The 72089-nt window shown below is 35.0% G+C and overlaps 5 protein-coding genes across 6 annotated transcripts; 4 read left to right on the top strand and 1 right to left on the bottom strand.

The window, feature by feature from the left end:
• Positions 1-19628: 19628 nt before the first annotated feature.
• On the top strand, positions 19629-26141 carry LOC132559594 (alpha-ketoglutarate-dependent dioxygenase alkB homolog 3-like). The gene is made up of 7 exons (XM_060224230.1): positions 19629-20031; positions 20317-20351; positions 20981-21028; positions 22445-22637; positions 22981-23184; positions 23474-23572; positions 24043-26141. Exons 1-7 carry the CDS (start codon positions 19864-19866, stop codon positions 24115-24117), a joined length of 822 nt encoding a protein of 273 aa, XP_060080213.1. The 5' UTR covers positions 19629-19863; the 3' UTR covers positions 24118-26141.
• Positions 26142-27040: 899 nt separating this feature from the next.
• On the top strand, positions 27041-28750 carry LOC132559606 (ovarian abundant message protein-like). The gene has a single exon (XM_060224240.1). The coding sequence runs from the start codon at positions 27041-27043 to the stop codon at positions 28748-28750; it is 1710 nt and encodes a 569-aa protein (XP_060080223.1).
• A 2266-nt stretch (positions 28751-31016) lies between these two features.
• LOC132559596 (lambda-crystallin-like) lies at positions 31017-36894 on the top strand. Of its 2 annotated transcripts, none has more exons than XM_060224231.1 (6): positions 31017-31879; positions 33894-34128; positions 34831-34992; positions 35198-35392; positions 35916-36021; positions 36611-36894. In XM_060224231.1, the coding sequence occupies exons 1-6, from the start codon at positions 31827-31829 to the stop codon at positions 36820-36822; spliced, it is 963 nt and encodes a 320-aa protein (XP_060080214.1). In that variant the 5' UTR covers positions 31017-31826; the 3' UTR covers positions 36823-36894. The 2 variants fall into 2 exon arrangements, with proteins under 2 accessions (XP_060080214.1, XP_060080215.1); XM_060224232.1 differs by having other exon boundaries at positions 31017-31884.
• A 1310-nt stretch (positions 36895-38204) lies between these two features.
• Positions 38205-44101, bottom strand: LOC132559602 (lambda-crystallin homolog). The gene is made up of 6 exons (XM_060224237.1): positions 44047-44101; positions 42943-43177; positions 42151-42312; positions 41592-41786; positions 40996-41101; positions 38205-39305 (listed from the first exon to the last, which is right to left on the bottom strand). The coding sequence occupies exons 1-6, from the start codon at positions 44094-44096 to the stop codon at positions 39082-39084; spliced, it is 972 nt and encodes a 323-aa protein (XP_060080220.1). The 5' UTR covers positions 44097-44101; the 3' UTR covers positions 38205-39081.
• A 2371-nt stretch (positions 44102-46472) lies between these two features.
• On the top strand, positions 46473-59212 carry LOC132559600 (uncharacterized). Its single transcript, XM_060224235.1, has 8 exons — positions 46473-46630; positions 50217-50445; positions 51041-52087; positions 52693-53109; positions 54012-54236; positions 54533-54606; positions 55688-55945; positions 57196-59212. Exons 2-8 carry the CDS (start codon positions 50229-50231, stop codon positions 57238-57240), a joined length of 2283 nt encoding a protein of 760 aa, XP_060080218.1. The 5' UTR covers positions 46473-46630; positions 50217-50228; the 3' UTR covers positions 57241-59212.
• The last annotated feature ends 12877 nt before the right edge of the window (positions 59213-72089 follow it).

Raw genomic sequence — 72089 nt, 5'->3', positions numbered from 1 at the left:
GCAGTTGTTGTTGTATGACGTTAGGACCACAATGAAGGATTCCATATTCTTACATAACAAAACGGTCGTCGAGGGGACACTTCTGTTTAGTTGAAATTTAGAAATTGGTCGTTTTTGGATAAATTCGATATAAAGGTGTTGTTCAATATGATCTAGAGTTATTTCATTTTATTAAACTATATAGGTACCATGAACATTTTAAGATGTTATTGTGTACCGATAATTTGACAGTCGATGGAGGCCGAGAATGGTGTTATTTGACCTGACAAACACAACGATTTGCTGCCTTAGAAAGGCGGCTTACATAAAGTAAATTGCAAAACTCTGTAATTAGAAAAAAATGGTTTGTACTTGAAGGGATATTATTACACTACGAACACGCCCATTACCCGGTTGGCTACACATGTGAAGAGACGAATATCGTGATTTTTTCATATTTTCTTTTTGTTTCGGTTGAGACATATTTCATCAATACTGAGATCATAAGACTTTAACGATATCAAATGCACAGCGACATGTCAACGCGTCGGTCAAGAAAGGTTTACCGAGGGTTGTGACTGGACGTCCACGTGACCTGTACGAAATATGTATCTTTTAAACATAGACTTTCTACGACGATACTAATTTAGTTTAATTCTAAAAATGGGATCGAAAACAAATGAATGATTTTGAAAGAAGACACTTGTAGGGGGTACAAAATAAATCATTGCATCGAAATTTGATAGTGAAATGCCTCTTCTCCAGGTTAGGACTGTAAACATGAAATTCAAATACATGAATAAATAAATCAGTTTTTTTCAAAAAGACATTATCACGGTGGACGAGACCGGCTGTCGATGCGGAAGTTTTGACAGCTGTCTTCTGTTGGGACACAACATTGATATTGTAACGTGTGCGGGGTCTGCCCCGATACGATAAGTTTGGAAAAGGCTATTGGCTAACAGTCGCAGCCCGGAAAGTAGGATATCGACTGCCTTGGCGCAGCCCCTCTCTAGATACGGCAGGGTATGGCGGTCTTAGGCTCCAGCTTACAGCTGTGTAAAGTGGATCGGCCGATCCACGTACAAAAGAGAGTAGCCGTGCTTCCAACACGTGACCTGGTTGCCAGAGTTGAAGCCCACAGACCACCACACGACCGTCGTATTATACAGCAATACGCCGATTACTCTATCTTTATTAACTTTACAGCCCTGTCCAAACTTGTACAAAAAGACCTAACACTAACCTAATGCTTAATTATGTAAGAGGTGCATACGCATATAATTATAAAATAACTACACCTAAATTATACCTAAAGATTATCCAGAAATTAACAATTAACTATCTAAATGACAACATAACAAGGGAAATAACTCTTACCTATTATTAAAACATCAGAGACAAGGTGTACAGAGGCATAACGTTACAATATTAATTCATACCCTTTCACTCTGTGCCAGGACTGTGAAATGGAATTTTGGAAAAACAAAGTAATTGTTTTACGATGATACGATCACTGGAGGTCGAAATCGGATGTTGATGTAGAATTTTAAATGGTGTCCCTTGTAGGGAACGCTACATTGACAAAACTTCACCAGTTGTGATAAGGATTGACATGTTCCTTTACCCCGAGTCTTGACGGTGAAAGCAAACTTCGAGGAAACTGTCATTTTGAAAACTATGAATCGTCCCTGGAGGTCGTGAAAAGAAGCTGGTCCGAAATTGTCAAAAGATATCACTGGTAGTCTACACATAGATCATTTTCATCGAATTTAATTGTAGTTTCAATGACAATCACTGCCAGGGAAGTGGAAATGGAATATTGGGAAAAAATTCATTACAGAAAAAAATGGATTATAGTTTTCCAGCCGGTCGAACTCAGAAGACAAGACGAGATTACCGAAAGGTTAAAAACTTATATCAAGGAAATACCAACAAGGCAACATAATCACAATTCAAACTCAAATTCCATAAAATTAGGGCAAAATATGAACGAAAGAAAAAATAACACGGAGATTCCTGAAAAAAAGAAGGAGAACAAAACAAGGTGTTCCGGAAGAGTAAGCGTCATCAGTGACACCCGCCATGTCAACCTTGGTCATATTCAAGTAAGTAATGATGAGAACAAAGTATACAACAACACAACCAACAAACAAACAGGACTAAATATATCGAAACTGATTTCGGTTAAAATGCCTTATCATTCAGTGTCCTGTACAGATGGAATTTGAGTAAAAGTATTTCTAGACTAACATGGATCATAGGTTCCAAAGAAAAGGACACAGGACACACATACATGTGTCACGATCCATGGATGATATAGGGATCGTATATTTAATTATGTTTTTCATATTTATAATAATGTCATTATAGCATTGTATCTTCAAGAACTTTGTTGCTATTTACGCGTCCGTGTTAATAATTTGACACAAGTAAAATCAAATGAAACGAAATCAATATCCTTTGGAAGAGCTCATTTGATTTCAAAACATGACATCCATCCATTTCATCTTACAGAATAGAAATTCACAGAAGATAAGTGCCATAAAGCATTTCTATGGTCCAGTAAGGAACAGTCCACTACAATTTTGTTTTAAATTATATTTTCCGGGTTCCATTTACAGCATCCTTGCTTTTGGTTCTTTCGTTAAATTTCTTGCGGATATTATATATGTTAAACTTTTCCAGTTTTACTTTAAATTAAAGTAAAGGGTGCCCTACGATCCAAACCAATTAGATTCCGTCATTGAATCATTAATTAAGTGTTCTTTGTGAGTAAAGCACTGTATCATAGTTTTTAGTTGTCAGATCGAGGAATCATGATTGTTGGAACAAAATGAGAAAACCGGTGTTCGTGTACAGGAAACGGAATCATTTGAAATTGCAATAATTTGAAATATTGGAGTTAGTTGACAGTACGCTGAGTCATTTTCTTTTCTTGGAAATGCTTGTAAGAAATACGTTTATCATAAAATACCAGACTTAGTCCTAACACTTGAACACTTGAAAAATAGGACTCTCGACCGCATGATAAGCGTTTTTTGAAAGGAATTTTTGCAAACCCCATTTGAAAGTACTTCTGACTGACATTCCATTGATGTTACTGACCTAAGCATTGGTGGAGATGTGTGGGTGATAAATGTTGTTATATTTTGACCTAGACTAAATTCAATGACAGCCACCTTTGCTATGTTGTGAAATTGACACGAGGAGTATTTTGTTTTGTTATTTGTTTATTTATAATTGTTATTATTTTACTGGTAAATCGCTCTTTGATCATCTCAATATAATCCTTACTTATAACACAACTGTTCTATTTTAAATAGGTAATAATAGCCTTATGACCTCTAACGCACCTTAGGCCTCTTGTAATCGACGACACACAAAGAGGCAGAAATTACACTTCAAAGCGAGAATGATTGATACATAACTAAGGTTACACTGCTCATAACATCCTTTCAATAAATGTTACGTGGAATCTCTTACAATGTTGAAGTTACAGAATGACGGATTTGTTTTGTCATACCTGCTTACAGAATCTTACTTGTAGAGCACGGTACACCAAGTATGATATGAAATCATCGGTAACGTATATAAAATGTTTATCTCTACAATATTTTTCGCCTTTGTTATACAGAAACCACTAATTAACTGATAATTATGAAACTGTCATCTTAAACATGTAAATATTGCTTAAGAATAAATCATCCTTCCCGGATAATGAAATCGATGAACAATTGAATAGGTTTTGCGGAATTGGTTCAGCTGAATGTTGTATGAAGTGATCCCGAGATGATCCTGATCAAGTGTTGTTATTATTTGGATAGGTCTGAAAACCAAAATAGCCGTATTGACCTCCATCTTGAAATATATATTAGTAAAGTATGTCTTACCGGTTCCAATTATGTTATAAACTAACATTGTTTTCTATTGGAAAGGTTGTGAAACTGATTTGAATACTGTTTATCATTATCATTTTATTGGTAAAATGCTCCAAACTGTTTGAATAATTATATAACCATCTCTGCTACTGCCATAGCTGTTTTAATTTGTATAGGCCATTATAGTCTTGACGACCCTTAGGCCTCATCTCATCGACGAACTACGTAACAAGAGTGAATGTTTGATACAGAACTAAGGTTACACAGATATCAGCGTATCTAAAACACATTCAGTGTTGAATAATTAAAAGATTTTTTTACATGATATAATGCAGTAAGGGAAATAAACATGCGTTATTCTGCGCTTGAACGGCCTTCTGGAACCCATCTAACGTGACGTTTGTTAGTACATCTGGAATTACATATCCACGAATATATACTATTTATACAGCAAATATGTTTTTCTGCAGGTCTAATCTAGGTTCCACTTGTTTGAAAACAATTTTTATTGATAAGTGTTCTTTTTCAAATAATTGAAAAGTGCATAGAGATACAACTCCCATCTCTGCAATGTGTATAAGATATGGGTATATGACACTATTATTATATCATGTATTCTAATAGACCTCTTTTGTAAGTGACACATGGATCTCTGTACATTACAATCACCATGGATGCAACTTTACATATGTTATTTGGGGTGATAGGGAGGAGTATGAGGATCACCAGATGTAGGTGGTGCTGCAAGCTAAACACATTTCTCCATGGGTTTTCAACAATATCTTTTATTTGGCGTCCTTTCACTTAAAAAGTAACCTTGTTGCATTGGTCCAGGGTATACATGTACATCAGTTCCTTTGAAATAATTCATTTTACAAATTATGATATTCACTTTGAACTTTGCACATCTCCCTATCTGAATTGTCCTCTGTCGCCTCCTAACCATAGATTTCAATTGTATTGACCGTTGGTATCACTTTCGAGTCCAAGTAGGATGAACCGGTGGAGGTTGATATATAGTGGTTATTTATCGAAGTCTTTAATTTGTATTTAAAAATGTTATTCACATTTACGGCTTTTTAATCATCTTTGACTTTTTCCCATAAAAATACATTTTAATGATATGTTATTTTGTGGAGATCAGAACATTTTTCTACATATTTAAAATGACAGCAAACATGGTATCTTTAATGAAGACTGAAGTTTGGAGTGAACAAAACATCCTGACTCCAGCACAGGTGTGTGGTGACGTCATCAATGTAATAGATGATGTATCGCCAATAGAGTGTGCTGTATACTGTTTGGGACAAGTGGTCATATGCTTCATGTTAGAATTCAATTACATGACCAAGGTTTGTCGTCTCTTCTCTGGTATCGCCAACCCAAACGGAACACGCTTGTTACCATGGACACCCTTTTTGGCATATAAAGGACATTCAAGTGAGTATAATCTCAAAGGCAACCATTTTCCAAATCTGAATCTCTTTCTATATAATACTGTGGAAAGCATATGAAAAATATACCAACCGCAACAGCCAAACAAACAGACTTTCATCACTTTCGGTATGCGCAAAATATATGTTCATTTTTATGTAATTTCTTTAGAGAATGAAAACACAAAAGTTCGTCCTCTAGATTATCTTTCAAATAGATCATATTTATTTGAAAAGAAATCATTTTAAATTAAATACCCTCTTTGACACAGATTGTGAACGAGCTGGATATACACACGTAATTGGGGACTAAGGTCTTTGCTTTATGTTATTTGAGACAGAGTTATCATGGTTTGACGCTCGGACTAAATGTGAAGAGGAGGAGAGCAGACTTCTCGTACGGAAGACCTTTAAACATGTTGATATGATCATGAATTTTTCAGGTAAACTGAAAATTCACGCTTTCCCAAACACAACCCTCATTAAAACAATCATGCTAATCAAAACAAATATGACACATATTTATTTATGTACATATAAATAACATCAAGAAATTAGCAACATGGCAACATACTCATAATTTAAACTCAAGTTCCATGAAACTAGTGCAAACTATGAATAAAAGAAAGATTTACACGGAAACTCCTGAAAACGTACAAGGATAATAAGATCAGGTGTTTCAGAAGAGTAAGCGTATTCTGCGTCAACGGAGACATCTGCCATGTAGGTTTACAACAACGGAACCAACAGTCACACTAACAAGGATCAAATACGTCTTGTTTCATGTCTAAATTAGATGACTATGGCCACCATAAAACATTCCCATAATTTTAATCAATCTGCATCTTTTGAACCCTTCTGTTAAGAATTTGTCATTGAAGTTAACGACTTCATGCATAAAAACCGTGATGATTGGAACAGGTCCGAGAATATGGAATTAACTGTGACATGTAAATACCTTAGGTTGGAGATACAGGGCTATTGCTATCCAGAAATGGAAAATTCACGATAGGGAAATTAATGTCATCACGTTTTTGATACAGCTTGAATGAAAACTATCCATTTTGGTTTCGTTGTAAGAAAAGATCGAGATAAACATCTGATGTAAAAGAGTCTGTCGTATCTTTGATTTTCAGTTCTGGTGTATATATACGATGGACGTAGTCAGTATATTTCTTGTTATTTACAGACAAGGCGTCATCAATATAACTGAAGGTGAAATTAAACGAACGTGCAAGGTCTTTATGACCTGTTGTGATAAGCTCTTCAATAAATCAAGCCTCGTACGAAAACAAAAATCATGTCAGCCAACAGGTTCGCAGTTGATTCCCATACATTTATTTTAAATTCAAATAGAAGTTAAGTCCATAATAATAGTCTTATACATGTTTTCCAAAGGCTTACCTAACACATGATCCATCACAATTATTATGAACAGGAGCACTGATGCCACTAATGTCTTTTGGTATTAAGTCCAAGGAAAATAACAACAGGTGTTCCGGAAGTGTACATGTCATGTGCTTTATAAACGACACCATGTGAATGAAGAATTATTCCATTGATGTCATGTTTTCAAAAATAGATTTGATTCGGTAACAAACAGATGATAGTGGAATAGATGACTACCCAGCACGTATTTACTTGACATTAATGTATAGAGAAACAATGAGTTACAACTGGTTTAAAGAGGTCATATTTTCACCGTTCGTTTTGATTGCTTGTCTATACCAGCTACATCAGTTCTTTACATAATGTATCTAAATATACTGTATCTTCTTTTTTAATGTGAACGTGGCGTCATTATGATGTAAAGTATATGCATTTTACAGGTTACTTGCCTAAGTTGTTTTGGATTGGATTATTTGACCCTAACAAAGATGGAAACTGGAAATGGATAGATAGCACCACCCTGAAGTCATCAGTTTGGTATAACATTTTTATAAATGGTCGGTCAGTCAATTATCCTGGTGAACATGACACAGCCGACTGTTTCAGGATTAAATGGTCAACACAATATCTTCTTGACGCTAACTGTAAAGGCTATGAGCCTTTTTATGTGAACGACCACAGTCACTATAAGTTACGTTAACAACTGAGATGGTATACCGCTCAAGAAGTTGTAAAATAATTTTAAAGAGATAGATTTGGAACAGATACAGATATTCTTATCATCACTGACATAGATGTATGTATGTTTAAAATGGAAGAAGACGTGTAGGTCTTTGAACTAATTTCTTGACAACAGAATACAGCATTTAAAATATAGAGACCTAGCAACAAACATTTCAATGAGGTTTGTATATCGGAATTGTTGATGAATATCTCAATGTACTGATCAATCCCTCTTTCCACCGTAATTTGAGTTTGTGTTATTGTGCCACTAGACACGTGGCTTCTATGACCCTGGTTGTCGTTGTGCCAATAGACATATGACATACATGCCTCAGACTTTTCCTCATACGTTGCGATATAAAATCATTAAAAGGTAAAATCAATAAACTGGATATTTTTTATGTTCTGATGGCGATGTTGTAGACAGGCATGCCAAGCTAGGTTACACAGGTGTCTGCAGCAATTTTGTCCAACTATGTATTATTATCAACAATTCGTTTGTATGTATGATCTACACGGTAATGTTTATGAGGATAAAACTTTTTCAATTATTTATTACGAACACTTTTGTGTGCATAATCAATATACATCATCGTAGTTTCCGCTTCAGGAATCAAGACTGTCATAACGATTACGTATGGATGGGTGGGTTCAAAGATTGCTTTGAGATATTCGGGTGAGAGGAGGTCGGGAACGGAAATTGGTACTCACTCTTCAAAAACGTGTTATCATAAGTTGCTAAAGGCATCATTTATTTCATGATGAGAATCTTTCAAGATTCAAGAAGATCAGTAAAACATATACCGGTGTCTGAACCAAATGTTCATAAGACGGAAAGACACTATTGTACATTCGGATTTCGGGCATCGAGGTGGAATTTTTTATGTCAAAATATTTTAGCAGTGTAATGTTAAATTGTCAGAATGACACTCCATTAACAACCCCTTTTAAACGATACATTTTTGAAGTTCATCACTCTATATAATATTCACAAAAAAGGAGAACAAGGTTTTTTTAAAGGTACACGATATTGATTATGTTGACTTGTGGACCAAACAAATTCCTAATTTATCTTTTCCGTCGACAGAGATTGTTAGTGGCGGATGACACAAGCCCCATCATAAGAATCTAGATACAATGTAGAGTATATTTTGGCTTGTTTGAATACTTTCATTAGTGAAATATTTCAAAGTGATACATTTTATGGAATCACACTTGAACACATCCGATTGGTCTAAAGCGGGTTCCATGAGAAAAAACTGACCAATCACAGACTGATACGCTTATTTCAAGACTACAAATGACAGACACCCATCTTCAAAGTCATTACAATATACCCTAACGCAACCTCCAGATTTGATTGATGTACATCAAAGGTTTGAATTAGGCTTTCGTCTTTTCCACAAGGTGCCCCACATGGAACCATCAATTAAACTATAAGATCTTCCAGGGATGCAGACAGAGGTGAGCGTAACCCTTATCAAGAATTGCATTTATGTATAGCTATAAACTTATTCGTGCTATTGAGCATCTTATAGACCTGCCTTTCAAACTGTACATCAAACCTGACAAAGATACAAAATAAGTTACAAGCGCAGACTTACGACACTGCAGTGAGATGAAGCCTAGCAACTGTTACGTAGGCGGCAAGCCCTTCATTCACAACTCCAGACTGTCAATTAATAAATACTATTATCATTTGTAAGGAAAAACACTTTATTGATATAAAAAAAATAGTTACATGTAACATACTCTTCACTCGCGTATGTATATTCTGTGATTACTTAAGTACGTAAGTGAAGTAACGACCAGAGGTGAAGGTAATAAAATACAATGTAAATAAAATGTATTGCATGGAACAGTATAAATGAAGAAAATTGAAGATTTAATTTCAAACTTTCATTTTGTTTTTCCATGTGCAATTGTATAACATACATGTATGACAATTCGCAAGTTGTGTTTAAAATGATGGGAGTGTAGAGGGCTGCAATCGCAATTGAAATTATGCTCCCAAGTCTTTTTTCATGCATGATGGACTTAATAAAATATCAGATCCTAGACCTGTGAAGGAGCACCTATTGCTGCCATGTCAAGGACGCTTCACAGCAAACTCAATTTCTAGTCAGAGAACTTACATCATCACTATTTTACCAGTGATGGCATGACTTAAAAATAAAATGCTTAACATAAAGCGAGGACACAATTATTTAACAAAGATTAGCGACAGAAAAGTATAAAATAAAAGCAATGACACATTATTTAACAAGGGATAACAATATAACAGTACAAAATAAAAACAATGACAAAATTCTTTAACAAAGAAATGACAATAGAAAAGTATGAAAGAAAAACATTGACACAATTCTTTAACAAGGAATTAACAATAGAAAAGTATAAAAGAAAAAGTAAATGAAGTAAAATCTCAATAAATTCTTTGTATTCAAATGAGCTGAATACAATGGAATGTATACCGGCAAGAAAGATGTGTATAAATACAAAATAACAAACCATATTCTGAGCTACGTTTGTAAAAACATGTCGAAGTGATGGAGAGAATAGCATAATGTGGGATAGTTGTTATTCGATATGGATGTTTGAACAGATATATTACACATACATTTTTTTCATTGTAAACATTAATTAGAAATAAAGGAAATTTTGCATCTTATATATAATAAATGTTTATCCAATCAATAGAATTGTTGATAGTGAACATTCCAAAGCAGTATATAGATGACTGCATTAATCTTTTTACACATCAAACTTAATGCAAACCTATGTTCATAATTTAAATAATTTGAACCTTTTATTATCATAAATATTGGAAAAAAATAATACTAAAGATAAAAAAAAACGTTCACAATGAACTACATATATATTATGTAAAATACAAGGCACATAGAAAATCTGTAGAACATTATATGGCAAAGTCAAAACCTTTATATAAACCCCTAAAAACACATCACAATCTCGTAGAACTAATCATATATTATAATATATTTGTGCGACTCAAATTTCGTTATTTAAAAACTAGAGATCTCAGAGAAATCTTGGCGCCACCCATCTTTTGATATATATTTTTTTGTTTTGTTTTTGAAAAGTTGCTTCTTTTCCTTTTTCTCTGCTATTGCTCTTAATTACATACTAAGAATTAAAATTCCTCTGAAGAAAAAGCAAATATCTTTAACTGCCAAATCTCAGAAGGTTGCCAGTCAGCCATTTTGTTTTTCCGATTAGTCCCATGGTAGAAAGAGCATAACTAGGGATCAAGGGAAATCTACAGATAAAATCTTTAGAAAGATCCATCCATTTCAAGAAATAGCAATGCCAAACTTTCATTGTCAAAATCCGAGATGGCCTACTGCCAGCCATTACACCTAATTAATCAGTCCCAAAATCAAAGAGGCACAACTAGGGGCCAAGAGAAACAACATAAAATTTGAAGTTCCATCTTGTACTTTACCAGAAATAGTGAAACAAACTATCACTGTCAAAATCTACAAGGCCACCTGTCTTACAATAGAGCAATGCACATTCCAGGGACAAAGGGGAATCTAAGTCTGAAATTTGATCAATCATCCAGTACTTCTCTAGAAATAGTGATATCAAGAATTGTTTAAGGACAGATTGACATACCAGGAAAAAACGGATGAAGGGCGATTCATGAAGACATCAATTACTTGGTGTGTGTAACAATATATCTGTAATAATGTTGGTAAGAAAACTTGGTAAGGAAAAGGTGCATTATTACATCTTTTTGTAATGCAGAGTTATTGTCTCTTGTGAGCAGGTATTGATTTGTTTACGACAGTACGAGTATGAGATCACCCTCGAGTAGGTCTGTCACCCTTGGGTAGGTCAGATGCTAGGTTTTGACGATGTCCTGGACCTGAATTCTATACCCCTGTTTTAATTATCCATTAAATCCACACATTACTAAGTGACCATTTTTCTCTTACCTATAACATGAATAACAACAAAATGATGATCAAACAACAGCAATGGTATATAAACACTATTCCTTGTTCACACACAGTGCATGATTTCGTCATGAGTAGGCAAGCAATGTTTTGATGGGCTTTAATTTGTGAGGTCGTAATTTAACATTGTCATCTTATTGTGACATCACAATAGTGAAGGTCACTCAGAGCATGCGTCCATGAAGGGAATAAGGTAAGAGATTCTACTAATCCCATATGGTGTTCAACATGGGATTTTCTGTCACCTCTGCCTATGTGGGCCACACATATCCCTTGTGGGGATACATGTGTATACCATGTGGGATAACTCTATCTATACCACATGGGTGTGTTGAGAGGCATTTGCCACAATTTTGATGTACTCCATCTCATGAACAAAATAAAGTGTTACAGTCCTAATGAAAAGATTACAGAATTCTTCAAATTTTCTTACCTTTTCAGATAGTCACATTACATAAAAATGGTGCATTATTCAGTCATCGTCAAATATTTGTGTAAGAGGCGGGAGAGCAACAGTCAACCACATGTAGGTATATGGAATATCGCATATTCTACCCTGGTAGAAAATTAAGAATAGAATATGTAGGTTCAGGATATCAGCAAAGTCTTGGCTCTGACCCGAATTCTATACCCACAGGTGAAATATCCAAATCTCACATACCTACATATGGTGGACTGTGTTAATCCTACATATGCAGAGGTGGGAGAAAAATTGGTACAACCTAATAATCTACCCTATGAGCTATGGTCTGCTTCTGTCTATGATGTACTAGCCATCTTTAGAGAACTTATCGAAGAATATATTCCGCAGTTCTTGAATGTACATGGTGAAACTCTCCAGGCATACCGAATACCTACTACATTCTGTGGCTCACAAACTGCAGTCGACACCACCACACTACTGGCCATAGCCTTGACGACTGAAGCTGGTAACCACCAGGAATGCAAGGAACACACTGGCTTACTATCATAGGAGCAACATATCTAGAAAATAAATTGGAAACTGGCAAAAGTACATTTTCACCAGATGTCTTGAAGACAAAAGAAAAAGATAAATGCCATTCTGAGAGTACTTGGGCCCACCCCTCTCACCAAAGGGATCCCATTTCCTCTCCCCCAAGGGATTCCCCTCAAACCAAAAATACCTCAGATCCCATTCGGAAAAATTTCAATCATTCCTACAGGAGTGGGATTTTAAAGAATTTGCTCTATTTCTCCTATTGGTCTCCGTCCCGCCTACCCTTAAGTCTATACAAGATTTGTTTCATTTCACACAAGAATGCCTTAGACCAAATTTTAGTGATATCCATCCATTCCTACAGGAGGTGTATATCAAACTTGATAAAGAACAAATGAAATCTGTCATTTCTCAACAGTCAATTAACATATTAAATTAAGTTTTTCAGAAGATAATCATACTTTAATTGACATGTTTTCAAATACCCTTAAACAGGTCACTGTCTTCACCAACCTGTAGTCCTTGTTTTGCTAAGATGTCTTTAATACTTCGTCATGATTTCATGCGGTGTCGACTCAAAAACTTTTGACTCTAAATTATTTTCACAATCATACCAGGTAATTAATTAAAATTTGGATGTGTTCAACAAAATTTATATGTATAAAAATGTAGTGGTCATGATGAAAATGGATCTATAAAATAGAATTATATACCCTGATACCAGATGACTCCATATATGGTCATATTCAGGAAAAGGATGAATCATGAAATTCCACAACACTGACGAAGTCGTGGGACTCGGATCTTGCATATTTTGAAACTGTTTATAACCAACCTCACTGAAAAATGGAAGTAACACACTAGGCTTTATCAACAACATCACATGAAAACCAATAGTCAAGATACTGTGATGCAGAATTCATTGAGTAAATGCCAACAACATTTACAAAGCAGTACTGATATTTTTCACCAATACACAACAGACATGTGTTTAGACTGATATTTTCCATCATTACGCAACAGACATGTGTTTATACTGATATTTTCCACCAATACACAACAGACATGTGTTTATACTGATATTTTCCACCAATACACAACAGACATGTGTTTATACTGATATTTTCCAACAATACACAACAGACATGTGTTTATACTGATATTTTTCACCAATATGCAACAGACATGTGTTTATACTGATATTTTCCACCAATAGACAACAAACATGTTTGTACCGATATTTTCCAACAATACACAACAGACATGTGTTTATACATATATTTCCAACAATACATATCAGAAATGTGTTGATACTGACATTTTCCAACAATACACAACAGACATGTTTTTATACAGGTATTTTCCAACAATACACAACAGACATGTGTTTAGACTGATATTTTCCATCATTAGGCAACAGACATGTTGATACTGATATTTTCCACCAATACACAACAAACATGTGTTTAGACTGATATTTTCCACCAATACATAACAGAAATGTGTTTATACTGATATTTCCAACAATACACAACAGACATGTGTTTATACTGATATTTTCCAACAATACACAACAGACATGTGTTTATATTGATATTTTCCAACAATACACAACAGACATGTGTTTATACTGATATTTCCAACAATACACAATAGACATGTGTTTATATAGGTATTTTCCAACAATAAACAACAGACATGTGTTTATACTGATATTTCCAACAATACACAACAGACATGTGTTTATACTGATATTTTCCAATAATACACAACAGACATGTGTTTATACTGATAACATTTACAAAGCAGTGCTCATGGTATAAGGAATTTAACCAAGATACTGCATCATCATTTACACTCCCAGGAACGATTTATCCAACTTTAGATGTTCCGTGCCCAAATGGTTCAGGTCACAGTTGGCCAGAGCATCTGGAGATGACCAGGCCTCCACAGGGGTTCCTCCATAGCAGTCGTTGATTAGACCAACAGGGTAACCCAGTTTCTGGTACAAATACTTACCATACAGCCAGCATACAGCACAGAAAGTATTCTTCCATTCACCCCCACCAATAGTCTCTATTAACATGTAAACATGTAAAGATTCTTAATTCAAAGGAAATATTAAATATCAACATATTGTAGAAATTCTATAAACACTGCAAATTTTTTAAAAACAAAAAGGGCAAGGAAATTGAAGTTATGGATAATATATTACACAAAATGATCACAGGTACTTTATTTTGTGTCACTGTAGCTGTTAGAGTCTAAAACAGTCTAGTAGGAGTCTAAGAGAGGAAACGATAAAGGAGAGACATGAAAGAGTCCCGGAGAGATAAGTAAGAATTTATATGATATTAGTAAAGTCAAGATGATTATGGTAGTAAGAGTATAGGAGAGAATTGGATTTTAGGAGATCAGCAAGGGACTAGGAGATAAGTAAGAGATTAGGAGATTAGTAAGAGATTAGATGATAAGTAAGAAATTAGGAGATAAGGAGATAACTAAATGACAGGGGGAGTAGTAAGAGTTCAGGGGATTAGGAGATAAGTAAGAGATTAGGAGATTAGTAAGAGATAAGGAGATAAGTAAAAGATTGTGAGATTAGTAAGAGTCTAGGAAAACAGTAAGAGACAAGACGATAAGTAACAGACTAGGAGATAAGTAAGAGATTAGGAGCTAAGTAAGAGATTAGGAGATTAGTAAGAGATAAGGAGATAAGTAAAAGATTGTGAGATTAGTAAGAGTCTAGGAAAACAGTAAGAGACAAGAAGATAAGTAACAGACTAGGAGATAAGTAAGAGATTAGGAGCTAAGTAAGAAACTAGGAAATAAGTAAGAGATTAGGAAATTAGGAGATAACTAAAAGACTTGGAGGGTAGTAAGAGTTCAGGAGATTAGTAAGAGATTAGGAGATAAGTAAGAGATTAGGAGATAAGGAGATAACTAAAAGACTGGGAGAGTAGTAAGAGTTCAGGGGATTAGTAAGAGATTAGGAAATAAGTAAGAGATTGTGAGATTAGTAAGAGTCTAGGAAAACAGTAAGAGACAAGAAGATAAGTAACAGACTAGGAGATTAGTAAGAAACTAGGAGATAAGTAAGAGATTAGGAGATAAGTAAGAGATTAGGAGATAAGGAGATAACTAAAAGACTGGGAGAGTAGTAAGAGTTCAGGAGATTAGTAAGGGACTAGGAGATAAGTAAGAGATTAGGAGATTAGTAAGAGACTAGGAGATTAGTAAGAGATTAGGTGATAAGAAAGAGATTAGGAGATAAGGAGATAACTAAAAGACTGGGAGAGTAGTAAGAGTTCAGGAGATTAGTAAGGGACTAGGAGATAAGTAAGAGACTAGGAGATTAGTAAGAGATTAGGAGATTAGTAAGAGATTAGGTGATAAGTAAGAGATTAGGAGATAAAGAGATAACTAAAAGACTGGGAGAGTAGTAAGAGTTCAGGAGATTGGTAAGAGATTTGGAGATAAGTAAAAGATTAGGAGATAAGTAAAAGATTAGGAGCTTTGTAAGAGTTCAAGAGATTAGTAAGAGACTAGGAGATTAGTAAGAGACTAGGAGATTAGTAAGAGACTAGGAGATTAGCAAGAGACTAGGAGATTAGTAAACACTAGGAGATTAGTAAGAGTCCTAGAGATTAGTAAGAGACTAGGAGATTAGTAAGAGTCCTAGAGATTAGTAAGAGACTAGGAGATTAGAAAGAGACTAGGAGATTAGCAAGAGACTAGGAGATTAGTAAACACTAGGAGATTAGTAAGAGTCCTAGAGATTAGTAAGAGACTAGGAGATTAGTAAGAGTCCTAGAGATTAGTAAGAGACTAGGAGATTAGTAAGAGACTAGGAGATTAGAAAGAGATTAGGAGATTAGTAAGAGTCCTAGAGAACTATATGTTATATTCAGTGACTTGTAATTTTATTATTTTAAACCATCGAAATATTAAGTCAGTGTGTATGAACAAAATTTGCTTTGAAACCATCTCTTCGCCCTTGAAGCATAGAAATTAAAATCAAACTTATTTTTCAGGAATACGCTATTCAAAATAAAGCCAGACTCCATTTACTATGAAAAAAGAATCCATTTATAAAATACTAATTGCAAAGCCAGATTAAGAACCATTAATTAACATAATATACATAACTGTATTATGTAATCAAGTTATTAAAAATTTGAGCAGAAGTCTGAGGAAGGCATACATTTAACTTATCAAAATTAGCCTGGACTCTTGGATTTCCAAACATCTCCAAATAGGACATCAGTCAGAGTAATCTCCCCTTCTGAACCATGGGCAGTGATGTTGTATGGTCCAGGATAATTAACAGGGTCAAGGGTCACTCTCCATAATCCATCTGTGTCAACTACTGCTAGGACTGTCTGCTTGGCCACAGAGACATTGATCGTATCATCCAAATGTGAACTGTAGCCCCAGATAACAGCACGCTGTGGGGCTTTCTGAAGAACCATATGATCGCCATAGTAGGCAGCGAAAGCAAAACGCTTCTGGACAGTAGAATCACTGTCTGAAAATAAAAAGATAATAATAGACCTATAAGTTCAAATATATATTTACAGGATTCACTTGCAATGAAATCAAAACCACCAGACGTTACACATTTTGAAAAGAAGCTTTTGAGTTGGGTCCTAGAGGAAACTATATCAGGTTTAGGGTTACATCACCGATTAAGAACAAATAAGAAATTCTTTTCAGCAGAAATGGATACTTTTAATATTTCTTTGATTCCTATTTACCATCTTTTCAAACTGGAATTCCATACATAGTATACACTATATCAACTCGACTTCCTGAGAAGGTCAAGGTCACGCGGACCTGGATGGTCAAAAAAAAAATTTGCTCTGAGTGATTGATATCATTTATGTTATTTATGGTACTTTGAATACTGTGATTTTTGGACTATGGATTGTTGATATATCCCGGAATAGAACTGTTAGAAAAAGACATGGGAAATTTAACACAGAAAGTTTTTTGGACGCTTGTAAAAAGGACAATGGATCAGACCCTAATGTGACAACTTCTCACGACGTGCCCACTATACAGCATACATGTAGCTTGTACAGGATACACTTTACATCTGTTGTGAACTTCTGAAACATGTGGAAACCTGGAACAACAAGAAGTCAGAGTTCTTCAGGAACCAAGACACCCGATGAAAGATCGGGGGAAATTACGGCGATGCTTTCTATTATTGTGACGAAAGCAGAGATTGGTCACAAACACATTCTTTGAATCACAGATATGATGGAAGAAAAGTTTTCTAAGTTGAAGGTTGATATCAAGGAGGAGAATTGTGAGCTAGAAACGATTGGAAAACATATATATGCTTTAGAGAAGGAAAACGAAGAGCTCCGAGAGACTGTTGGGAATCTGGAATCTAAATGTTCAGAACTCCAAGCCTCCAAGACAGTAATGAGTGAGAGGTTTAACGACTAAGAACAACACGGACGCAAAAATTCTATTAGAATTTTTGGACTGAAGGGTATGTCAGACTGTGAATTGGCAGCATAGTGAGATTCATCAACTCTAAACTGAACGTTCCACTCAAGGGAGAACACTTCGACATCACACATTGACTCAGGAATTTCATCAGTGGCCAGAATAGAAACGTGATTGTGCAATTAACCCATAGGACCAAAAAGCATGAGATCATGATCAACCAATCCCATATGAAAATCCAGTTGTGTTACAGAATAGACTAATAGGATCAGAAGATATCAGTGCTGTCCACTGTAAATACAGTTACAAAATATTGGTGTGCATTCAGAATATCTAAACCCTATTTTGTTACAGAAATCCCCACTGGTAGGAAAAAATGGGCTGAACAATTTAATTTTGAAGACACTATGTGGGCAAGCATTTTCTCTTTACCTTTTAAAATAACAAATAATTCTAAATTCCAGTGGTTTCAGTACAGCACCTTACACAACATTTTGACAACAAATTCTATCCTTTATAAAGCAAACATAATTGACAGCCCATTCTGTATTTTCTGTAAATCTGAAACAGAAACTATCACACATATCCTCTGGAAATGTGAAAGTGTTCAGAATTTCTTACAGAGCTTAGAAGTACATTTGGAAGCACTACCTATCCCTTTTTCAACAAAGAGTCTTTTGGATTTTGTTTTTAATCTGTGAGAAATGTGTATGATAATATTGACAATGAGATTGATATCATTATTAAGAATTATATTTATAATACTAGGTGTTTAAACAATACTTTGAACATAAATGTTCTCGTAAACTTAATAAATGATCATCATAACCTTTAAAAAAATAAAGTGTGACTGGTAAGGGAGATCACTCCCTTGAACATTTCAATGAAGAGTGGAGAAAATGGAAAAAAAGTAATCTTACTATAAATACATTTTTGTCCAGGGCAGGCAACACACATTTCTATGGAATTCTTGTTTTTCTTTCATCCGGTAAGTTACTTTTCTATTTGACACCATTTCGCCTAGACTCATGGCATGTGAAGATCTTTTTTTTTCTCTCTTTTTGGTCTATCTTGTATAGAACTGCTTACCCAAAGACAATTTCTCTTGTCCTTCATTTCACTTTGCCTGCTTTACCCCATTTCTTTTTTCTATCTATCTCTCTGCCTTTCTACCTATCTCTTCTCTTTTCAAAAAAAAAAAACACACACACACACACACAACCACACGCATATAGCTGTCTCTCATAAATTTTCAGTGTTTTAACTGAAGATTGGTGATAAACTGCATGATATTGATGAATGTTGCAGTGATGTCTGATGTAAATGGCATTGATGAGTGTGAAAAGATGAAATGTTCAATTGATTTATGTCGATTGTGCAATAATGAAATTAATACAAAGCTCACATATTGAATCATTGATGATATCTAAATCTACTTTCTATCTCTGGATGACTGACATGTTCATGATGTTTGAAGCACGATAACGTGGGGCCGATGTGTTTATGTAGCTGTAACAAACTAATACGTACTCTGTATAAGTAACTAGTTTACTAGTTACATTAAGACAAAGATACGCAGGTAATTGTACACGTACTGTATACTCCTAAAAACTTATATAATAGAGTATCGCTTGTGTCCGAAAACAACGTATCAGCAACTAGAAAATTTGCCAAAATACAGATAGCCAACACGGTTCGAGGCTGTCCTTTTATGTGGAACCAAACCGTGCTACGTTCGTGTCGTTACGACCGGATAAACAAAAGCGCCCCAGGTATCTTCTCGCTAACTGTTATACCATCATTGACAATGATCCCACGATATTCGTTGGCATTGAACCTTTTCTGTCCAATTGAAGTGCACGCCGTGAAATAACATGAAAGCAAGAAAACGCATTGATATATTCGTATGTATTCAGCACAGCACTGTCACTCCTATCCATTTTGTTTCTGTTTTTATTGCGCTCATACAAAAACTTCCGAGACGAGGATTTCGATATTTCCCATAAATCCTCTTAATGGCGGCGCCCTTAGATACATCCGGTTTGTGAACATCAACAAAAATGAATCCTGAGAGAAAGAGAAGAAATCGAGTTCAGGGAGGCTGGGCTGCTCCAACGAATGTAAGATCAGATAGGAACAAACCAAAAGCAGGTGTAAGCCCAGCTTGGACGGGTAAAACGGTAGACCAACCAACAGAAAGGAAGTTTGTTTTTGCAGAACCCGAGGAAGTAAGCGAACGTAAACAAAGTTATGAAATATGCAGTTAGAATATTTTTAAAATACTCACATTGTTACTCTCAGACAAGAGTTTAGCTTAGTTTTTCTGTGCTCTGTTTTAACCAGTTAAGAGCTACTGTATTTGTGTATCCATTTAATCAAACAAGGGAAGAGACTATCTAGTTATGTAATTAATTCGTACAAAATCAGTAAAAAGCAAAAAAAAAGACATTTTTAAAGTCCTAAATTCCTTCAAGGAGTATTTATCTATGTGTTTTTTTTTTTATTTTATAAAGGAGTTGAAAGAAAAACCCGCAGAAACAGTAATCACGTAAGTTGTCAATTACCAGTAAGTCATGCAGATAAAATTATAAATAAACAACTTATTCATGATTATGTATAACATGTTAAATGTGCCATATATTCATATGTTTTGTATACAAATCTGTACATCTTTATCCTGAATGAATTTATTATTATTATCATTATACATATATATATCTGCATGTAAAGTCTTTTTCCAGTAGCTCTAGATCTGTTGTGCTTGTTTTCAGTTATTTTATGATAGAATGCACCTAAGTATAATTCAACATTGAAAAAAAAGTGGGGGGTGTGAGGGGGGATTATCAGGATACATGTACCTGTACAAAGATGAGATAATTTTTTTGTCTTCATTTCTGAGATGTTAATACTCTTCCTTTTTGGAGGTATTGAGTATGATAATTAGGATTAAAGTTAAAATCAATCAATATTTTCTGGTTTCATCTCCATCAAGTGATCAACAGCTGTTTATTCTGACAGCCTTTCCAGTGCAACCAAATGTTGATCTATTGTTAAGGAAAAGTTACAAATTATTTTATTTATATTTCTAGGTCCTGTCTTGTGTCTGTCACATGCTAATTGGATTATAAGAAATCAAAATAATATTTTAAGTGAGGTTAATTTTCTGTTTTTCTGTAGAAAACCAGGTGTATATGACATAAGCACAGAGCCTTCTGGAATTTCAAGGTAAATAAAAGATATGTCAATCACAAATGTTGGTATACTGTCTTTCAGGCATTTTGTTATTTTATAGGTCAAAATCAAATTTCATTATCATACATATATATGGGATCTTTGGTGGAATGTGATTGCATTGAAATAAAAGATAGAAACATGGGCATATGATGTAGAGGAATAAAAAGCTAGGCCCAACGGTCACTTCTCTGCCATTAGGTTTTATGTTTGATCACTAAGCTTTGAAGTCATCAAAACTACCATTTAACTGTTGTTATCAAATCTTATCTATGTGTGCCCCATTCACCTGTATGCTGTTGTGAATCTAGCACTGACCTACCTGATAACAGCCAGTTTGTTGGCAAGTGTGAAATTAACCTTATTTGCATAACAAATATAATACTAATAAATCCAAGTGATGTAATTCTAAACTTACACTCAGCTTTTGAATGTTTTCCATATCTTTTTATCCTGCAACTGGTGTCGCCATTTTCGGAATACATCTGCCATATATATTTTTGCTGTATTTGGCATTGACGGAAAACAGCTGTATTTTTATTATTATCTGAATTTATGTATACATTGTTTTTAACGATATGAATAACAGTTAAAATAATTGACTTCATATATTGTAATGAAGTTTATTTACAAAAATTCATAAAATCATCGTCATATCCACTGCAGTTTGGAACTATTTTGACATTTGTCACCAGGCAAAATTGAGCATAACGGGACAGAAAGATGCAAGCGTCTCACTAGAGGCTTACCACTTTTGATTTTCATCGACCTCACCAAAAAACAGCTTATATTTTAAGACACTGACCATGTATATTTTCAGCTGACAATTGTAGTACACGTTATAGGATGTTATTTCAGTTGTAACTAGCTTAAGCATGCATTTTGTTTTACAGATATCAGAAGTTAACAGATTATTTGTGACAAAAATTAAAACAATCAATTAGAACATTATTATGCTTTATACCACTGTTTATCTTAGTTATGTACTTTTGGGTAAGATTGTTGATAAAAATAGCAAGGCTACTTAATTTGAATGGTGTGATAGAGATATTGGCAGTTTCTTATCCCCTCTTATATGTCTCAATCTAAAACAATTACAAATTCCTGCTTTTCATGTAATATAAGATAACACAGAGTTATCAACTAATGTGGAAAAAAATATATTCTTCCAGAAGTTATTTTGAAAACTTAGCCCAACACTAGTAAAATACATTGTATTAGTAATGGGATTATCTGTTCTGCATCTGGCAATGGTACCAAGTAATCTATAATACATGCAGTAAGATACATTATGTGGATAAATGCAGAATTAATCAACAAACAAACAAAAAATTATTTAAGAAATTCCAAACCCCTGGCCAACTATTTTTGGGTGCATGTTTATAATCTTTCTTTCCTATATACAAATAGGTTAAGATATTTCCCTGAGTTTATTGGGTCGCAAGAAGCAAATGAACTGTATGACCGCCTATTCCATGACTTACCGTGGCGACAGAGATCTGACGTAAAGAATGGTCAGTCCTACCTCCAGCCAAGACTGACCGCCTGGTATGGAGATCTCCCATACTCCTACTCAGGAGTCACCCATCCAGCCAGTCCAGAGGTAAAAAATGTAAACTATAGTTATATTATCTGATCCCTGTATTCTGTGATACCATCTCTTATCTGACCCCTAATATTCTGTTCAACTGACCTGAAAAATTCTTGTATCCTACCATCCTCTCTAATATTACCCCTGAGGTTTCTGACTGGACATTAAATAAGGCAGGTTTCAGTGCATTGTGAAATGAATGTCTGATGTAATATTTTGAAAATTTATGTAAAATTGTCTTTACTGACTTTGGTTAAATTTTGTATACATACATTTATTTGTGTAAATATATGCTATGTGTTTAAGATTGCAATGTTTACTTAGAACTTCAATTGACTAGTATGCATATTTTCAGTGGGACCCCACTTTACTGATGTTGCGGGAACGTCTAGAATCTGTGTTAGGCCTCCGTTTTAACTCTGTGCTGACCAACCTCTACCGAGATGGACATGAACATGTTGCTTGGCACTCAGATGATGAACGGTCTCTTGGGCCGCAGCCTACCATAGCCTCACTTTCATTCGGTGACACACGCAACTTTGAATTACGAAAAAAACCTGTAAGTCTATATTGAAAGGATTTTTTTTAGGCACCTCAGTTTTAATATTATTCTAGCTTCGTGTTTTGGCTTGACTACTTCATACCATTCTTGTTCAATTCTTTGATTATTTAAGAAATCTATATGAAATTCAGTTGTAATTACAGTTAATGTCAGTAGTTATTTTTGGGTCAAACTGTGTGGTATTTATCATTTTGACTAAAGATGTCTCTTGTATTATCATAATACCCTGTGTCTAAATATAGATCATTCAATTCAATTTTTTTGTAAAACGATAACATTTTAACAGGAAACAGGAATAGATTACTCACATAGCGAGCAAGTACGGATCCCACTTACACATGGTTCATTGCTAATTATGGAAGGTTCAGTCCAGGAAGACTGGCAGGTAAGACAAACCCTATATAGCACAACCATATGTATGTAAAACATTTGTACTAGATTTACAGTCTTTTTGTAAAATCTGTTCAGAAACCCCCTGTGGTGAATCTGTCTTCTTCGTAGGGAACCTCTGCTTCTGTAGAAAGAGTAAGACTTGTTTAGAATCTATGTGTATTTGGTTACTGGTCCAAAAGTACTGAAATTAAACCTCGATATATATTGATAAACAGCCGTGTGCATTACTGCAGAATTTATTTTCCTGGCCATTTGTGTTTATCAATTACATGTGTCCAGAATTTAATAGATAATGAATGAATATCACATTTGTAAAACATTAATTTATTGAAATCTTTCCCCCTGAAAATAACTGAAAAACTTAAAAGGCCCATCTGGTCTTGAGTAAATGAAATAATGACTTTGTAGATACACTATGTACATGTATAATAGTGTTTTTTCATTATTTTTCCTGTGTGGCAGCATCGTATACCAAGGGAATACCATGACAGAGACCCTAGAATCAACTTGACGTATCGTGTGATCCTACCAGAGTGAAGATGTGCTGTTCCATCATACTTTCTGTGATGATAATGATATAAATTTACATACTATGAAACATCAGCAGTATTGACTTCAATTAACTTGCATTTGATCCAAAGTATTTTTGGAAGACTTCAGTATTTAGGAAACAGCAATATATTATTTATTAATTAAGGAATTTTCCATATTTTTGTCATGGAATGTCAAATATTTGTTCTAACATTAAAATCCATTTATATGCATTTCCATGTATATTTTGGGCCATATAAGCCTTTCGTATCCATAATTCTTGCGTTGACAGTTTTAATGAACCCTTGCTGGTTGTATAAAGTCAATAATCCAAATACGGTATATATTCCTATCATTTGATGAAAGATGTAGGTTGAGAAATAGTGCAATTGGTATTGTTTCTGTTTTGTTAAAATCGCAAAGTAAATAATATTTACCTATGCTGAATAACTATGTAATTTTTGTATGCAATGAATTGTTCTATATTTATTTCTGTTTAAATCTTTTATGACTTTTGTTGATTTTTTGTTGTGACTTCCAAAGAAATATCGTTCTTGCTGCTTGTGGTTTCATTATACCTCACATACATACAAGTACTAAGTACCCAATCTCGTTTATTATCTGTCAGTAATGTGAGGCACAGATGTAAGAACATATATGAATTATAAGCAGAATCCTATTTCTTCTATTTAACTCATCAGCACTTCATGGAGTTTTCAGGTAAATATTTCTGGAATGGGTCACCTGCCTGAACACCTGCCTTTTTTACTGGATACTTTAGTTTCTTCCTACAGTAAGACATCTCATGTGCTTCAATTTGGACCAACTGGAGTTTTAAGTATAAGCTGGAATAGCTTGTTTGGTAATTGCTATAAAGTTTAATTTCAAAAATATATCTTGCAGACAACAGAAATCATCATTAAAAGTATTTCCACAATTCAAAATCTTAGACACGCGGTAGATGCCGAATTATAATAAGAGTTGTGTTATGATTAAAAGGATATGATGTGCTGTTGTTATAGCGGTTAGATCTTCATCCATATGAGTCATCCCTATGAACTTTAAGTTCGTGTGGATTTCAAAAGCTGGAAATTTAGTGGTTCCTTAGCTATTTACTATTAACATTTGACCCCAAAAAATTCAACCTCAACATCTGTGGCCAAAGAAATGATTTATTGTGTACCAGTATATTGTTATATAAATATCCTCTAACTAGGTGCTGGTAACTGTTGTTTTACTATATATATTTGTGCAGTTAATCATTTTCCTTGATTAAAACATATACTAGCGTGGCGTCCAGTGCAGTTTTCAATTCTTGGTGATATTTATTTTTCAGTTACTGTCAGCTGGTTCAGTGTGTATACCATTTTAACATACAATTTAATTAGTATCACATTTTAATTATGATTCCTCTAGTAATCGATGTTCCTCTCTCTTCTTATTACTCTTAACTGCATTTTCTCTATTATTCTGAGTACAATTCTTCTACTATTAAATATTCCTCCAACATTTTCTACTCCTAATTTCCTTTTCTTCTTTAATATCTTATTTCTCTACCCTATCTTCCCTACCTCTCATTTTTATTTTGGATATCTCCTTAGATTACCTCCCCTTTTCTTCAAATCTCTTCTTTCCAAACAATTTTATTTACCCAGTGGGTTGTATTATATGGTTGTGCATCGCTATATACACTTGTTTATCCTATTTAAATGTCTCTAGCTGTTGCACTTGCACAACGTCTAGAGACAGCACATGTCCTAGAGACAGAAAACTGGTAACCCGCTAACTATTGGAAAGACGTTTTACCATTTACAAAGTTAAAAAAAAAAGAAAACAAACCAACAAAACGGTTTATAGTTCATACTTTTTATTCTGAGATTCTTGTACGTCATGCAACATTATATTAGAGGGATGGTGATTAGGATGTGATCTGTTTTATATGCATGTATGACTGGTAATTTTAACTATCAACATGATGGTTTTGTTGTATGATGATGGACGAAACATTGAAAATAAACAATATTTATTATATAAAATGTTCATTTATTTTTACATCTCACAAATATTTATTTCAATTTGAATTGACGGTTTGTTTGTCATGGATCATATGATATTTAATATAAGTCAAGTTTACAAATTTATTTTTTTTTAAAATATTTTTTCTTTTGAGGTAGTTGTGGTGTAATCAGGGCCTTACGCAACACACCTCTTTACCTGTAGCAATGAATCCGTTCCGTACTGGTTGATTTGATCGGGTCTTCTCAGCACTGATTAGAGCCAACCAGCTGTCGCTGTGTGTCCCTTTTTATTTCATTTTGTCAATAGTGGAAAAGGACCACATTTTCCTGCCCCAATAAAAACTTATCCATAGTGGATTATAATGCCACCGATTGGCATATCATTACCTTATTTGGTAAAGTTCCAGTATATAATGTACTTATAATCATATATAATCAGAGACATACAGAATAACACGACATCATGAGTAGACTTATATCGTTCAGATCAAGAAATATTGTGTCTTAATACGGTGTTTAAAAAATTAATTCTGTCTAAAAGACAACAAAATCAACCGATAAAACTGCAAAACAAGTTCCAAATGATAGGATGTTAGGTAAATGGGAACCGAAAGAGGGAATTACACAGATGCCATTGAAAAAGCTCAAGAAAAGGAGCACATTTTACCCTATATTGGCTGTATATTCCTCTTGGTGCTGTAATAAATTCTGAAATATGATATAAAGAAAGGATTATACTATAGAGATAAAAACTGCACAACTTACCTACCAGGATTAAGGTGAAGTGACATAAAATCAAGGGGTTCTAGTTTTCACAAGTCCTATTTCATAAACTTACACGGCAATAAGACAAGGTTCTCAAACTTGTGTCGATTTTTTTATTTGGTGACAGAGGTTGTTTGATACAGTTCATGAGTCTCACTGCAGTTATACAAGGTACCCCAGTTATACAAGGTTCTCCAGTTATACAAGGTTCTCCAGTTATACAAGGTACTCCAGTTATACAAGGTACCCCAGTTATACAAGGTTCTCCAGTTATACAAGGTACTCCAGTTATACAAGGTTCTCCAGTTATACAAGGTACCCCAGTTATACAAGGTTCTCCAGTTATACAAGGTACTCCAGTTATACAAGGTTCTCCAGTTATACAAGGTACTCCAGTTATACAAGGTTCTCCAGTTATACAAGGTACCCCAGTTATACAAGGTTCTCCAGTTATACAAGGTTCTCCAGTTATACAAGGTACTCCAGTTATACAAGGTACTCCAGTTATACAAGGTTCTCCAGTTATACAAGGTACAGTTATACAAGGTTCTCCAGTTATACAAGGTTCTCCAGTTATACAAGGTACTCCAGTTATACAAGGTACCCCAGTTATACAAGGTACTCCAGTTATGCACGGTACTCCAGTTATGCACGGTACTCCAGTTATACAAGGTACTCCAATTATGCACGGTACTCCAGTTATGCACGGTACTCCAGTTATACAAGGTACTCCAGTTATGCACGGTACTCCAGTTATACAAGGTACCCCAGTTATACAAGGTTCTCCAGTTATACAAGGTACTCCAGTTATACAAGGTACCCCAGTTATACAAGGTACTCAAGTTATACAAGGTACTCCAGTTATACAAGGTACTCCAGTTATACAAGGTACTCCAGTTATACAAGGTACCCCAGTTATACAAGGTACTCCAGTTATACAAGGTACTCCAGTTATACAAGGTACTCCAGTTATACAAGGTACCCCAGTTATACAAGGTACTCCAGTTATGCACGGTACTCCAGTTATACAAGGTACTCCAGTTATGCACGGTACTCCAGTTATACAAGGTACTCAAGTTACACAAGGTACTCCAGTTATGCACGGTACTCCAGTTATGCAAGGTACTCAAGTTATGCACGGTACTCCAGTTATACAAGGTACTCCAGTTATGCAAGGTACTCCAGTTATACAAGGTACTCCAGTTATGCAAGGTACTCCAGTTATACAAGGTACTCCAGTTATGCACGGTACTCAAGTTATACACGGTACTCCAGTTATACAAGGTACTCAAGTTATGCACGGTACTCCAGTTATACAAGGTACTCAAGTTATGCACGGTACTCCAGTTATACAAGGTACTCCAGTTATGCACGGTACTCAAGTTATGCACGGTACTCCAGTTATACAAGGTACTCCAGTTATACAAGGTACTCCAGTTATGCAAGGTACTCCAGTTATGCACGGTACTCCAGTTATACAAGGTACTCCAGTTATGCACGGTACTCCAGTTATACAAGGTACTCCAGTTATGCACGGTACTCCAGTTATACAAGGTACTCCAGTTATACAAGGTACTCAAGTTATGCAAGGTACTCCAGTTATACAAGGTACTCCAGTTATACAATGTTCTCCAGTTATGCAAGGTACTCCAGTTATACAAGGTACTCAAGTTATGCACGGTACTCCAGTTATACAAGGTACTCCAGTTATACAAGGTACTCAAGTTATGCAAGGTACTCCAGTTATACAAGGTACTCAAGTTATGCAAGGTACTCCAGTTATACAAGGTACTCCAGTTATACAATGTTCTCCAGTTATGCAAGGTACTCATACATTTTCCATGAAAATTTTCTAAGACTTTTTGGTGTTCAAAGACCATAACCCCGAAAGAAAGAAATTGGCCGTAACCAAATAAAACTTGTCTTGCATCTAATGGTATCTACATATTAAAAGTCCAAAGTCTCCGTCCGTTCAAGAGCAAAAGAGCGAAAACGAAATTAAGGCGAAATGAAAGCCAAGGGCCACGTTATAATTCCCCGACATTTCTTGGTGGGGTCTTTAAAAATACCAAGAAAATACCAACATGGCAACATAATCATAATTCAAACTCATATTCCATAAAACTAGGGCAAATATGAACAAAAGAAAGATTAACGCGGAGACTCCTGAAAAAGTACAAGAAGAATAAGATTATGTGTTCCGGAAGAGTAAGCGTCTTCTGCTACATCGACTACACCCGCCATGTAAACCTGTCATAACACGAAATGGGTAATAACAGATGTACTATTAAACCTCGACTCAAGGTTCATGTGAATTATTCCACAGGTCGCGAAGATATGTGGTATTACAACCGAAAGCAGTTGAATATGTCAACTTGAAAGAGAACCTCCAGCTCCTCGCTGATTCACTAGGTCTGTCTTTTTTCTCCTAGTCTTGCACAATGTAAGTATAATATCTGAATATTAAGTATTTGTTATAATAGAATTACATTGTACAGATGCATTGTATTCTTATGTATTTAACTCTTATATTAATAAACTGTTAGACTTCCTTAAGTGAATAAATAATACAATACTAGGTGATCGTACGATGTAACAGAAATTTAAGTATTACGCGACTAGCATTACCGATGAAAAATATTCCTGATCACGTTTCATAGAGTCTCATACGAAATCTCTGAACGCCAACATTTTAAAAATCCCTACAGATTGTGATAGTCTTTTCCTATAAAGTAGGGTCAGTTCCAACAGGTAAATTTACCTGTTGGTACTCAACAACTGATATTATTTGCATTTTTCATTTCCTGTTTTGAAAGTTATTGACACGTTTTGTAAAATATCAATGTCATGAAACAAATTTTGATTTTGTAAATATCACGTATTTAATCGTATTTCAAATTATTGATAAATTTCCAGTGCTAGATTACGTCATGACAATAGTTACATAAGTATGTCATACATGTGTTAAACCAAGTGATTATGTTCTCTTAAGCATATATAAAATACAGAGAACCCTTCTTCACCATTTCATACATCATGTTCTATCATATCATATGTTGTAGTATGTATCGTTATGTGGCAGGATCTATAATTTCAATATTTGTATTGAATTGTCTCAGTATTGTATTAGTCTTATTTATTAGTTTCGTTTATACTGTATGCGTCTAAGTGTTTAGTCTAGTTTTCGTCTGCTTATATCGTATCGTTTGGTCATTGGTCAGTTTTGTCTTTGTCTTACGTCACAATCTTGTGTCTTATTTTATTGGCTCTTGTCCATTTCGCGCTTTTTGTTTGTTCCGGTCATTGTCTGACTGGACAGTGAGGTGACCAGAGAAATTGTAAAGTCGTGCGGGTGAATATCTGCAAACCTCATGTATAACTACCCGCTCACCTGTACGATGCCGGTCATATTTACAACAGACAAGATTTCCCCTATAACTCTGTGCCATACACAGAGTTAATCTCTTGTCGCCTGCAATAAAAACCAGGTTAATGGTTGAGAAACTTACGAAGGTGTTGTGGTGTTTTGCCCATAACCCGACCCTGTAACAGTTATATACTTGGGTTAATATCTTATCTTGCAGAACAAATATTAATAAAAATTATTTTCATAAATTACTAATTATTTTAAGGTTCTATTATGACTGGAATTCGTTCTTTAAACTAAATTGTATATTTAGTGACGTATATATCATTTGTATAAAAATAAAGATAATTTTATTTTAGTATCCTTCATTATTCTACCTGTCAGATTTACTATAAATTTATGGTTGATTCTTAATCATTTGATCACGGACTTATATACATGTGTATATAAGTCCGTGATTTGATATATCAAAATATTTTTCAAAATAATAATTTCAGCTTATATGAAACGGTATATACCTGACTTGCCCTTGCTCCCCCAAACAGAACCTTCCTATGTTTAAAAAAATTATAGCGTTCAGAGAACATCCATGTAGGATCATATACATATGTGAGGATATACTAAATATGTTTAAATCGTCGCTTTTTTCTAGAACTTACCAGGTCGCATTGATCTACAATTCTATTTCTTGTTTTAATTGATATAAGCGACTCTCACTGTTCGCAGTAGTAACTTTTATAAAACTAAGGATATGTAGGCCTGCCTTATCATTTCTTCACAACTTATGTCTTCACTGTCTGACCTATACTGACCTTTAGAACTATGGATGACAAGGCGGACAATACATGTGACGACTCCAGTATAGAGAAGAATCACAAAGGCTTTTTGGAAAAGAAATAAGGACACACCAGTCTCTGGATACACTAAAAATGTCTTTGTTTAAAATGAAAACAATATTTTGGTCTGATTTAATGAGCGTGAGAGGGGCTTTTATAAGTGTGCGGGTGTACATGTCGTCTACTCGTCCGCTCAAAGACCGAAAGGCTGTTACAGTGAACGTAAAACACGTTAGAAAGATCGTCTTACTAGCCTTGGCTAGAGGGAAGCAGCTAAGCGCCGGCCAGTCGTTACAGACCGAATGGTCGCTAGGCTTAGTTCGATCCCCACAGGACAGGGCATTTTTCTATCCTGCTTCCTATTTCACAAAAAGACTATACTAAAGTCATTACTGAGTTCCAAACATCCCAGAAATTATCATTTTTGTAACAGTAAATAAATTTATTTTGTAAATATTATTTGCATACTACACTCGGAACAAATATGAAAAGAACCACTTTCGAGTTTCTCGGCTATTTACCTTTCAAGTTGGGTGAGATAATCGAGGAAACGTGAACTTTTGGTGTTAATATGATAACTACTCACCTTTAACGAACGTGTTTCGAAGGGCAGATAACTGATGACGTTAACATTCGATCTCAGGTGACACACGAGCTTCCATACCTACTTTTGTATGTGTGTGTAAATGCAGTCTACACATTTGCTCTCTACATAGGCATCAGTCAACGATGAACATGGCGGAGACGAAAATTAAAGAGGACAAAGTATGCATAGTCGGAAGGTAAGGTAGATGTCATATGTGTAACTTGTTGAGTTTTTTTAAAATTAAATTTAAATCAATGAAATGTCAAACGACAAATATGCAGCTTATTTATATGTACCTAGAATCGACCTGTGCTTAACAGACCTACTCCGCTATGGTTGTGTGCTTTTTTATTCAATCTATATACATTTTATGGGTAGTTGTGATACGTGCTAAGTTGTCACAAATTTTGATCACTATTTAGGGCTCGACTATTTGGGGCCTTGTGTCAAGCGATAGGAGAAGTGTCGCTTTGAGAGCGAAAGGTCTCCCTTGCAGAGATAAAGAAACTAGGTTTATGTTGAAGGGTTAAAGATGTGCAGGAGGGAGTAGTGTTGAAGTAGAGAGTATATTTTCCATTACTCCTTAACATGTTGAGCACATATATATATGTGAAGTCATGCGTTTAAAATGAGGGTAACCAAGGTTCTGAGGCTAAAATATCAATACGTATATTGCATACAACTACATTGCATACAAGAATTTCGATATTCGAATCCTGCGAAGATCCAGGATATATTATAATGGTGTTTTCCCGCACAAGCTGTTACACGAAATTCTGATAGATGTCAAGAGCATAAAACATCAAATTTAGTAAAGAAAAAAAAAACATTGTGGCAAGCATATAGCTAACGTATAGCACAGATGAAATTTCCATAACAAATGCTGAAAATCGCAATATATTGAGGATCTTTAAAAGTTCTGTTTTTGATGTCATGTATGTTTTATAAATATCTATATTATTCGCGAACGTGAAGCACGGACAAAAAAAATTTCTTATTGTGACATGTTAAAGGATAAAACAAATAAAAAGCTGGTCAAAGCATTAAAAAATGGAGTTCAAATTTCTTCGACGTGGGATAATTTAACGTCACGTGTGAGAACAAAAGTAATCCAAAAATTATATTTCAGTGGTGGAAATGTAATAAATATACTATTTGCAGTCAAAGTCAACAGTTATATAGCGTACATGACTTAACACGGGACTTAAGATGACGTCACAATTAATGATGAAACAGGCAAACGATTACGTTCTTAACAACTCTGTGTTCACATGCATATCATAATCCGACCGCGGCGTATCATCCTCCATTTGGCCGCATACATTGAATCACCTCAAGCAGGGGGTCACATGAGCTTATGTCATGGCGCGGCGTCCGGAGTCAACTTTCCCATTAAAACGACTTCGCAATAACCAGAAGACAAAAATGTGAGGATATTCGGCTGGTCGCGACAAAGTTTGCGAAAGGAAATGACCTTGATCCTTATTCAGGGTTACAAGCCCAAGGCAGAAGCTCAGAATCTCACACAAACAGCTCCAAGTTCTTAACGGTCATCTGTTATCGTTTGGACGTAATGTAGCCCCTGTCACCAAATCTCCTAGTATCTCGTCAACATCTCAAAATATAACTAAAACAATGCAGTTGGTGCAGTAAAAATAAGCCAAGCAAACAAACTCTGAACAAATGTAACCCTGGTAAAATACTAGCCGCAATATACCACTCGGCTAGAGAGAACTTCTCTTTAGCTCAATTGGTTGAGTGTGAGACTAGTAAGCCAGGGGTCCCGGGTTCGATTCCTAGCGGAGGCATTGAAATAAATAATGACCTCTGTTAAACAAATTCTCCTATATCCAATTAAAATACAACCGTGAATCCCAACTCATCTTCACTACAGACATAAATACGATGATCAACGACCCTTATGCATTTGAATATCTAAATCAATGATATTCGAACCCAACTGATCGACAACCCGGGATCTTTATTTTTACAGCCTTTTATACGCTCCCCAAAGTTCCGTTCTGCTCCCCTGCTTATTGCTGATGTGTAAGAACCGTCTTTCATTTGACAATAATATCAGTCAGACTAACAATTCTTAGATAATAATGTTAAACTTTTAAGAGAAATTTGGAAAACGCCATGGTTCACAAATTGAAGTGCTAAATAATCTCTGTTTTGTAAAAAAAAAAAATAAATAAAATCTGTTGCAGCGGACTGATAGGAAGGAGCTTCGCTATGTTATTCGCAGCTTCTGGTTACCAAGTCCATCTGTACGACATCCAGTCCTCCCAAGTCACCGACGCTCTCAGCAACATCCGGAGCCAGCTGTTGGACCTTGAACGGAAAGGACTCCTGAGGGGGACATTGACCGTGGACCAGCAACACAATTGTATTCAGGGGGCCACAGACCTCGGCAAGGCGATAAAAGGGGCATGGTTTGTTCTGGTAAAACATATACGTCTCTCCACAAGAAGTTGGCACTAAATACCTAAAATGGGTAAAACACGTTTAAGCACTGTAGGATATGGAAAATGTGGCGAGTCCCTGTGTTCCTATCGAATGTTATTTTTAAAGAATGCGACTTATGTTTTCCTTAGACAGATAAGGCATGTTCATGGAAAGATTGGGCGCATTTCATAGCCCCACCCCCTCCACACACACTCATTGGATGTCACCGATAAGTAATGGTTCAGAGTAAAATGAAATAGTCTAGGTTCCATGTTGTAAGCATTTATAATTTCTTTACGAAACACGTAATTTTTTTCAAAGTGCATTATGAAGTCGTTATGCAGTTGAATGATGACTTTGCGATCTGGGCTTGGTCAATATTTTCCATTAACGATCGTACATATTTCTGTTTGGCTATGCATTTTTAAATTGCTCTAGAGGGATAATATTCCTGAAATATTTCATAAATGTATGAACTCATATACAGTATAACATGTAAACTGTTTTAAAAGTACATTATTAATAATCAAACTTGTCTTATCAAACCACTGCATGACATTTTTGTCTTTCTTCTTCTTCTTCTCCAGAAAATTGTTATAACGAAAATAAAACTCATTTCGACCAAGTGGATATTCTTATTTATCTGTTTATATCATGGCTACTAAAAGTATTGAGAGACACATGATCTTCCCGCCATAGGAATGTGTGCCAGAGAGACTTGAACTGAAGACATCCGTATACAAGAATATTGAACCATTCCTTGAACCCACCGCTATTTTGGCGTCCTCCGCTAGCGCTCTTGTTCCTTCCCTCCTCTCCAAGGACATTAAAAACCGTAACAGGTTCATCGTTGTACATCCGGTAAGTCGCAACACATTAAGTAATTCTGTACTATCTATTACACTTTAAAACACGGGTCATTGTATTGTGGCGGGTCATTGAATTGCGGCTTTTTCAAACTAACCGTCCATTCAGCACCCATAACTCATTCATATATTGGATCTTCATGAAGTCAATGAGTATTTTCTGTCAAAGAATCAAAGCCTTCTGTGTCGTGTTTTTCTAGACGAATCCCCCATTTTACGCACCTGCAGTGGAACTGATTCCCGCACCATGGACGGACGCCGACGTACTCACGTCCACCAAGAATTTGTGCACGGAGATAGGACAGGTACCTGTTGTCCTTAATAAGGAAATTGACGGGTTCGTCCTTAACAGGATACAGTACGCTATAATTGGAGAATGCTGGAACATAGTCAAGGTATATATGCATCACGTAATTCAATGAAACCTAATTGGATTGGAGTCTATTAATTGTACCTGCAATATTCTTGGAAAAAAAAAACTTAAGTAAGGTCGGGAATGATAAAGTAAGTAAGATGGATGCTGGTAAGTGGTGAAATTTTTCGTTATACCGTATGTCGTTACCTCATAATTACGAATTAAACTTCACAACATACATATTTGGCGTTTCATTGGAATAATCGGCTTGATTTAGCTGAAATGTAACATATCCTTCGCAATGTTATTCGTAACCTCTGTACGACAGCCAGTCCTCCCAGGTCACGACGCAATGTGAACTTTTCCTATGTGAACTCCTTTTGTTTATTTTTTAGTTCGTTATAGAGTGACATAATTTCGTAAAGATAACCATCGTTATGATATCATGAGATTACAAGAACGTTCACACCTATTTCAAAAGTGAGGTAAGTCATGACCCCAACTCATTCATCAGGATACCAAAGCTGTGCCTATAGACTTCCTTAATCTCTGCCTTGTTGTAGGACGGGGTGATGAGCCCAGAGGATGTAGATAAAGTCATGTCAGAGGGACTGGGGAGGAGATACGCCTTTATGGGTCCCCTGGAGACAGCCTACCTCAACGCCGACGGTAAGATTATTTTTTTTCAAAGATGAAGGATAATATTACTAATGGCGCTCAAATTAAACAAAGCAAAAAAAAAAAAATAAAAACAAAAACCATCACCTGATACAGTAGTAAATATTTGAATACATTTCCTCACGCAGGAGAATGAAGTTTGGACACTATAATTATTTCTTCAGTTCAACATTTTAAAGATTGGTTGAGATCTTGCATCTTAATTGACCGTTTGGAATACTCAAGAAGTCTGTCGAAATACCGCTCTTGGTTTTCATGGAAACATGGAATCTGATTGATCAACGGAATTCCTGTCCAAGATTGAGAAGTTACAATGAACCGTTTCTACTCTGTTTGCTGATAAATACATTTAAAATCACGAAATTCAATAATGTTGGTTGTGCATTGGCTAATCTAATGAAAAACGGCCAGCAATCGCTTGGTCAGGACCAAAATAGCGGCACTGATATCATAGTGGATATTGTAACAGAGCGGGTAAGGCAAGTAGAAGAACACCAGCATGGATACTGTTTAACAAAAGATATATATGAAGAATATTTTCATGAGCAGTCCTATGAACTTATTATCCCGGTATGTTTAGGTTGGTTGAGTTACCAGGAACGTTACGCAGGAATGATGGATCGTGTGTCGTCATCATTTGCACCGTTCCCGAAGATAGAAGGACCGACATTACAGAAAATACACGATGCATTTCTTGAAAAAATACCAATCGACCAACTAGATGAACGCCGGAAGTGGCGGGATGAACGACTTGCCCGACTGTCTAAACTGAAAAAGGACATGGATTCATAAATCTGAATATATATCACCTCGTGAATACGATAGTTTTATATCATTAAAGCTCATTACTGTATTTGGTTTTAATTGTTTGTTGTTGTTGTTTACTATTGTTGATAGAATCGACCCGTCAATAATCAGGGTATTTTTTAGACGAGGTCTCCTTAATTTCTAATAATTAATGGTTTTCGCCTTGAGCAACATACTGGAGGCCCGTTGCAGACCGTCCAGACCAATTGGTTTAAAGTGTCTTGCCCAAGGATACAACCACACCAGGAAAGATTGGCCCAGAAATACAAACCTCCACAGACAGGGAGTGTCAAACATTGCACCTATCTATACTTAAAGGATTGCAATGTTATATATTTATACCAAGTTTTCTCCAAACACTTTGTTCTCATGTGGATAGTCTTCATTTTGGAGGAAAACTTTTGGATGAAACTACTGACCACATGCTGATAATGCCTGCATATTTTGGTCAGAACCACCAGTGTTATAAATACATCAATACATACAGATTTGATGTGCATTCCTTTATCTTCTCGTCGTTGTCGCGTTTCATTCCATTTTGATACAAAATTACGCGTTCGACATTAGTTGCTACCAGCGTAACATTACTTGCTGATATTAAATAGTAAGAGAAAACCGCCTACCCTTTCGGTACGTAAGTTCTCGTCGTCTTAGTGTTTTTTCTAGTTCTTTATTGAAAACCTTTCTTCGTTAATATTTTGCACCCTTGTGATCGATTTTGAGTTTGAATTCCACTTTTGTGAACGTGCTGGTATTTTCTTGTTATTTCAGTCGTGCTTAACTCTTCACATAATTACCGTTATTCTTTATTCGGAGCTTTGTGTTACGTCCTGGCAACGCATGACAACAACTGGGACAATTTTATGACTTGCTTCTAGATACTTATAGTTAGTTTCTTGTACAAGAACCATCGTTCCTCTTTACCGGACTCGATATCTCCCGATAGGGTAGACCTGTCACTTCCTGGTGACTCTGTTTCGACTTTCTTCCAAACCTTGCTTAAATGTATTGGTGTTTGGTGCCATGACCACATTTGTGGAAGATTTAGTTATGCCTGAGATTACAACGTATATCGTAAGAAAAGAGAGGAGAGAAAGGAATAAAATCCATCAAAATTAATGTCATTTCACTATATTCGTTAATAAGTTACAATGTGCAAAAAGACCGTCACTCTTTAACATTCAAAAATGTATGTAACTATGGAAATGTCTGATCTGATTTAAGATGATTTATTAATTTAAATATATGCTCTCAAGATATACCAGGCTAATCTATAAAACAGAACAAAATTTTGCATCACTTCATTTTTATAACAAGATTTTTTTTACATTATATTCATCACACTTTTACAATTGGAGACATATAAGTAATTACAATATGTAATTATAATCAATAAATTAATCAATTCATAATATCAGTAACATTTATTCATAATTGTAACATCATTAAAAACTTTTTCATTTTTACTTTGTGTATTGTCTCTTGAATAACATTCATGGAGTATCAAAATACTGACTAACTTAACATACACAATTTTAAAAGATTACCATATAATCATTCATCACTGAACATCCACTGCCTCTTGGAATTACTCGTATTCTGACAAGTTCTAGCTGACCTATTACAGGAGGGCCAAGCACCATCTAATTTCTCCACTTGATCAGATTGAAAGCAATTTACTTTTATTTCAAAGTATCAAAAAATATTTCAGTTCGATTTTTGTTCATTCACAGCATGAGAACAAGATTTTGTGTCTTTTAAATTTGAACAAACAGGCATTAAATGTTTTAAATGTGAAAAAGAAAAAAAAAAATAAAAGAATGAAAAGTCTGGCAATAGCATATTAAAGAGATTTAGTTCTGTAGGTTGAAATGAGACAGTACTTTACCTACATTTTCACATACCCTGTAAACCATCAGCCACTATTTAACAATCAGTCGGAGATCATCTTGTTTCTTTAATTTGTTTGGTTACTCTCTAGTCTTTAAATATTGCCAAGTAATCATTACAATTCATTTGGATGCTCTCTGATTTTTACATAGAAAAAAAGATCAACATTTATTCTCTGACCTTTACATTCAGATTATACCATGTAGTCAATCATTCACATGCAATTAACACTTAATCATCATTCTGAATATGACATTCATTGTATATACTATACTATTCCAACACCATTCATAAAACTCTCATTGACACAATCATTCAGTCGTCCGTTATTATTAAAGCATTCATTTCCATCAATCATTTTTCTCCATCTAAAGTCTTCTTGAGCTTTGATAGTTCGGCCAGTCGTTTGTCTCTCCAACTCCGTCTCTCTGCTAGCTTGTCCAATGGGATGGTCTGGTTGAATTCCTCCTGGACTTTCTGCGCTGTTGCCACGTCATACATCACCGGTACTGGTTTAAATGTTTCTTTCTGTACATTGTACGCTCCCTCAGCATATCGATCACAGTAATCTGTTATCCCTGAAGTAAACACAGAATACTAATTCAATACACCCTTTTAACATTAATAGTTTACTGTAAGGTACTGTGTCAGTTTAGCTGAATAAATACAAGGTCCTGTGTCAGTTTAGCTGAATAAATACAAGGTCTTGTGTTAGTTTAGCTGAATAAATACAAGGCCCTGTGTCAGTTTAGCTGAATAAATACAAGGCCCTGTGTCAGTTTAGCTGAATAAATACAAGGCCCTGTGTCAGTTTAACTGAATAAATACAAGGCCCTGTGTCAGTTTAACTGAATAAATACAAGGTCCTGTGTCAGTTTAACTGAATAAATAAGAGGTCTTGTGTCAGTTTAGCTGAATAAATACAAGGCCCTGTGTCAGTTTAGCTGAATAAATACAAGGCCCTGTGTCAGTTAAACTGACTAAATACAAGGCCCTGTGTCAGTTTAACTGAATAAATACAAGGCCCTGTGTCAGTTTAACTGAATAAATACAAGGTCCTGTGTCAGTTTAACTGAATAAATAAGAGGTCTTGTGTCAGGTTAGCTGAAAAAATATAAGGCCCTGTGTCTGTTAAGCTGAATCAATAAATATAAGGCCCTGTGTCTGTTAAGCTGAATCAATAAATATAAGGCCCTGTGTCTGTTAGTTTAACAAGGCCCTGTGTCTGTTAATCAATAAATACAAGGCCCTGTGTCTGTTAAGCTGAATCAATAAATACAAGGCCCTGTGTCTGTTAAGCTGAATCAATAAATACAAGGCCCTGTGTCTGTTAAGCTGAATCAATAAATACAAGGCCCTGTGTCTGTTAAGCTGAATCAATAAATATAAGGCCCTGTGTCTGTTAAGGCCCTGTGTCTGTTAAGCTGAATCAATAAATACAAGGCCCTGTGTCTGTTAAGCTGAATCAATAAATACAAGGCCCTGTGTCTGTTAAGCTGAATCAATAAATATAAGGCCCTGTGTCTGTTAAGCTGAATCAATAAATATAAGGCCCTGTGTCTGTTAAGCTGAATCAATAAATATAAGGCCCTGTGTCTGTTAAGCTGAATCAATATATACATGGCCCTGTGTCTGTTAAGCTGAATCAATAAATATAAGGCCCTGTGTCAGTTAAGCTGAATCAATAAATACAAGGCACTGTGTCTGTTAAGCTGAATTGAATAATCATAAAATCATGTGTCAATTATCAGCTGAAGCAATAAATACAAGACCATTTGTCACTTAAGCTGAAGAACTACATGTACATGGTCTTGTGGAAAAAATTTCTCATCAACTTGGAATATTTTAAACATATGTTTTTCTGAAGGGACTGGATGATGCTGGGTGATATTTTTCATGTCTATCACATCAAGAAGATGTATATAACTATGTTTTCATGGGAGTAAAAGCGAAATGGTACATTAAGACAAACAAATATTTGGAGTTCCTTCTTGCAAGGAAAATTCAAATTTCTGAAAAAAAGATAGCAGTTGATTTGATAAAAGAAGTGACCAGGAAAAGAAATTCCATTATCAAAATTCCTGGGGTTACTATCACTAACAATCTCTTTGCAGAGAGTGCAAAAGATCGTAACCCCTGGAATTTTGAGGTTGGAGAAATTCTTGAGAAGTTCAACAATTCACACATTTGGTAATAATGTCAAATAATTTGAAAGCCAAAATAGGACAAACTCAGTGGGTCAGTAGGATTCTAGTTGTATAAACTTACCATTTGCATTGAGGTGCATGGTCTCCAAGGGTCCAATGAAAGCATATCGAAGACCCAGTCCATTGTGACATACTCGGTCAATATCCTCGGCACTTAGGAGTCCAGACTGAAAGAGGAACACAACCCATGCATTTCTACGTGATGTTGTTTTCTTTTTGCATTATACATCAATTGTACTTCATCTATTTTAATGTGTAAAAAACCTCAATTTGACTGTGAAAAAAATACAACATTATTCACAAAAATATAGAGAGAGAAAAGATAAGAAAATCTATCACATTGGGGCTGGATAGAATCACTGTATTAATAGATCTCTTCATAGTCAAAGAAAACATTTGTTTTTAAACGTTGATTGAATGATGGTATAACTGGATAAATGCAGGTTAAAAACAATGTTGAATTAATTGGCTCTCTGACCTAAGATACAAATCATCAGAGTTTCGTGTTTATTTTTTACTCTATTGTATTTACTTTATTGTTTAATTTTTGGTCCCCTCTTTGATTTTCACATCCCCCAGAAGTGATAATTAATCTTCAACACTTTCCAATTGTAAAATGTAACATGAGAAAAATAGTATGTGCCAATGTCTCTCTACCTGATACATATTCCAACTTTCGTTGATAGCAGCGTATTGTATTCTGTTGAGGGCAAAACCCAGACTTTCCCTCCGTAATGTTATTGGTGATTGGCCGACCTCCTCCATCAGTGCACGCACCTTGGTAACAACATCCTGATTGGTCCAGGGAGCTGGCACTAATTCCACCAATGGAATGAAGTATGGTGGGTTTATCTACCAATTAAAGACAAAGATATTAGAAACACATCACATAAATACATTCAAAACCCCAAAAATAATATGAGGAGCTTTTATGAATATGACTTTTCTAATATCACAATAGTGAGCTAGTGTCAATCTTACTAGTGAAACATAAAATCTGATCTATATTGTTTATATACACAAATTATGATGTAGATAGGTCTACACAGATATATGATTTTTAGGTGATAAAAAATTCTGGTTTTATAAGGTTTATATATGACCTAATGGTCTCATTACAGTTAAATCAACCATACTGTCATCACAGAAATTCAAATATTTTTTACAGTAAGATATTAAAAAAAGGAAAGACAAAACCTGTAGAATGAAAACCTACTGGGTGTGCCACTAACATGTTGGACTTGTGAGAAAGACCATCTGTAAACATGGATGCACACAAACAGCTGCTGGAACTAGCCAAGATCATGTCCTCACTCGCAACTGCATCCATCTCTGCAAACACCTTCTTCTTCAGCTCAAGATTCTCCGGTACACATTCCTGGTTAACGAAACACACCCAAATAAATAGACCATATAACCATCTTTAAGTCTGTCAGAAGAAGTTTTTTTTTTAAATGTTTTAACAAATTTGATGCCTGTTACCATGAATATGGGTCAAGGTTAATTTTTTACAGACTTTGCTGGCTTTATCCCAGAAACCCACCAACCAAATGCAATGACATTTGGTCTGTTGGTTATTGAGAGAAGTTGTTTAAATGGAAAAGTTGATGATGGACACACAGACAATGGACACCACACCACGGCATAGGCTCATTTGGCCCTTTGGACTAGGTGAGTTAAAAATAGAAAGTAAAGATCATGGGGTGGGGGGAGGGGGTTACAATAGTTAGCTCTTGACTTGGATAATTTACAGGTTATTCCAATCAACCTTCAACTGATGAACATCACTTTTCTAAAACCAGTGTCAGTGTGTGATGTCATTTCATTAGCTTCTTCTGACACCACAATACTAATGAGCTTACATATAATGGTAAAAAGTTTAACATGGGTATATTCACAAAACAATATAACCATCATGTGATATATTCTCTTATTTACAATTACATCTGTAACTGCTCCAACTACAATGTATGATAAGAAGGTCATTAATTTGTGTAATTTTAAATACCTGAACATAAAATGAATCTTTCAGACATTCAGATAATGAACTACTTGTAGAAACTAAAGACATCTGCTGAGCAGCTGTCAATTTTCCTCGCAGGTAACCATCCCGTTCATACTGTTCCATCGTATTTTTTAAGCTTGTTTGTGCACGTGTAAGTTGGTCAGGATCAACATCGAACACAGTCACATTATAACCTGCGCCAGCGAATATCATGGACCAGTTCTGTCCAATAAGGCCACTGAAATAGATAAACAATTGGAACTAAAGCAATCTCTTATTAGTTACAGCAGGGACGAATAATACAGAATTATATGTCCCTGGTTACAGGTACAGTCCTGTGCACTCATAATTCATCACTATAGTTATCATTGCCACTAGATGCCAAGTTACTTCCCTTTGTAAAGTATACATTGAATAACTGAAATATCATCACCATGTCAGTATTAAGTTTTTGAACTTTAGAGCATTTACATAAATATATGTCTGTTATGCTTTCTGACTTTATTTTAATACAGTTTTATTTGTGTGGTCTCATAAAAAATTTAAACTCTAAACAGGATCAACAAGTTCAATTTGAAACTTTAAAAAAAACACACAAAACAAATGTAGCCTTGCTAAATACTAGCTGCAATATACTGCTTGGCTAGAGAGAACTTCTCTTCAATTACCGTAACTTGATCGCTTGAGCATCAGACTAGTAAACCTGAGGTCCTGGATTAGAATCCCAGTGCAGGCATTGAAATAAATAATGATCTCTATTACACAAACAAGAAAACAAACAAAAAAAAACATTCAATTACTTTTTTCTCAAGTTATTGGGTAATTTCTGAAAATCACGAAATAACCTGGTGTGATAAAGGAGCACATTGACGAACCCCTTTTGAATATTAAACTGCCATAAGGTGACACATTTCTTTGAACGTCATGTCAAAAACATTAGAATTGAAACCTGTGTTTTGTTAGTTGAGCCATACAGACAATCAGAATGGTGGCGTCCTCCCTTAATTGAGGTATAATTATCCATGCACCTAGTTCCTAAGTCATGGAATCGCTGTGTCATTTTTGTCACTGACTGCATTTGCAGACACTGTCATTTGATGAGATTACCTGCCAACGATTGCAATTTTGCCAAGTTTGTTTCCTGGTGTGGCTGCCATGCTTCGGGTGTATCGTGTAGAGGTACTGGGCGTAAGACACTAACAATGAACCGAAACGAACGCACCTATAGATGTTTGACTCTCTTGTAGAGTTGTCGTTCCTAACTAACTTATCTTTGGCGTAAATCATACCAACTCATTTTCGAGTCTTTATTTCCAAAACATCTGACCATCAAATATGATAAAAAAAAGTATCCGATTGTTGAATCTTTCACAACTTATCAGTAAGAAAAGAACGAATATATTTCTAAATTAATTCATATTTGTTTCAAGAAATAATGATTTTTGTTTTTGTTTTAAAAGATTTTTTCACAAGTTCACGTTTCACATTCTGTCTAAACTTACAGTTGAAACCCCGATTAGCTAACGCTATGCATCCCTCTGTTACCATGGGGAAAATAAAGATTGAATAATTAAAAATCACCGTTTACAAGCTTCATCGTGATACCTTCAAACCGTTTAACTGAAATATGAATTATTAACTATCGAAATAACGTGTTCTCGGACCAAACTTTACTTTAAAGGATCACAAGCAAGGACACGGGATAATGCTCCGGCTGTTGAGAATGTGTAGATATCATACTATTCCATTCTTTTTAGCCATTAAACAGAGTCCAGAGGTATGAAGTACCTACTTTTAAGCCCATCTCGCTTTTAAGACCATTGTTGTCCAGTCCCCAAAGTGATCTTAATAGCTGGGTTTCACTGTATGTATCTGTAGATGTCGGTCCATTCTTCTGCGCGAAGTTTTGCAGGGAAAGCAACATATATATATAAATGTAATCTCGCTCCGGTTGCATGGCTAAACTACAATTTTTTTTTAGTCAAATAAAGAAAGTGAGTTTCAGCATTAGAACTTGCGGTATCAAAATAACCGTGAAGAACATCATGTTATATTCTGGCTATTTTTTTCAATAACCTCACGTGATGTTACAACATGTAATAAACCATTCTAAATTTGCACAAAAATGGATATTTTGAACCACGCACTAAGAAGGATATTTACTGAGTCCGTTATTCAAACAGCGACGAAAGGCTCCCCTCCAATACATTCATAAAATTTACAATCATGAGCTGAGATACGTCGTGTACAGTCGTCGCAAAATGTACACACAGAGGTGTGTAAAACCAGGGCGTCCCTGGTAAAACCGAGGCTAGATAAGAAACGGACTTAACATCGTTCCAAATATAATGATTTTGTACTTTTCTTATAACGCACGGACCGCAGCGATATTTCGGGTATCTTTTAAGCCCACAATTGAGGATGATCTCTGTTTGGTTAATTCAGAATGCTCGACAATGATTGGTGGTTAATTCAGAATGCTCGACAATGATTGGCCAGTCAGAACAATTTCTCATATTTCACTTTTGAAACTCGCTTTCTTCTGATGTTCATTTCTCAGAAATGAATGATTACAATCCGATGTTGGGTATGATGAATTTTACATGTAGAGCACACATGAATATGAATTTCGATTCCCCCCCCCCCCCCCCCCCGGCTACATAATTTCAGAACAACGATTATTAATCTTCGATTGAAAATGATTAAATAGATGAATTATATACATTATTTACATTGCTTATTGTTTTTCCCGCTGATTAAAATACTGACGTCACTGAGTGTAACACTTTGATGTAGATACTAAATATAGCACCGACAACCTACAAATACATTTAATGTGAAATTTGAAACGTGAAAACAATGTTTTCTGTTCGATTGTTAATTATTGTACACCCATGTATCAGAATAAAACGATATACGTAAAACTACTTACTAAAATGTGAACAGAACCGTATATAATATAATATAATATAATATAATATAATATAATATAATATAATATAATATAATATAATATAATATAATATAAGTAGTTCTTACCACCCGCGTCAGATTTTGTTTGTCGGTACAGCATTTTTTAAAACCAGATAAACAGTGTGACAAGTGAAAGTTCACCAGATGAGTTGTCAATATGAATTTTACAAGGGTTTTATATCCCGAGAGACATGTAGTTTTATAGGTACATGTATATAACTGGTTATAATGTTATACGTGTCCAAAGCTAACGATAATATTCAAATTTTGTATTTTGGGATAAATATGTCCCAGTAGAGAACTCATTGAAATAAACGAAAGCCACCATTAACAATCGCGAATTGATTACTTTCCGATGAGTCGACTACAAGACAGACATAGAAAGTAATATGTGAATTAGCAGTCGAAGGCACCCTGTGTCATTTATACACAAATACTAGAGTTACCTCCCCTTGTTATTTTGAGTTCCTAATCAGAAATTAACAAGAGCGTGGGTAAGCTGTCTGTGACTATGGCGCGTTACATGTGTCAATACTCTGTATTTAAAAGGACAGAACCATGACATGAATACACATTACATTAGGAAAAGAGCGAAACTTCACGATGAACCTTTCACTGATTGGTTTTCGGCTTAATTTCTAAGACAGAGTAGGACTGTTTTCTGTAACGTTTCGCCAACTCCGAATTTATACATGATCTTATCAGAACTGTTGTTGTGGTGAGTATAAATGGACTGTGCTACAGAAAATGAAAATAAATACAGAATTATTTCGATGATAAATATTTCAATATTATCTACCAAGGCCCGTGTGCCCACGAGAAAAATTAATTACCCTCCCCAAGCGATCTTTGTCCGAAGTACAAACAATAATATTGCGTTCTGCACAGGTGACGTAAGCTTTGTAAACTGAAAAAGATAACGTTGAATAAGTTGTATATTAATACAGGGCATTCAATACCAACATCGGAGTACATGTTATGTCTACTTGAATTAGTGGTTGTCTTTGGTATATCTTTGCCATTTTTTTTATAGACAGTGATGTTCAATGTAAACTTTACAGGATCCACTGGATTGAGAGGATGTAAGAGAACTCCGAACACATCCTGTCTTTTCACAGGATAAAGATATTATCAACTCAGACAGTTTGGTGTATAAATGAAGGCACAATATGAGATACATTATTGCAGGATTGTCTAGCATCAGCTTGTTCAATGAGTTTCCCTCTTGGTCTCAGGTCTTCCTGTGTACAATAATTAACACTATGCATTAATTAAGGCATATAGAGACCAATAGATAATATTCCTATTAATCAAATTTATTATGAATTCCAAATTGCGGTTAGATAATGGGAATAATCCTGGAAATAGGGTTCTCTATCGTTGTTGTTAAATAAAAATTAAATAAATAAACGAGTAGAATATCAGAGGCTGATGTGTAGGATATACGTAGGAGAGTCGGATGTGTTATAGAAGGTGTAAATGGAGGAGGGAGTTATTTGTAAAGGGTGTAAACAGGGGAGAAGGGTGTTTAATAAAAGGTGTAAATGGAGGAGGCACTGTTTTGTATAAGGTGTAATTGGAAGAGAAAGGTGTTTTACAGTGGAAGTAAATGAGAGAAACAAAATGTGTTTGATAGAAATTATTAAAGGAATATAAAGATGTAAATGATTGATAAAGGGTGTAACGAAATGGAAGAGAGACTTTTTTTTGCAGAAGTGGAAGAGGAATGCTTTGTAGAGGGTGTAAATGGAGTAGACAGTGGTTTGTAGAGGGTGTAAATGGAGTAGACAGTGGTTTGTAGAGGGTGTAAATGGAGGAGACAGTGGTTTGTAGAGGGTGTAAATGGAGGAGACAGTGGTTTGTAGAGGGTGTAAATGGAGGAGACAGTGGTTTGTAGAGGGTGTAAATGGAGTAGACAGTGGTTTGTAGAGGGTGTAAATGGAGTAGACATTGGTTTGTAGAGGGTGTAAATGGAGTAGACAGTGGTTGTAGAGGGTGTAAATGGAGTAGACAGTGGTTTGTAGAGGGTGTAAATGGAGGAGACAGTGGTTTGTAGAGGGTGTAAATGGAGTAGACAGTGGTTTGTAGAGGGTGTAAATGGAGTAGACAGTGGTTTTAGAGGGTGTAAATGGAGTGGAGGAGACAGTGGTTTGTAGAGGGTGTAAATGGAGTAGACAGTGGTTTGTAGAGGGTGTAAATGGAGGAGACAGTGGTTTGTAGAGGGTGTAAATGGAGTAGACAGTGGTTTGTAGAGGGTGTAAATGGAGTAGACATTGGTTTGTAGAGGGTGTAAATGGAGTAGACAGTGGTTGTAGAGGGTGTAAATGGAGTAGACAGTGGTTTGTAGAGGATGTATATGGAGTAGACAGTGGTTTGTAGAGGGTGTAAATGGAGTAGACAGTGGTTTGTAGAGGGTGTAAATGGAGGAGACAGTGGTTTGTAGAGGGTGTAAATGGAGGAGACAGTGGTTTGTAGAGGGTGTAAATGGAGTAGACAGTGGTTTGTAGAGGGTGTAAATGGAGTAGACAGTGGTTTTAGAGGGTGTAAATGGAGTAGACAGTGGTTTGTAGAGGGTGTAAATGGAGTAGACAGTGGTTTGTAGAGGGTGTAAATGGAGGAGACAGTGGTTTGTAGAGGGTGTAAATGGAGTAGACAGTGGTTTGTAGAGGGTGTAAATGGAGGAGACAGTGGTTTGTAGAGGGTGTAAATGGAGTAGACAGTGGTTTGTAGAGGGTGTAAATTGAGGAGACATTGGTTTGTAGAGGGTGTAAATGGAGTAGACAGTGGTTTGTAGAGGGTGTAAATGGAAGAGACAGTGTTTTGTAGAGGATGTAAATGGAGTAGACAGTGGTTTGTAGAGGGTGTAAATGGAGGAGACAGTGGTTTGTAGAGGGTGTAAATGGAGGAGACAGTGGTTTTTAGAGGATGTAAATGGAGTAGACAGTGGCTTGTAAAGGGTGTTAATGGAGTAGACAGTGGTTTGTAGAGTGTGTAAATGGAGTAGACAGTGGTTTGTAGAGGATGTAAATGGAGGAGACAGTGGTTTTGTAGAGGATGTAAATGGAGGAGACAGTGGTTTTTAGAGGATGTAAATGGAGGAGACAGTGGTTTGTAGAGGGTGTAAATGGAGGAGACAGTGGTTTGTAGAGGGTGTAAATGGAGTAGACAGTGGTTTTGTAGTGGGTGTAAATGGAGGAGACAGTGGTTTGTAGAGGGTGTAAATGGAGGAGACAGTGTTTTTTTAGAGGGTGTGAATGGAGTAGACAGTGGTTTTGTAGAGAGTGTAAATGGAAGACAGTGTTTTGTAGAAAGTGTAAATGGAGGAGACAGTGGTTTGTAGAGGGTGTAAATGGAGGAGACAGTGGTTTGTAGAGGGTGTAAATGGAAGAGACAGTGGTTTGTAGAGGGTGTAAATGGAGTAGACAGTGTTTTTTTTTAGAGGGTGTGAATGGAGTAGACAGTGGTTTTGTAGAAAGTGTAAATGGAAGACAGTGTTTTGTAGAAAGTGTAAATGGAAGAGACAGTGTTTTGTAAAGAGTGTAAATGGAAGAGACAGTGGTTTGTAGAGGTTGTAAATAGAGTAGACAGTGTTTTGTAGAGGGTGTAATTGAAGTAGACAGTGGTTTGCAGAGGATGTAAATGGTTGGGAAAGGTCAGGTGTTATGAAGAGGATATGAACGGAAGAAAAATGTGTTTTATAAATGGTTAAGTGAAGAAAAGATGTTTTATAGAAGGTATAAATGGGTGCAGCAGATGTTTGATAAAGGGTGAAAATTAAGGAGAAAATGTAAGATGATATAAATGTATTCAGAGGAGAAAGATGTTTGATAAATAGGGGGATTCATGGAGAAGAGAAAAATGGTCTAGAGATTAATTTAGACAATATATCATTTTTGTTTAGAGTTTATATGTTAGAGAAAGAAGATGTGAAAGAGCAGAGCATGTTGCTTTTCCACTAGCCATATGATTAACAATATACTTATTTAACATGCATAGATGCATGTTGTAGGGACCTTGCAACCCTGCCTATGTTTTCTCTCTAGATTTGATGATAGAGCCTGTACTACACAAAAGATGGAGAGTAATACAGGCCCGATGAACCTCTTTTTTCCACTAGTTACATAGTAATTATTGACACTGTTTGTTGAACAAGTAAACTGTGGATGAAATAAATACTTTGAATCTTGCTATGCCCCATGATTTCAATATATTACTGTCATGTGGTTGTGGATTATGATCAGTTTAAACATATTTCATTGAAAAATGAAACAGTAAAAAGATCAATTTTACCAACTTGGTTCCAGATCTGATGTAACATGGAAAAGGATGTGATAAGGACACCTTCCTTCCAGGAGGCATCTGACCTCCTCAAAGTCCACCTTCAGAAGAAACACCGCATCAAACGACGCTCACCTTGCCCTTCTCAACCACCTACTAAACAAGAGATTCGCAATGAGGCTGCAAGGATTCTGGATCAGTTTCTTCAGAAGGAACTTAAAGAAAACAAGGGCAAACACAGGAGACCCCTGATAGGTACATAGTATACAGTATAGCTGGACATTGACTCATAATTTCAATTTAGGTTATAACATCATACAGTTATTTTTTGAGACCCTGCTCTCAGGAAACATTGATATCAGGACATATTTAGTGTCAAGCTTACTTGAAAGGCCAACTCTACTCCAATCTTCTCATGGGGTCACTTTATTTTTTTATGATGTCTTTTGTATCTCCCTTAACTTTTCTTTATAGCTGCAATATGTAGTTCCCGAAAGGACTTGTTGGAATTTCTCAAATATCTTATGTTGGCTGTCCTTTGTTGACTTACAGTGTTGACAAGGAAGTCATCTTGATTTGTGTGGAAGTTTGTTATTGTTTTTCCTAGGTATGTATATATATATATATATATATTGGCACCCATGGTCCTTAGTTAAGAACTTGCAACTATATGATTCATTTATTTATTCATATCTGTCAACACAACAAAATTTGTTTTAAAAGAAATTGATGTAAAGAAAGGACAGGGAAGAAGAGGAAAAATGAAGTGCACCTAGTACTTAAGTCCCTTTTTGATCTCCTGTGATGGTATGTGTATCCCACATTGTAATTATTTTGTTATCTCTGACAGGCACAGCATATCAACAGGTGACAGATGTAGATGTTACAGAGGAGGAGTACTACCTCCACAACTCTTATCACTCCCACCAGGGGGCACCACTGTCTCCTGACAGCTCAAGCGACAGGCAACAATCAGTTGGCAACTCCAGTCATGCAGGTCATACCTCTGTAATTCATTCCCGTGGACCCTCTGAACTCTCACATGCATCGTTGACCTCTGGTAAAACATCATCTGTGATTCATTCGCGCGAAACGTCAGAACTTTCTCGTACTTCAATTAATTCTGCTAAAACTTCCATCCATTCGTTACTAGCAGATAATGAGGATATACCATTTGCTGATGATTATGACACAGTGCCTCGGGCAAAGAGTTTGCCACCAAATCTGTCCCCAGCTCATAGAATCGATAATAATGTTATGACAACATCATACTCTTTGAGTCCCTCAAAATTAGAGAATTTAGACAAAAATAAAGACATTGATGATTTAAGGTTAAAGACAAAAGATTCAAGGGTAGCACCCAGGCCTGTCAATGGAAATTCATCATCAACTGTTATACCAAGAGGGCGTCAACGCTATAGATCTGGGTCTTTATCATCCTCGGATACCGAGAGTGAGGTAGTATCACCAGAAAGGAAGAAAAAATCTGTGTTTAAAAGAGCAAAAGAAAGATTGAATAGTGTGTTGAACAGAAGCAAAGACAGAAAGTCTGATGACAGAGATTGTGATAATGTAACGAAAAATGGGAAATACACTCAGAATAAAAAAGGTGGGGCTAAAGTTTTGGAGGAAAGACATACCCACAAACATGGCCATATAGAGCAGCATCATTATACAGATGGGGAGCGAACAGGCTTGGTGAGGTCTCAGGAAATCTGGGAGTCAACTGACATCACAGACCAGGAACATAGCAAACGAAAACACATTGACAAGCACAGCAATGTGAAAGAGAGTGCTGATCTGTCCAGTTCAGCCAAGACATCTGAGGGCGGAATTTTCAGCAGTCTCCGCAAGTTGACCACACGCAGAGGCAAGAGGTCGAGGAAGAAAGTTCCAGGTAGGTAATCTATTAAGGTTTACAGTGATCCAGATTTTAGGTTTATGAGCTAATCTTGAATGGAAATGAAAAAAAAACTCTAAAAATAAATAATAATAATAATTTCATACATGTAAATGTCCTTAAAAGTAAACGAATTTCTTGAAAGTCTGACTTTGGTTAAGTTGGTTATGTTTCGGGCAGACAATATCTGTTATGTAAAATGTATATAGTAACAGTTGTATAACACAGAAAAATTAGACCATGTTCAGATAGGGAGGGTTTACATTGTCTTAATTTTGTCATGGTGTATAACATATCATCATCATCATAGCTGTATCAGTTGGAGAACAGAACGGTTGTGATATTGTCTGCACATCTGATGCTTAACTGGGCATAACATCTCTCAGCAGATTCTTTATATAGATGTGTTTTATGTAATGTTGGCCTGATTGAAGACTGATTTTGCTGTTCCCAGTGTACTTAAAATTCCTGTTATATATAAAATTGTATATTTTCAATAAATAACTGTTCAAATTTTATGAAAAAAATGATATAGGGATATTTTCCTACTACAAACAAAAAAACAAAGATTGTATTGACTGTTTTTAATTTAAATGCCACAGGATCAAAATCTGCAGATTTTAACATGATAAAGAAAAAGAAGGGTAAAAAGGCATATCTAAGGAACATCTCTGTTCCTGATGGACCAATTAGAGATGGGGAGAACAGCCATTTTGAGACCAGCTTTTTCCAGATGGATGGTCGACGAACAAAACATACTTCTCATGTGACCTCGATAGATGATGTTGGGCTTAATGCAATTAGAAATCTTGATATTGGACAAAGGTCAGAACCAATGGACATTGAAGGACAGGGTCTCCATGGTAACCAGTCATTTGCTTTAGACTATGACATTGAGGAGACGGAATTCAGAAGGAGGTTACCTACAGGAGAAATAGATATTGAAAGAAATGTTCACCAACATCAAACGATAGTGGATGATCTTGAAGTGGATGGGAATACACAACCTGATGATGAAGGTAAATATATTTATAGATAAACGTAGAGTAAATATAAATACTGTAGAATTATTAACTTTGGTGGGGGATTTATTTTCAGTGCATTCCTGGTTACTCTCAATACATGAAATGATAAAAAGATGAAAACTTAATGGGCTCTTAATGAGCAAGATTTATCCGTGAAAATTCATATTTTTGTCAAACCATGAAATTTTCTGAGTGGAAAAGTAGGATTTTACAATATGCAGGAGGACTATATTAACCAGAAATGTAGTTACAAATGTAAATAGGGTAACCAAGGTGATTGTGGTAACCAAACAGAGTATCCAGTAAACAATTAGCAGTTATTGATTTTGGAAGCCAAGGTAAGAAGGGCTTTAAAGATGACAGCAGTAAATGAAATAAATATCTTCCTTGTTAACAATGTTAACCAAAGGTAACCATAGTTGATAAGGTTGATAGAGAAACCAACTTCATTGTGGTTACCATTTTACCTTGAGAAATGAAATACATTTGTATAACATACTTCAGGTACCATAGAGGCTGTGGTAGTCAAGAATTTTGCAGTAAAAAATGTAACTAGAGTAACCAATGTCATTGATTGTAATTATGGTCAGATGGTAATCATAGTGATTATTAAAATTATAGTATCTATGGTAACAGAAATGTTTCAAATTACCAAACTTACATGAGATAGCTTGTCTGTTTTTAAAGTAGATCTTTTTTCATATTGATGATTCTCATTTGATAAATGCATTGAATTTCATTGTACCTACTATGAATAATCAATGCACATCATGTGTAAATGTTATTTAAAAACAAGTCGTAAAGAATCCATGTTTTATTGTAAACATAAGCTAAGTAATGAAAGCAGAAATTCAAAGCAAAATTTCATTGAAATGGTTTGATACATTGATTTAAAGATGATGGGCCAGGTTTAGCGGAGGGAGCTGTAGGGAATCTAGAAGGGGGAGATAATGCTACACAGGAAGATAAGGAGAAATTGTATGGAATCATAGCTGAACGACTAGCAGAGATGGGGGATAGCTACATGGCTGGAGCTTCAGGGGAGGCTCACCCTGCATCACCTCGACGAGCCTCAAGTACAGCTCAGGCATCCCTGGAAGCTTCCTTTGATGTCAGAGATGGTATGTATATATTCAGACCTCAAAATCTGGTCATTTAGCAATTTTAATTATTGTAATGTCAGTGATGTTCTACAATGTAGTTTTAATGAATGAATATACCAGTCTAAAACTGAAAGGTGAAATATGATTTGTATTTTAAAAAGGCTTTTATGGTAATATCCTCATTTTCATTCTCTAAGGAAACATTGTTTAATTTCTTTTTGAATAACCCTAATCTGGCATTAAAATTTACCATTAATTTACCATTAAAATTTACCATTAAAATTTCAAATGAGGAATCATTTTATTTTTGTCAGGTGATGGTCTCAATTCATTAGAGAGGGAACTTAGAGACAGTTTGCGAAACTTTGGAGACAATTTCAGTGTTGAGGTATGTACATAGTTTATTTGTTATTATTTGATAAACTTTTCCTTTGAAATGATTAAAAACAAACTTCATGCTTATATTCATCACTTTTGCTGGCTTGTATGGAAGCACGAGAGGGGTGTTACAGTTTGAGGAAACTGAAGAATCTGTGAAAACCGGATGTGGTCTGGTAGGTGACCAAATACATTTCAGGTTTGTTTGTGTAATCAAAACCCAGATGTCTAGGAGAAAGGCAAGTATATTACCACTCGCCACCTTACCACCTAAGATTACTACCTTTCCCAGATAATGATACTTCTGTTAGTAAGATGATTACTTACAGAAAAAAACTCTTGTATTTTGATATTCCTTTGTTATTTGTTTATTGGCATGTTGGGTTTATTGTTCTACCAATAGCCAGGATCATTGTGAGGAGGGTTGCCTTTAAGTAGCTGGTAGCTCTCTCAATGTACACCATACAGTGACTGAGGAGTGCGGGCTCATGTCATTCAGAGCAATGAGGGTAAAGTGTCTTGATCAAGGACACAACCATGTCAGTATATGGTGTTTCTGTTAGTGCTTAAGAAACCAAGATCACCCAAATTAGGGATCATTGTCTCACACACATCATAATCATGTTCATATTAATAAGAAATACTTCGAAAACAAAGGATTCTCAACATCCATTAATAGATGTTTTCTGTAATATAATGTGATTATTTTTATTGAATACTTCACAGTATTTGAACAAGAACTGAACTGGTATTTGACATGTCAAGAATGTCAGTTCTCAATCATTGTATTTTCTGTAATTTTGAAATTGAAAAAAGTTGTCATTTCATGTAGGGAACAGAAGTTAAGCTATAATTATTAATGTGAACTATGACTATAAAAGTGAAATGCGATCGTAAAAGTGAACTGTGATAATTGTAAAAGTAAGCTATGATAATTGTAAAAGTAAGCTATGATCGTAAAAGTGAACTGTGATAATTGTAAAAGTAAGCTATGATCGTAAAAGTGAACTGTGATAATTGTAATCTTTATCTTGGTCACAAAAAAGCCTATCTATATGAAGGTCAAATTATCACCCTTGAAACACTTGTAGCATCCAGTGTCAGCTGAAGTGACCGAGGCAGCAGTGGACATTGTCAAACAGGCCACTTACAACTCATTCACTGATACCCTCAAACGTGCCATTGGAGATGAGGTTGGTTGGCACCAGCTTGCTACACTATTCTACATCACAAAGAAAACAGTTCATGCTGCAGGTGCAGGTGGTGCAGTTGCTCTCAAGGTTAAGGAAATGAGTCTACGTTACCTAGAGGATAAGTTTGCTGGCTGGATTGTTGACCAGGGTGGATGGGTGAGTGTTATTTTAAACTGATATTCACAATGTTTATCATCAGTTGGCAAAAGTCCATCTGAGTCTAATGATGAGAATTCATTGTAAACATATATACTTCAGTGGTAATCTTACCAAAGTGCTGAAGGTGTTTTTGCATAAGTATTATTGCACTAATTGTCGCTTCTGTATATGGTCATTATGCAGCAATTATTACGGAAGTGATAATGTGCTTATATTTGACAGCACAAAATTAAGTATGTTTACAGTATCTTTGTGTTTGTTTTAGTTACAGCTCAAATAACAGGCATACAGCACTTGTCACTCAAACTTTGAGACTTGGATATGAAGATAGATTACTCACTTAAACTTTAAGGGTTGTGTTCAGTACATGATAAACAATTCTGTAGTGTGATGTTCAACATCTCTGTCAGTGGTTGTTGTTTTAGATCTTCATTTCATAATTCAGGGTTTTCCATAATTTTGTTAGTAGTAGGCTGTGTAGTGAAAGTAGGAGGCTTGCGAAGCAAGCCGACCCGAGCCGCAACACGGCGAGGTTGGGGTGGCCTGCTGTGTACGTGTAGTCGTGTACGGAACATTATTACAGATGTGGATTGGTGTAGGAGGACAAATGTTCAAAGAAGCCAGTCAAATTGGCCGGCGAACGGCTCTTATGGAAAACCCTGTAATTATTCTGATATTGTGTCATCACAAGGTTAAGACAGATTAAAACACTATGAAGATTAGAAATAGGTCATTGTATAAAACTTTGTGGTTCAGTGAATCAGAATAGAATATTAAACTATAAAGAAATTGAAATAAAGATAATATATCCATATAGCCATTGACAACTTCTTGTATGGATGGAATGAAGGCTTTCACACCATCTATTAATCATTTTATCCTCTAAAGTCATCAAATTATGCATGAAGTACCTCTTGGGAGTATCACATACTGTTCCATAGGAAGTGTTTATGGGTTAATGTTTAAGCCAAAGACATTTCATTTTTTATTGTCGTTGTTTATCTGATAGGCAAAATTTACAATAAAAAAGCAACCTGTGTTAATGAGGATGGAGAGATTGGAACTCTCCTTTCTGTGAGGATGGAGAAATTGGAACTCTCCTTTCTGTGAGGATAGAGAGCCTGGAACTCTCCTTTCTGTGAGGATGGAGAGCCTGGAACTCTCCTTTCTGAAAGGAGGGAAAGAATTAATCTACTGTTGATCAAGGATATTGTTGTTAATAAAGTTTCCTTTCTGCATTTTCACAGGACACTGTTCTGGAATCAGAGAGTACCGACTCTGAGCTGGATTAATCACTCAACTGTGTTGTTTGTTTTGTTAAGATAAAATGAAGTGTTACTATGGAGATGTAAAAAATCACACTGTTACTATGGAGATGTAAAGAAACAGACTGTTGCTTTGGAGATGTAGAAAACAGTTTGTTACAATGAAGATTTCAACAAAAACAAACAAACATATACTATGGAGATGTGAAAAACAATCTGTTGCTGTGGAGATGTGAAAAGCAATCTTAATGTGGAGATCTACAAAACAAAGTTACAGGAAGTCGTTACCAAGGAAACGTGGATTGAGGGAGTTTACATGATACACTGTTATAATTTGTGGCCTTTAATTTTGTTAAACATTCAGGGTCATACACTTTCACTTTCCAGGTTTGGATTTGTACCAGACTTTCTCCCCTTTGGTATGTACATATTGTACATTAGAATATGAAAATATAAAACATATATGTACCATTAAGTCACCTCAAGTAATCTTTAGGTCTGAGTTTTACCTGATGAGCTGAATAACAAGAGATTACATATAAACTTTTTAAGAATTATAGTTAAAAGTTTAAAAGGCTGCTCATTTTTGTTCTGGAGGTATTTTTATTAGAGGTGAAAAGCATCTTGCCTTTTTATGAGATTCAGTATATGATAATAATGAAGATCATGGGAAAAATATGCCTTATGATTGTCTACTGTAGAGCTTCCCATGGCCAATTGGCGTTGCTGTAATTAACAGTTATGGGTACTTTAGTTTTGATTCAGAAGTGATTTTAACAAACTACTTTTGTAGAATGTATATTTTGTTAGTAAAAGTAGGAAATGTATTTCAAAATTGGCTTGATATACAAAAAAACTAAGACAGATGATTAATTCATATGAAAAATTTCTCGTCATAATACACTGTTCTAAATTCAGCAGTTATTGCTGAGTTAAACCTACATGTTAAATGTAAATACCAAGTGTTATGGCAACAGTAAGTGTTCCTTTGATAACAATGCTAACAACATATATGACTGCTTTGGAGATAAATTGGAACTGAACTGATGATGAAGGGGAGGTTTTTAGTGGAAACAGCTGTCATCATGAGGAAGAGTGCAAGATATGCCAGTAGGAAAGAAGCTTCAGTTTTCTTTGTTTTTGTTACGAAATTTATCTGAACAATTGGTGTTTATGTGATATATTTAATCAAGATTAATGTCCCTTCTTTAAGCCAACACTATATCTAAGCCAAACAGAACAAGCATGTTGGCCACAATTTCCTTTTTTATTCAATAACATAGTATTACTAAAGTAATTCAAAATTAATCTAATTGAATTATAAATCTTTTCATACATGTATGTTTTTTGATAGGATGATAAAAATGTCTAAATTCAAAAACCAGGGCCAGGTCCTCATCAAAAGTCATCAGATCATTTGATTGGTTTGAGAAAATGGTTCCCTTTTAAATAGCCTGAGGGAATATGTTGTGTAGTTGTTGGCAGCAGATATCTCATTTAAGTAGTATCTGTTACAATGTGTTCTAGAGTATGAAATATTTTCACTTGTGATCTCACTTTTTACGTTGTTTTTAATAAAATCTTTGTTGGTGCAAAAATCAGATGTTATTTTTTTCCTAATGTTTTTTTTGTATATTACATTTTTCTCATTTTATTTTGTGTGAATTAAAGATGAATTTTTTGTATCTAATCTCTGTGTGACAATATATTATATTGATGCTGGAATTCTGCAGGATTTTAGTATTTTTTATCTGAAACAGTGCTGGTACTTAAACAGAATTTTAGAAAACAGGATGTACAATGTATTGATTTTTCTCATATGATGTTTTAGTCTCCCAATTTATCATGTGTTGCCTTAAAAAGGCAGCTTTTTAAAAATCTTTATAAGAAGTATGTTTCATTGTTTTATGATCCACTAAGTTTCCATATGACAACTTGATTTCATTCAGGTCAATAAAAAACAAACATCATTCATTGCATCCCCAGTTAAAATTCTGACCTTGAATTACATTATATCTTGAAGGTCGAAGTTCAAATTGATTTATCAACATTGTAAATAGAAATTAGTTTCAGCATTATAATTTTAGCCAATCAAATTGAGAATACAAATACTACATAAATTGTTGACAAGACTCTTTTGGTATTGTATTTCATAGTGGAAGGTCAAATGTCAAGTTTATATAGATGTTGGTATATTAAGGTTGTAAGCTGAAAATTGGTTTTTTGGGATAATCAAACTTTAAGTGAATTGTTGCTTTCTGTTACAAAGTGTATCAGTATCTGTAATCTCTCCATTGTGAGGTGGTGGTACAACCATTTCTGTTGAAATCACATCTATTCAGTTGTTGATAGAGAAAGTTAAATCATAGCATAATACCAAAAAATATTAACAGTATTTAAAATATATATTAACATTTTAAAAGTTTTTTACTATAAAGTATGGGCTTTGTCCTTCCCTATTTCAGCAAGCGGAATTAAACTATTCTGGAGGTTGTATAGACCTAAAAAAGTAATGTGTTGACTTTGGCTTTGATTTGTTCAATGAATCTCTTTCTTGGGTTCATTTAACATCATATCCACCTCAGGAAAAGTCAATAACTGGTAGATATTTGATATTATTTTATTGAAATAAAAAATAACATTGGAACAGCCAATCAGAACAGTAACAAGTAAAACCTTCATGATAAGAGTTAATCCACCAACGATTCTAACCCCACTTATATACCCAATTTAACAAAAACAATTGCACCTGCATTATGTTTACATTGTACATATACATTTGAGTTACTTCCCCTTTCTGTGATCTCTCCACATTCCTGGTCCAGTGGTGCCGTATTCTTTGTTTAAGTTACCGGTGTCTTCATTTTGCAATAGTCCTTGCTGTGGCTGCAGCCTTTATTTCACAATGTCGATTTTATTGTTGATGAGCAATTACTTACTTCACAATAGGTGATATGGTTACCAACATCTTATTTGATATTTTTGACAGAATTCAACATTTCGTTGCTTGATTTTAATGCCATTAAGGCTATGTTCATTGATAAGTCAGTCTCCTATACTGTTTTAGTAATTATAGACGCTTAATGTAGAAATTGTTATTTTCAAAGGTTCTTTTAGCCCACCATCATCAGTCCGTAGTCTGACTGTCTGTAAACAGTTCAAGTTATTGCTGTCTCTTGAAAAGAGGAGAAACAATGTTTCTCAAACTTAACACATGGGTTCCTTTTGGTTGTTTGTTGCGTCCAATTAATTTTAAGGCTGGAATTTTTACTATGAAAGTTTCTTGGGAAGTACTGCATGGATAGGTTCCCATTGGTCTGCAGTTGTGCCCATTTGATTTCAGGATTTATCAGAAAAGCAAAATGGCTGACAGGTAGCCATCTTGGATTTGTTGGTTAAAGATTATCATCACTATTTCTGTAGGGAAATTTGATGATTTCATACAATTAAGGGCAACAACATAGGAAAGAAGGGAACGAGAGTTAAAAGATATTTTTTCTCTTTTTTTTTTATCCAGTTTTTATTGACAAATACAGACCAAACATTGGTTGGCACCAAAATCCTTCTGGGATCTCTTGTACATTAATATACCCACCCATACTCACTGGTTTTCTACCTGTGAAGGAGTGTAGGTGACATTGAGCCTTTAATGTACCTGTTGTGTCTTAAGGGTTTGTTTTTATACACATTTACACATTTATTTCAGAATTTCTACAGGGGTACTTGATATGTTATACATACCCATTACTCATAGAGTGTGGTTGGTTGGGGCAGTGGTAGCACACTCACCGAGACATCTGGGTTTGATTTCCTAAAGATAAGGTGAGATCTGCCGACCACATGAATTTCCATGGGTTCTCCACTTTTTCTCCCACATTAAGACTTTTTAATGGGCTTCCACATGGGCCAACATTAGTATTCCCTTGGTTGCAAATGTAGAGTATCTGTTGGGTTTAAAGTAGCATGTGATTTTCCTCACATCAACTTTGTTCGATTTTTTTGCCAAATGTTAATAAGAAAAAAATATGTGTTCATGTGGCTCTGTTTATGTATGTTGTGTTAATAGATATCTGTGATTTATTTTTGTTAAATATATTACAACAAACCTTTAGGAGAAATAAATTTTGACAAGTCCCTGTGACTGAAGTTTCTCCGCTTCACACATGAAACACTGATCTGTTTCTATTTACCTAATCTCAAGGAGGCTTTGTTCAGCTCAATTAATGTTGTGGAATCTCTATTCCAGAAGAGCAATTTTATTCACCAAGTGAAAATAATATAAAAAAATTATGAATTGTACTTTTATCGTAGAGCCTAACTTCTGTAATCCAAGTCCTGTATAAACCAGAACTTTAACGAGCTGGGTAATTACAGTTCATTTACATAGAGTGGAATATTTGCTGAATCTTGCATAAACACTGTCTTCTTCCAAGTACAAAGTAAACAAAGTAGAGTGTATAAAGTCCCTTATAAGAATATTTGCATATTAAGAAAATTATTATTATATTTTAGACTTTACAAAAAATTGTTTTTAAAATTTTTTAAGTTAAATTCTATTGAAAGACATGGGCAGTAATCAGAGAATTATGAAGGTTGTTTGAACAAACTGGTTTTGACGTGAAAGAAGAGAGAATCTGTGATGGTGTTACTGTATGTAGAATAAAATTACTGTGATAAAGCTATATCACTATTTGAAGGTTAACTACTTTCCATATCAAAGTGTACTATGAAGACACCATGAGTTTGTGTGTATGCTGGGTTTACTGCCCCTCGAACAGTCAAAGGCAGAGGATCCTTGTAGTTGCTGGAGGCTACCTCAATAAACTATGTATATCTGTTGCATGCCATTTTGAGGAATTTTGGTAATGTCTCTTGTCCAGGGATACAACCCTGACAGCACAAACTAGTCTGTTTCCAAGCTTCCTATGAAAGGGTTAGGGAGCATCAAACATGCACCTTGGAACTCAACCACAGGTTATATAGGCCAATGTTAACATTGTAACAGACTGAGATATAGCAACCTCCCAAAGCACCAAGGGAGGAGGCTGGTTGGATAAATGAATTTAGATGTACCAGTATGTAATAATTATTCTTACTCTGAAGGAATGAATGTTTTTTAGTGGTGTACCTTATATATCCTGCAATAAGCCTAGTGGGGCCACACGTAACTTCAGACTCAATGTCTGAAGATAATTTTTTGAGAAATTGCTGTTGACATAATGTACTGGAACTGCAGAATATATGAATGGGCTTTTTACCAGACATGGCTTATTGCAGGATAAATACAATAATTAACAAGTTGTTATGTTAGGTTTGTTTTAGCTGCTCAATTAATAAAGTGCTTACTTTCACGAGAGACCTTGTAAAGTTAAAGATCCCTGTGTTTATGTATATCATTATGTTTACATTTTATTAGAATTGATGATTAAATATGAATATTTAAAGGTGAATGTTGTGAATACATTAAAATGTTGAATTGTTAAATATGTGTGTTCAATATCATGGGCTGTGAAAGATAAAATCCATATTTGATAAAAAACGTGTTTGTATTCTATTGTATTATTTGCTGTATTGTTTTTAAATAACCAGGTGAAGAAGTTTTCAAAACTTGTTTGACTGAGACAGAATAACACTTTGTGTTATTGCATGCCCATTATTTATTATTATCAAAACAACTTACTTCCGGGTGTTTTCCTACATGTATTTCAATACTTCAAGACCAGTTTGAAACATTGAACTTTTCCTGGAGTTCTTTATTGTTTTTTGAATGAAACTGTACAAACAATACACAAATAAAATATCATGTTTCACCAAAGATTAAAATCAGATATAGCTGAATATTTAATTCAATTGCAATTCTTTGTAGGGTTTGTCAGTGATGATAAGGGCCTTAATTATAAAACCTGTGAGGTGGCCATGGAAAATCCATATTGGTAGAATGAAATGACACTTTATGATATAGTATCTGGTTCGATTCTGAGGTGGCCGTAAATTTTGGCTCCGATAGATCAATATTTTCTTTCAATTACATGTGAATCGAACCTGTTTATTATCATAGAAAATAATCTTAGTTTCATGCGAAAGTAAATCTGACTTCATGCAACAAGTTCAGCTTTAAGATTTAGATACATTTTTTAGATATTTAGATCATATATAATGAGGTGTAAGAAAAAGGCCAAGCCTTGCTGTCTCATTGTATCAGGTGTGTTTATTACAAGGATACTGGAATGTATTGCTGGATATTGTTAGAATTTGTAAGTAATTGTTCTGTCCACATTTCTCATATGAAATATATCTGTTTTGAAATGACATATGAATTCTTAGAATTAAAAAAAAAAATTATGCTCATTGAGACTACATGGGAGATAACTTTTAAACAATTTTTTTGTAGTATATAAGGTAGCTTATAACCTTAAGAAAAAAACATATGTAGCTGATAAATATTTGGTCTTTATTGATCTAGATTCAGTGAAATAACTAGGAGGGAATTTATTTCTTTAATCTATAAATAACTAAAAGAGAAAAGTTTAGTATTGAATAAAAGTTTATTGATTATGTATTGATTTTGAAAACTTAACTGTGATAGTTTGGCCAGGCTATTTCAAATTTTGGTATTCTACACTCAAACCGGCATTCCTCAAGTGACACAAAGTGGTTTGCAGACTTTGATGGCCCTCCAAACCGATGAAATCTACACACTTTGGCTTCTGGGTCAAAGTACCAGAACGGATGATAAGACATGTACTTTCCCACATCCATCGGTTCCAGACATCCTGTAAAATATTTAAACTGCGTTATCACAACTGAAATATATAGAAATGTTCAGATGAATTACTACAATATTGATAACTAAGATCACGGATCATAGCTTAAAAGTGACCAATCAGAAATACTGATACAAAACTAATCAAAATAAAAAAAAAGTAATAAATATAACATTTAACTGTGTCTTTCATAATAAGAAATATGTGCCCCGATATTTTACTCGGATGACTTTTCGTGAAAGAGTTGATTTCTTGGATGAGTACCATCTTGGTATCTCTTGTGAAAGGTACCAAGACATCTGCCACACTCATGAAATTCATATGTTTATGGCTACTTTCTGGACTTTGATAAAACAGTTCTCATCGAAGGGCGATAACTCAATCAATGACAAAAAGTTCGCGACATGTATATGTTATCATGGAAGACATGATCAGATATCATCTGTATACTGATCACTCTATGAAAATCATTTTACCTATTTGGTCATCTATTAATAGAGATTAAAAAAAAAAGGGAAGAACGTCTGGTGTCTGGCGTTATTGTTTACAAACTGTAAACATTTTTTAGCAGTAATACTATTTGAGCACATTTTTTTAGTGCCAAAGGCATTATGTTAAAGTATGATTGTGTAAACTATTGCAGTTTCTGTATTCTGTTTATTATGCAGCAATCCTTTTGGATGCACAGTTATCATTGTACTAATTTCTCCAAAAAGGATAATGTGCTAAAACTTGATAGCTCCAAATAAAATGTTTACTGTGAAATATCAACATCTGTTCTACATTGATTACGAAGTAAAGCAACATTTTTAAAAATTGATTAAAAACATTTTTGTATTTCTGTATTAAAGTACATGTTCCCTTTGCAGCAGAAACATTTTTATTATGCTGGTTCTAACTTTGGGAATCAAAGACAAAAATGAATATGTTTCATACTATATGCAATCCTCTTGAATCTCTATCCTCAAATATTATATTCACTGCAAATATTTGCTTACTTTGGGTAATTGCTGTTGAATAGCAGATGGCAGCAAGCAAGACAAATGTGATATGGGTAACTTGTATCATTTTGTGGACTGGCTCAGCTGAAATTTAGAAACAAAATTTTGAAATTTGTCTCTCAAAGGATACTGATCGTCACTGAATCTTTTATTGAATTGTACAGAAATTGAAATGATTGATAAACATATCAATGTCTATCATAAATATCAGGAGAATTTTGAAGTTTATCCTCTATTTCCCATATTGAAACTCTCCTTTCTTTTGAGCAAAACTGAGTGTTCTACATCCATGAATGCACTGGGTCAAAATTTGCCAAAATTCCCATGTCCAAACAGAAAGATTTTGACAATCGTTGTTGAGCTCCATCCTTCTGCCCCCAGGGGACCAGACCCTCTTTATACAAGACTGAGTCCTCTCCACCAATGATACTTTGAGTTGGATTTGGTCAGAATCATTTTACAGAAGAATTTTAAAGATCTACCTATATTTCCCATATTTGGCCCCACCCTCTCTGCTCCCTGGGGCACCAAACCTTTCGTATATAAAGAAAATGAATCGTTACCAAATGCCAAATACCAAATAGTTACGACCAAATTCAAATACAATAAATAAGCTTGTCCTTTTGACTAGGTAAGCTGAAAAGGTAAATTGTGAAATTGCAGAAGAAAACTTTATGAGGAATGTCCACAAAACAAATTTTATACTCACTTATTGCAAATGTTTTTTCTGTCCCCTGTATATTGGTACGACTTCTGCTGCTGCACTGCCGTCAGAGTTATAGGTAATGATCAGAAATGATATCATCCTTTTAAACTTGTTTGTGTTACAATGTGTTGCTTGTATCATTAATCAGTGTTATATCTGGAATCAATTACAAATACAAAATGTCACCCTTGACATCTCCAAGAAATTCTCTGTATTTTAATTGAAATCATTTAACCAAAAGCAACAGCAGTTGTCGTTGAATCCTTAGGGCGTAGTACCATTACAAATACATGTATTACAATATTTGTATTGAAATGGAATTCATTGAAGCAGAATGAAATACAGGAAATAAAAAAAAATATTTCAGGAAATATTTATTTATTTATCAAGAGTCCCAATGGTCACACATGATCATTGATATTTGATAATATGACAAAGACTTAGAAATCTTCTTAACAAAGTAAAATTACTTAACTATATTGTACATTTAACATACATGTAAAATGTGCATTACATTAAATCAATGTCCCATGTTGATATTTCTATCCATGTTTATATCATTTCCAAAGGTAATTTAAAATAATGCTCAAAAATGTTTATTTTACATTGTATATAAAAATAACATAGGAAAGTTGACCCCATCAGGGAGACATATTGTCATCCAAAGCTGATGATTTGAACCAAATTTGGTATTAATCATCATTTTTGAGAGGACAGTCATTTCTTAAAAGTGATGCTTTTTGATCCTGAGGGAAGGATACTTGAAGGGGGAAAGCATTAAAAATTTGTTGGAAGATGTTACTCTTTCTAGATGTATGGGAAAATTTCAACCAAACTTGAATCATTTAGATAGATTGGACACCTTTGGACAGGGGTTGGGATTTCAATGTGGAAATTGGCTAAAATTTCATTTTAAAATAATACGGTGTTTAACACGTGTGTGTATATCAACCAAATTTGGTCTGAAGAATTACTAGGGAGGGCAATGGCTAAGAAGATTGCTTGTTAAGTAAATTTGACCATTTTAGACATACACATAAAGTCCTGAAGGTCAGCCAAAGGTGAGAGGTGCATACCATCAAATTGTCATCGTTTCACTAACAATTTTATCCAAGTTTGAATAACTTCCAAAGGTAGTGTCTCTATGGGAAATTTCCTGATATGATGTTTCAGCAGTTTATCAGGTCACCTGGGACAAAGTCTGGCTTAAACTGTTGTCCATCCTGTGTCTGTAAACTTTCACATTTTTGAATGAAATTTGGCAGAAACCATCAATGGCGATAGGTAAACAAAACTTGTAAATTATATGGTTCCCTTCCTCCCCCGTCGATCTCCCTTCTGCCAGTGGCCAGAGAAGGACCAGAAAGGGTCAATCAGTTGACTGTAATTTCAAAAGCTTCTAAATATCCAAATATGGCAGAATCAAAGGATTCTTCATGGATGGAAGGTGCTTTATAACAATTGTGAATTTCATGACCCCAAGGTCTCACATTTCCCCTTGAAGAGGGTGTAAAGTTTACTTTAGTTTATATCAGAACATCACATTTGTAGGTCACCCAAGACAAAATCCAAGGGCGTCATATTGCGATCCTCTATTGCCCGGCATTGTGTGTTGTAAAATTTTAACATTTTTTACTTCTTCTGGAAAACTCCTGACCTTATCTCAATGAATTTTACAGAAATCTTCCATGGTTAAAGATGCACTTAAGTTGTAAATTATATGGTCCCAACCACCAGGGGGCTGAGGGGCAGGGCCAAAAAGGGTCAAATTGATGGAAGTATCCTTCTCAAATTCCATGCATGGTAGAACAATACAATTCATGAATGAAAAGGCCTTCAGATGCTTTAGCAAAACTTATTGACCCCAGAGTCACATTTCCTGCTAGGGAGGGCTTGGGCAAAGTTTACAATGGTTTATAAAGGAAAATTGTATTTTGAGCATTATTTGTTTATTTTCTGTTGGTAAGAGTTGAAACAAATTATTAGTTTAAGAGGATAGTTTGATGTGATGCACATATTGACCTCTACTGACCCCCAAGGGCTGTTGTGCTGGACCAAAAAGTGGTCAAATTGACTTAAATTTGACTCTATGGTTGCACATATCCCGTTGGGGAGGAGGTCAGATTTACTGAAGTGTATATGGGAAAATTACATTTGCATGTGAAATGTACTTAAAGTTACATTTCTATGACATGCTACAAGAAGTATTGTGACTCAGGTGACCGTTAGGTCACTTGAGCCTCTTGTTGAGTATGATATCAAACTTGATTACAATTGTTGTTTCAGGATGACAGTTTGACGTTACCGAAATGCACATACTAACAATGGCCATTTCCTAGCAGCTGATGGGCATGCCCAAATGGGATTAAATTGGTCGAAATTAAAAAAAAAAAATCTCTGCAGCACCTAAAAATATAGGTAGATTCAAATACTTTTGATCATCACCAAGATTGCAAATTTCATGACTTCAATATCACACTTTCAAAAGGGGACAGATTACAGTTAACTGTAGTTTATATAGGAAAACCACATTTTTGAGCATAATTTGTGTATTGTTTTGTTAATTTATTTTGGAAATTGATCAAACTAGATTAGAATTGTATAGGAGTATAGGATGATAATTTGATGCTATACATATATTGACCCTGGCTGACCCCCAATGGCTGATAGGTCAAATTGACTGAAATTTCAATCAAATACTCTTTATGGATGGAGTCTGTTGGGGCATGTAAATTTCATGACCTGAGTTGCAACTTCAGTATAAGTCTTCTGTCCCTGAGCAAATAGTATTTCTCCTTGTCTTTTCTGTATACTAGATATTCATTCCTAGTGTTTCCATTTGTGAGTTCACTTAGGAGGCCGTTTAGGCCCCTGGGCCTCTTGTTTTAGATGTGACACTTGTTTTCCATTTAAGTATCAGTTAGTGGAACAGCTGTGTTTAATTTGTACCCTCTGATGATATGTCTACATAGTACATAAAGTATGGGGACTTGATTATGGAGGAGGGTGGGACCATATAGGCAAGCAATGTCCATCTGCCCGTCTGTCTGTCCATCCATCCATCTGTTTGCAACCCCTTAATTACAGAATGATTTCCCTTTATTAAGATTTTGTGCCTAATAAAGTTGTTTTCAGGGAGCATTTATCAATTTCACTGATATTCTTGTTTAATTTCATGTGCAAGGTATTTCATCAAAATGGCAACCACCGAGACGAAGTTGTCCTTGCCCATCTTCAGATGGGCCATACATACCTTACACATTCATATATGTTGAAAGGCAAAGATAATCCTAGGTGCATAGGATGTGATGAGCTATTCACCGTTAAACATTTTTTATTGGACTGCATTGACCTTCTTTCTACTCCAGAATGATTTTATCGTAATATTACAGGTCTAAAAACTCTTTTTGAAACTGCTGAGATTTGTAAAATTCTAGGTTACCTGAAAGATGTAGGTCTATTTAACAGACTATGATGTACCATTTTAATCTTTTGTGATAATATACCCATTTAGATTTTTTAGCATTTGTCTTTTAGTTTGTTTGATGTTTTTGGATCGCTGTGTGTTTTTACTGGTTGATGGCCTCAATGACCTTTTATGTGTTGACAGGCTTTAAGAATGGCATAATAATGACAATAATTTCATCAAAACACAGCTGTAATATCTCCTATTGTTACTTCTGTGTCATTTCTAGGAAAAGACTGGTCTCCAAACTGTTCCCTCTCCACGGCCTCCCTGGAACAGTTTCCTCTCCTCTGACCTGCCAACTGTTCCCTCTTCCACACATAACAAATACATTTCTGGTCTTGTTTCCTGCATACATGTATATTGTTTATAGAAAAATCAATTGTAGCTAGTTATAATGATATGATATTTAATGAAGAATTGATCTAGTGAAAAAAAGGCTAAAATACCAGATATTCAACAGAATTTTATTTTTCCTGTGTTTATTTGTAAACTCAGTTTTCATTATTGTTAATATGGAGTAATCTCGAGAAAGTTTTGGTTTTCACATTCTCTCTGGCATTCCTCAAGTGATGAGAAGTTGTTTGTAGACTGTGATGGAACAGCAAACCCAATAAAGTCACATTGATCAGTTCCATGATCAAAGTACCAGGCAGAATAATGGATCATATCATTTCCCAATTGTCTCGGAGTGTCCAGACATCCTGGAAAAATATTGATAAAGATTAGTGTCGATGAACCATAACACATAGCTCACAATTATTTATCACATGATCAACCTGTTGTCTAGAAAATTCACCCATGTTATATTTTTGCATATGTTACTAGTGTAAAATATTCTGGAGCATTTTTATTGGTTGTGCTAGTGTGATGTCGTCTTGAACAATGACCTTATACATAAATTATAAATGATGTAACAAATGGGTGTGTCTGTTTCATTTTGTCCTCCACAGTTTTACTTTAAATTTACCATTTCTGAGTTATGTGATGGAAAAGCATCTTAAATTTGTTATTATGATAACCAGGTCTTATAAAACTTGTCACGAAGCTTTAATGGTCAAGGCGGTCAAAATTTACACTTCTAAGACACGTTTAAAAAATCTCATTCACAATGTGATTTTGATTGAAATTTTGGAAATCAGTATCTATTACAGACGAGTGATAGAAAGATATCTTTAAACAAAATGTATACAAAAATTATTGTAATTATCAGCTCAACCTTCAATAACATTCCTGATGTACCACATTTATGAAGCATTATAAGATATGTGTTTTAAAATGAATATAAATTAAAGATGTCTCCATGTTCATTTTGTAGAAAAAAAAATCTTTAAGCTTTTGGTGTGTTTATAAGTCTGATTGGTTTATCACAAAGTCAACAGACAGGGTCAATTTGGTTTGGGGGTTCTATTGTAATAACTGTTTTTTTGCCTCAGTGAACAACATACAGGAGGCACAACACATGCTAGCCAGAGCTATTTTGATATAGTGCCTTATTGCCCAAGGACACAACAATACAGACTGGTAAGGGAAACACAAATGTCCTGTGTGAGGTTCTTCAGACCATGTATGTCACATCTTTACCCTGAGGATTCCAAGTCAGATGTTCTACTGGTTGAGCTATTGTGACCTTTGTGACTCAGAAACAAAGTCTGTAGTTAAATGTATATAACAATGTCTGAATTAAGGTATTGTAATCTGAATTTTAAAGATAAAAAAATGGAAAAGAACTGCATGCTTACTTGACTGGAGTGCAGTTGAATAGCTGGCTAGTGTAAGCATAACGTATGTTATCAGTAGAAGCATTGTGTCGTTGAGTTCTTCAACTGAAACAAAAAACAAGTGATTTTTGAAAAAAAGTGATGCAAGTTATTGTATCATCAAACTGATATGAAATGATGCAAATCAACCTGTGTTTGGTAACATGAAGTACAATGTAATAAAAAGAGACCAATGCATTTTTTGATAAAATTAATTTCATAGTTGTTGATAGAAATGACTTTATTTATTCTCCAGAGGTTTTCAGTGAAACATTTCAAACTTTTAAATTAGGAGAAAAGATCAAAGTTTTAGTGTGTAAAAATATTGTCATTGTCTGATTATAACTGACCTGATGATAAACTTGACCAAATTAATGTTCCTAATCATCTCCTCATAAGTCACTGTTGTTGTCGTCCTGTGCTTGGTATTAGTGTATTACATTATTATGTACCATGTTTATATATGCATTATCAAAATTTAGAAAATATTCAAAAGGTTTACTAACTGATGCTTGAAGTGATTGGTTGAAATTTACATATTGACTGATTTTTATGAAAAACGGCACATGAAGGTGTTGTCTGATACGACAAACACAACAATCTTACTGGACAAAATGACTGCCCTAACGGACAACTGATAAGATGAAATTCAACTATTGTTTAATTTGTATTACATTTCTTATCAATCTTAATTTAACATTTTGTTCTTCAGTTACAACTGCGGGGAGGGGGTGGGGGGTTGTTTGGAGGACATATGTTATATAGTCAATTAGTACTTGTTTGAAATTGTTGTATAACAGATCTTGAATCAATCCAACATACAGATTACCAGCAATAACAGTTTTAACTAATGGTCCAGTGCTGCGGTGTGAAAATATGGAATTTGGTACAATAGAACTGAGGATCAGCATTAGTCAGTGTTGCTTCACTGAATGCTAGTAATATATAAAAACAAAAACTTAACAGACAACAAAATTAAATTTAGTTCACGAATAGAGTTGTAAGTAAAGTCTATAATCTTATATCCACACAATTTTAAATCAGGATATGTGAATTAAAGGGACATAACTCCTAAAAAATCATCAAAAAGTATCTTAACTAGCTACTTAACTTAAAAGAAGGATACATCACTTAAGAGGTGTAACTCCCAGGAAAACCATCAAAAGAAGTTCATTTCCT

The sequence above is a fragment of the Ylistrum balloti genome, unplaced genomic scaffold, assembly GCF_031769215.1.
Source record: "Ylistrum balloti isolate Yb309-2 unplaced genomic scaffold, AGI_CSIRO_Ybal_v1 Utg370946, whole genome shotgun sequence".
Lineage (NCBI taxonomy): Eukaryota > Metazoa > Mollusca > Bivalvia > Pectinida > Pectinidae > Ylistrum > Ylistrum balloti.
The sequence above is the reverse complement of the archived record's forward strand: the minus strand, read 5'-3'. Positions and strand labels throughout refer to the sequence as shown.

Bases quoted from the DNA above. Each gene is read 5' to 3' on its own strand.
- LOC132559594 (XM_060224230.1), top strand. From the start codon at position 19,864: ATGAATCCTGAGAGAAAGAGAAGAAATCGAGTTCAGGGAGGCTGGGCT. The intron at 20,032-20,316 runs GTAAGCGAACGT...TATTTTATAAAG, and splicing joins TTTTTGCAGAACCCGAGGAA to GAGTTGAAAGAAAAACCCGC. The intron at 20,352-20,980 runs GTAAGTTGTCAA...GTTTTTCTGTAG, and splicing joins CCCGCAGAAACAGTAATCAC to AAAACCAGGTGTATATGACA.
- LOC132559606 (XM_060224240.1), top strand. From the start codon at position 27,041: ATGAGTCTCACTGCAGTTATACAAGGTACCCCAGTTATACAAGGTTCT.
- LOC132559602 (XM_060224237.1), bottom strand. From the start codon at position 44,096: ATGGCAGCCACACCAGGAAACAAACTTGGCAAAATTGCAATCGTTGGC. The intron at 43,178-44,046 runs GTAATCTCATCA...TATCTATTTCAG, and splicing joins AAAATTGCAATCGTTGGCAG to TGGCCTTATTGGACAGAACT. The intron at 41,102-41,591 runs GTAGAGAGACAT...TTCCTCTTTCAG, and splicing joins AAAGTTGGAATATGTATCAG to TCTGGACTCCTAAGTGCCGA.
- LOC132559596 (XM_060224231.1), top strand. From the start codon at position 31,827: ATGAACATGGCGGAGACGAAAATTAAAGAGGACAAAGTATGCATAGTC. The intron at 34,129-34,830 runs GTAAAACATATA...TTCCCGCCATAG, and splicing joins AAGGGGCATGGTTTGTTCTG to GAATGTGTGCCAGAGAGACT. The intron at 36,022-36,610 runs GTAAGATTATTT...CGGTATGTTTAG, and splicing joins AGCCTACCTCAACGCCGACG to GTTGGTTGAGTTACCAGGAA.
- LOC132559600 (XM_060224235.1), top strand. From the start codon at position 50,229: ATGGAAAAGGATGTGATAAGGACACCTTCCTTCCAGGAGGCATCTGAC. The intron at 53,110-54,011 runs GTAAATATATTT...ATTGATTTAAAG, and splicing joins TACACAACCTGATGATGAAG to ATGATGGGCCAGGTTTAGCG. The intron at 54,607-55,687 runs GTATGTACATAG...AAACACTTGTAG, and splicing joins GAGACAATTTCAGTGTTGAG to CATCCAGTGTCAGCTGAAGT.